The 72,089-nt window shown below is 41.6% G+C and overlaps 1 pseudogene; it reads left to right on the forward strand.

Annotated features, from left to right (window-relative positions):
• Window positions 1-3,013: 3,013 nt before the first annotated feature.
• LOC148027303 (uncharacterized) lies at window positions 3,014-34,380 on the forward strand (annotated as a pseudogene).
• The last annotated feature ends 37,709 nt before the right edge of the window (window positions 34,381-72,089 follow it).

Below are 72,089 nucleotides of genomic sequence, written 5' to 3' on the forward strand. Positions count from 1 at the left end.
GCAAGCTTCAATCCTTCTCACCTTTCAGTCCTTACAAAAGAACTTTCCTCTTGGAATCCCTAATGGTTTTGATATTTACTACTATGATTGACTATGAATTCCACACTTTAGGAATCTATTGCTACTCAACCATAGGCTTGATGGGTGCATTTTGAGCTTTTGGTCTCTACATCTTGTAGTTAGAGTAATCACCATGGACATGTTCTTTCCCACATCTTTGGTATTCAACGGTATGGTTTCCTTCATAATATCCTTGCATGTGATCTTTACATGTGTAGTAATACCTTGAGCACTCATGTAAGGAGTAATCAACATGATGGACATGATCTATGCCATGATGTTTGGTATCCAATGGTATGGTTTTCCTTTTCCTTACATGTGTAGTAACATCACACCATAAACATGGAAAAACACCAGAGGTTGTCACAAGAAAGGCTAAGTGTGGGTATCATAAACATGATGGACATCTAGAGGCTCTAACAAGGACCTCACAAAGTGTATAGAGGGTGTAGTACAAGGTCACAGAAAAGGTTATCTTTCTTGCCTTTGTACTTGTTGCCAACATATAATGCTTGTTCATCTTTAGAGGTGCTAGGTTCTTCCTTAGTTTTTAGCTTCTTTTCCTCCTCTAATAGTGATGCATGGATATCAACAAGCTTAGGGTTTGGCATATTGATTAGAGTTGTTGATACATTATTATATTCAGGAGGAAAAATTTTAAGTAGAACACCAATGCAAACATCTTCTTCCATTTTAATGTTGATTCCTGCAAGTTGGGTTAGAAGTCCTTCCATGTAATTTAGATGTGTGGCAAGTGATATGTTGGACTTCATTTCAAGCCTAAAAAATTCAATCAAGAGACCATACTTTGATGACTTAGACTGTGCACCAAATAAGGTGTCAAGTCTCTTCCATGTATCCTAAGAAGTATCACAATTATCCACATGGTGGATATAGCTATCGTCTAGCTCCAGTTTGATAATGGCATGAGCCTTATCATCATTCTTTTGCCAAGTGACTACAAGGTTTGCATCACGAGGCTTCTTTTCTTTTCTAGTGGTAATAGCCCAAAGGCCCTTCTTCATCAAGATGAGTTTGATGCGGGTTTGCCAGGTGTGAAACGTGATTCCTTTGAAGCGAGCAGTTGGAGATCTTTGCCCATGTTAGATGGCTGGAGCAGTAGTAAATCAGCTCCAAAATTCTAAGATTTTGAGTAGCACAAGAGATAATCTTGAGTGTGCTAACAAGCACAAGTGCCAAAAAGCACTAAGTGATTAGTATCAAGAGAAACGAGCCAAATGCTTGGTAAATGCTCAGTAGGTCTTCTATTCCCCTCCTTGATTTGCTTTGCTGAACTGCTAATTGTAAACTCAAAGTGGTAGAACCTTGAGTAGGGTAGAAGAATGAGAAGGATAAGATGTAAGAGGTTTGATTTCTTTAAGACTTCAAAGGATCTTCAAGCACTTCCCCTCCTCAATGATTTGATGGCCCAAAGTTTGCTAAGACCTCTGTTTGAAGAAAATCTGAGTGAAAGATGTTAGTTTTTCCCAATGGGAGTGAAAGAAGAAGTGGAAAATGAGCTTATGATAGAGTGGCTATGGTAGACTGCTTCTAGGGTTTTAGACCCATCTGCATATTTGTTTGCAACGAGTTGCAAGAGAAGGAATTTGCCACAAAAATTAGTGGCCAAGGAGCTCAAGCCATGGGCTAAAATTTCCCTATTCTCAGCTGCAAGATTGCGCCCTGTAGCTCCGTCGCTAGCTGTATGACCAGACCGGGTGCAGATCTGTGTTGCAATGGAGAATGTTCCCAATGCCATACCAAAACAACACCAATGTTGAGATGTGGCATAACAGAATGCCATGCCCTGATCAAAAGAACACATTGAGAGAAGAAAGCATGATGTATTACAACCTCTAGAGTGAGAACAAGAGGCTCCAAGCAAGGTAGGTTCTGTAGGCTATGGCTACCATGGAAGGTCAAGTAGAGATAGGGATGGAGATGAAGTTAGATACTCACCCTGATCTTGGACTGAGCTAGAGAGGGGCTGAGAGAATAGAGAAGGAGCTATGCCAAGCCCACTGATACCATGTGAAAACATGGATCTAGGACATGGCTATAATAGAAGCTATGGAGGTTGAAAGAGGAAGAATGAACTCATGTAGACATTGAAATTGACAAGACAAATTGTCACACAAGTGAATTAGGTTCTGAGATTGAGACTTGGATTGATAAACATAATCTTGTGTGTGGACAATGACACAGACACTTTACTTGAAAGAAAAGAGTACCATCATTACATTAGAAAAGAGAGCAAGTACAATGCTTTATAGGAAACTGGATGGTAGCATTTCTCCTACTGTGCATATGGGATTCTAGTCATGAGCCCTCACTGCTCCTTACAAAGAGACTGAAGTAGGTGTGATTGCAAACATCTCAACCACCCCCACTGATACCATGTGAAAACATGGATCTATGACATGGCTATGATAGAATCTATGGAGGTTGAAAGAGGAAGAATGAACTCATGAAGACGTTGACATTGACAAGAAAAATTGTCACACAAGTGAATTAGGTTCCGAGATTGAGACTTGAACTGATAAACACAATCTTGTGTGTGGGCAATGACACAAACACTTTACTGGAAAGAAAAGAGTACTATCATTGCATTAGAAAATAGAGCAAGTACAATGCGTTATAGGAAACTGGATGGTAGCATTTCTCCTACTGTGCATATGGGATTCTAGTCTTGAGCCCTCACTGCTCCTTACAAAGAGACTGAAGTAGGTGTAATTGCAAACATCTCAACATAAGCTCATGAAGTCCATGGTACAATGTATAATTACATTGAATATATACTATCATTGCATGACTCTCTCTCTCTCTCTCTCTCTCTCTCTGTGTGGATGTGCAGTTTCAGGAGGAGGTGAAAAGTGGGAAACTTTCTTCATTGAAGGTGGTCTCTTTGACATTCAACAGGTCTATCGAGGGGGCTTTTTCCCCATGAGGCGACATGCCGCTCGAGCTCCATAACGTGGAGCTTCTAATTAGCCAAGCTATCAAGGAGGCGAAGAAAGATTTCAAGAAGGATGCAGATAATGCCTTGAACCAAGAAACCCGCCGGCTCCATGAGAGGATTCGACGACTGGAGGAGATGGTGAAGACACTCATGGAAGAGAAGAGGGATCTCAAAACCGACTTGGACAAGCTACAAACGGAAGTGTCACATCTACGGGAGGCAAGAGAGGATGCGGATTTCAAAGCGGACCTCCGAGAGGCTATCACGAAGGAATGCCGAGAGGACCTCCAGGTATGCATTAAAACCGAAGTTGAGGCTTCGAGAGAGGGATGGGAGGAAAAAATCAAAGCAAACATGAAGGAAGAATTAGAAGGGAATAAGGAGGGGTGGATTGAGGTAGTGAAGAAGAACATTAAAAAGGAGGTCCAGGAAGAAAATAAAAAGGAAGAGGTAGTCCAGGTTCAGGAGACCTTAGAGGAGGAGAGGCTCAGGAATGCGCGTAGACTGAACGTGCGTATTACCGGGCTCCCCGAAGGGGCCTCTTCGGAGGAGGACGCACGCGGGCTATGCACCCGACTAGGGTACACGAGCATGCCCTTTACTCAAGCATGGCGTGCAGGACGAGATACTACCAGGGTCAGAGCTCTGATATTACATATGAGCACACCGGAGGACAGAGCCGCTTTCTTTCGGACTGGGGATGACTGCGGATTTCGCTCCGAGGGATGACTAGGGCTCCCATCTTCATGGATGAGGACCTGACTTAGATGCAGATTGCACACAGACGAGCATGCATGCCACAGATACTCCAAGCACGTAGAGAAGGCCGTAAGGCCTTCTATCGAGATGGCCGGATTTTTATAGATGGACGCCCCACCAAATAGGGGGGCGTGGCCTATGAGACGGGGCAGAGGACTGTACAGGAGACCCCGATACGTGTGGCAGTTTGGAACTGCAACGGCTCTCTATGGTCATGACCGGACAGACTTGAGGAGATTTTACCTGACCATGATGTTATATGCCTCACAGAGATACATGAGAGCCCAGAGAGAGGGCTCCCACGCATTACAGGATTTGAGTGGGTATCTGCATACCGAGCTACTACTAGGCAGAGCACATCTAGGGGCTCAGGAGGGGTGGCAGTTCTATTCCATCAGGGGATACAGAGACATATCCAGTTAGTGAGACGAGATGAGGAGGCCAGTTACATATGGATCAGAGTGCAGATATGAGATGAGAGATGGATCTATATGTCAGTATGCTACTTTTCACCACGAGGGTCCAGATATGCTACTACGCAGGGTGATATTCAGGCCAGAGATTCCCCCTCCCCTTATTCACAACTCTCAGAGGACATTATTCTGTATTCTAGTTTGGGTGAGGTCTTCCTTATGGGGGACTTCAACGGGCGCACACAGAGCCGACAGTGTGAGAGTTTTGATATGGAGCAGCTAGAGATCATGAGAGCATTAGACCCTGAGGAGTTGGGGATCAGTAGGGAGTCAGCAGATATTGGGCCAGACGCCACAGGGTATGGAGGGCATTTACTTGAGCTTGGTAGTAGACATCATCTTGCTATTTATAACGGGATGGCACGATGCCCATATTCAAGAGATCTTACATGCTTCCCACATGGGGGGGCAAGAGTACTGTAGATTATCTGCTCGGACCGATCGATGGGATGCATACTATCGAGTCCTTTGGCCTTGGGAGACTTCCACTCGGTGCCGATCACACCTTTCTCAGTTTCTCACTCCTCACCTCATTACCATCACCACCTGCAGATATCATACCCCACATGCATACTACCATACACTTCACTCATGAGCTCTCACATGTTTACTCACAGCATCTGGAGGAGCACATCACGTCACTTGATCCATATGCACCCCTTGATACACTGACCACTGATATCACACGCATTCTGCATGATTCTGCTACACTCTGTTTTCCAAATCACACATACACGCATCCCCCTCGGACTGGTACCATGCCACAGAATAGGTGGTATGATGATGAGTGCAGAGATCTACGTCGACAGCTACGCGATTTGGAGGCCAGCGGAGAGATCACACACAGATAGGCGCAGAGACGCATGCACCGCTTGACCCGCCGTAAAAAGCAGGAATGGGAGGAGGAGAGATATTGGGATATATACCACCTTCTTATGAGCAAAGATTGTGCAGAGGCATGGAGGCAGATCAGAGAACCACGCTCACCCACAGCAATACATGACCATGCAGTATGGCATGGATACGCACAGAGTTTATATCATGTACCCGCACAGTCGCCGCTGATACCCACACCATGTACACCGAGACCAAGTATTTCATCATTTTTCACCACTAGTATGGTGAAACATGCGATCTCACGGTTACAGCATGGCTGCGCTCGAGACCAGTTTGATCTTCAGGCAGAGCATATTATATATGGCAGAGACACATTGGCTCCACTCATTGCTCACCTCTTCAACCGTGCATTGTCTGAGGGGTTCCCTGACTCGTGGACAGAGCATACCATTGTACCTATCCACAAGTCAGGGGATCCTATGGATCCTAACACATATAGGACCATCATGATTGGGCCAGTTTTGTCCAAACTTTATGGCATGGTGATGGAGGAGGAGCTCAGCACGCTGGCAGAGAGAGAGTGCATGCGCACACCCGGACAGGCAGGGTTCAGACGGGCATTTTCTACCATAGACCACATCTTCACTCTCCGTTGTCTGATCGACCAGACACGAGTGAAGAAACAGAGATTGTAATGTTGCTTTGTGGATTTCCACAAAGCCTTTGACACGGTTCCGAGAGAGAGTCTTTTCAGACGCCTACTTGATCTGGGGGTGGATGATGACATGATGTGGGGTATTTATGCACTATATGAGCGGGTTACTGGCAGAGTCAGATGTCCGGGAGGTATATCAGATCCCCTTGTGAGCACCATTGGTGTGAAGCAAGGATGCCCACTCTCACCGACTCTATTTGGGCTATACATTGATGAGATAGCAGAGTTTATTCAACAGCGAGCCGATGGAGGTATAGATCTCAGTGGAGCCACAGTTCATATCTTACTATATGCAGATGACATTGTGCTGGTCTCAGACTCAGCTCAGGGATTACAGCAGCATTTATTAGCATTGGATGATTTTTGCATACAGAGAGGCATGACAGTGAACCTTGGTAAAACCAAGGTTCTAATATTCCATACATCAGCCTAGATACGCAGACAGAGTATTTTCATGGTAGCAGGAGGGAGTATTGAGGTCACTGGATCATATGTATATTTGGGAGTCACCTTTACAGCAGCTTCAGGGACTTTCTCGATGACACAGGCAGCTCGTGACCGCCTCACTAGAGGATACTCAACATTGGCTCTTATGGAGCGACAATGTCATCAGGCACATTTCCAAGAGCCCCGCACCAAGGGGTGGCTCTATCTTTGATACTCTAGTCACTCCAGCACTGATGTATGGAGCAGGTATATGGGGGCCAGGCCTTGCCGATTATGTATGGACATTGATGAAGAGACCTCAGGTGATCATGATATCTAGATTGATTCGCAGCAAGGCCTCAATCCCACATGACATTGTGCGAGCAGAGCTTGCCACATCGCCCATGCTAGTCGAGGCATTATTTCAGACAATTTGCTTCCTACACAGATTTCAGGATATGGACAGAGATCGCATTGCATATAGAGCATATATGGCATCTCAGGAGATGGCTCGAGCGGGGGATACCACATCATGGTATGCACAGACTAGAGCTTGGTTTGACAGACATGGGCTGGACATTGATAGACTCCCACCTCTTCTATACGATACTCAAGCTCCCACTTACACCCTCTCTCTCTCTTTGAGGAATAGAGTCATCAGACAGGAGATATGGCATTTTATATACAGAGGACATGGGTCAGCCCTGCACAGCCACTGCCATCAAAGATGGCACATTATTATACACAGTTCTTGAGGACATCAGAGCAGGAATTCATAGAGATTCTGAGATATATGCAGATCTATATGCCACATCGATTGAGAGTTCTTATTGGACAGCTCAAGGTATCATCACATCAGCTTATGATTGAGAGTGGCAGAGCCAGTGGCATCCCGTGGGAGGAGAGGATATGCCCCCTTTGCAGATCAGAGGTGGAGAGTGGAAGCATTTTGTTCTCAGATGCCCGGCATACTCAGAGTTGAGATCTAGATACACATTGAGTAGCTCACTTCAGGGATGTATAAATGATATGGATCAGAGATCATTTGGCCGTTTTCTGGGAGAGGCATGTCAAGAATCACGTGGTGGAGGGGATTGCTCAAGATGCTGCGCCGAACACACACAGAATGCACAAGGAGAAGCTCACTCAAGAGACAAGAAGAGAGATGGAGGCCAAAACGTTTTCTTGCTGATTTCTTCTTCTTCTTCCACACCCTTCACAATGTACACAAAGTATAGATAAGATACAAGATAAAAAGGAAAGTGGCCTACTAAGTCAAGCAATGCATAACCGACTACACTAGTCGGCTGGCGCTATAACTATGCCAGCTATAAATAGGTGTAACAACCTAAATATAATAAGTAGTGAGTCAGTGGCCATGTGAGAGTCATAATGACCACCGACGTGCTAAGTGTAGACGTGTGGACCCATCTAACCAGGCGGTCCATCATCAATGTCCACATGTGTTGAGCTTGTCATCTCAACACTCCCCCTCAAACTCAACTGCATCTCTGCAACTCCAAGTAAGCTTCGAAACTTTTGAAGCTTCTCTGTACCCAATGCCTTCATGAAGATGTCAGCTATCTGATCTTGTGTGCTGACATACACCAAGTCAATCTCACCTGCTAGTACCTTCTCTCTCACAAAGTGGTAGTGTACCTCAATATGTTTTGTCCTGGCATGGAACACAGGGTTCCTAGCCAACTGTATACTGCTCATGTTGTCACAATAAATGACAACTGGACCTTCCACCTGCACATCCAAATCAACCAATAACTTTTGCAGCCATACTACCTCACATGCTGCAACAACAGCACCTCTATACTCAGCCTCTGTACTTAACAAAGCAACTGTAGATTGCTTTTTGCTGCTCCAAGCAACTGCTGCACTACCAAGAGAGAACATGTATCCGCTGGTAGATCTTCTATCCGACATACTACCAGCCCAATCTGCATCTATGTATCCAAACACATGTACGTCTGTACCTGCCTCATAGAAAAGTCCATAATGTAATGTGGACTTGACATATCTCAATATGCGTCTCACTACATCCAAGTGTGGTTTTCTAGGTACTTGCATAAATTGACTCACAAGACCAACAGCGTAGCTCAAGTCTGGCCTTGTAATAGTCATGTAAATCAAACTCCCCACTATCCTCCTGAACATAGTAGGGTCTTCTATCTCATCCCCAACATCAGCACTCAGCTTTACATTCTGCTCCAACGGGACTGAAAGTGGTTTGCATGCTGTCATACCATACTTGGACAACATATCCAAGCCATAGTGTCTTTGGGACAGCCATATACCATCATCACATCTGACCACCTCAATGCCAAGGAAGTACCTTAGCTCACCTAGATCCTTCATCTCAAACTTCATCTTCAAACAACCCTTGACTTCAGCAATCCCACTATCACTATCACCTGTAATAATCAAGTCATCAACATAGATGACTATGATGACCAAACCTGTATCTCCTTTTCTCACATAAAGTGAGTGATCAGCATCAGAAACATAAAAACCAATATTGACAAGATACTCTCTAATCTTGTCAGACCATGCTCTAGGTGCTTGCTTGAGCCCATAGAGTGCCTTCTTCAATTTGCACACATATGTGTGATGCTCTAAATCTTCATAACCTGCTGGCTGATCCATATACACTTCTTCCTGCAAATCACCATGCAAGAAGGCATTCTTTGCATCCATTTGCTGCAACCTCCAACCTTTGGCTGCTGCCAAAGCAATCACACATCTGACAGTTGCCATTCTAGCAACTGGACTGAAGGTTTCATCATAATCTATGCCATATGTCTGGGCATAGCCTTTTGCAACCAGCCTAGCTTTGTACCTGCTAATAGAACCATCTGCATTGTGCTTAATCTTATAAACCCACTTACATCCAATAGCTTTCTTTCCCTTCGGCAATGATACTAGATCCCAAGTCTTATTAGCCTCTAATGCAGCCATCTCCTCATCCATTGCTGCATCCTAATGAGCATGACCAACAGCCTTCTCAAAACATGTAGGCTCAACATCCTCAACTAGTTTCACCATATAAGCATAATGGTGAGCTGCATAACCTTCAAAACCAAATCTTTTAATAGGCTGCTAGACCTGCGTACCACTGGATCACTCAATGGAGTCTTTGCATCAGCCCGTGCTCTCTGCACACCTGGAGTTCTCACTAAAGGAATGCCAAGCTCATCATCTAAGCTCTCTGAGCCACTGGAGTCTCCATCAAGAACTGCATCAATGCCTTCTGACACTTTATTCTTTCCTTTGTCTTTACCTGTAGTGCTACTAGATGCACTTGAAGATGTAGAGGTACTCCTTAGTCTCCCAGACCAAGGACTACTAGATGATGTCTCTGGTCCACTAAGAGTCCGTGATTCTTGCTTTTCAGCCTGCACATGAGTGTCATGATCATCATCAACATCTAATGCATCACCACTAGATGCATACCAGCTGCTCATTTCATCAAAGATGACATCCCTGCTCACTCTGAACTCACATGTGACAGGGTTGTAACAGCGATACCCTTTCTGCTCTAAAGAGTATCCAATAAAGACACACTTTTCAACCTTTGGATCCAGTTTTTTCCGCAACTCATCTGGCACATGAACATACGCAATGCAGCCAAATACTTTCAAGTGTGAAATATCAGACTTCTTACCTGTAAAACATTCTTCGGGGGTCATACCATGAACTGCAGCTGTGGGAGTTCTGTTCATAATATAAACAGTAGTATGAACAGCCTCAGACCAAAAATGCTTAGGCATATTCTTTTCAGCCATCAAGGCGCATGCAACTTCTGCAATATGCCTGTTTTTCCTTTCTGCAACCCCGTTTTATAGTGGGGTATACCTGCCTGCATGTGAACTGTCTCTTTATCCCATGAGACTTCAGAAAATCACTGAACTCATTTGAGAGGTACTCTCCCCCTCCATGTGACCTCAGGCACTTTACTTTCAAGCCTGTTTCTCTTTCAACTGCAGCCTTGAAAGTTCTAAAGTGCTCAAATGCTTCACTCTTTTCCTTCATAAAATATACCCACAGCTTTCTAGAACAATCATCAATGAATGTGACAAAGTATGAACTGCCTCCAAGAGATACATTTTGTGTAGGCCCCCAAATGTCTATATGTACAACATTAAGAATATTTCTGCTTACATCTCTATCATGTGAAAAAGGTTGCCTTGCCTGCTTACCAAACTGACATGCTTCACATACCTTTTGAAATTCTGCAACTCTAAATGTAGGCAAACCTGTAACCAACCCTTTGGACTGCATTAGTTTCAGCCTTTGTACATTTGCATGTCCAATGCGTTTGTGCCAAATTTCAATGTCTGCAACAACACCTTTTCCTTTGGCATACATAGAAGCATTCATAGTAGGAATTCCGGCATCTAGAGTGAACATACGTCCAACTCTACTTCCCTTTGCTACCAACCTGCACTTGTCATTGAAGTCTTCTACAAAGCAGCCCTTTGCATTAAATCTGACTTGCAGCCCTTGCTCTACCATTTGACCGACTGACACCAAATTCTTTGTAATAGATGGCACATGTAATACATCTGAAAGACTCTTTGTCTTACCATCATGCAAGGACAAGGGAACTTTTCCAATGTGTGAAATTGGGTGGCATGAGTCATCACCCATCTGCACATAACCTGCATTTTGCAACTCCTGCATCTCTCCAAACCATTCTGCATGGCTGGTCATATGATTGGATGCACCTGAATCGACATACCAAACATCTTCATGTGTTCCCTTTCCTGCAACAGCATTCAGCATATGCTGCATAACAAACAAACGTTCATTTTTGTCTTCATTCTGTCGTGAAGACGATGCATAGTTTCCTTGCTGCAACTTACCACTCCGAATATCATCTTTCTTGGCATAACATTGGGCTTCAATATGACCTGTTTTGCCACAGTAGTGGCACACAATACCAGAGTTGTTAGAACCTCTGTTCTGCCATCCACCTCTTCCTCTAAAGCTCCCCCTGCCTCTAAAGTTACCACGACCTCCTGAAACTTGCATATCGCCAAATTGCTGATTCAATCTATTTTGTTGGTTATCACTACCACGTCCTGTACCACGGCCTCTTGAAGAGAACCTACCACGTCCCCTTCCTGAACTGGAGTAGAAAGCCTGGACTTGTTCACCACTTCTTTCAGATGTCTCACTCTGCATGTTGATTTCTTCAATGATCATTAGAGAGACCAACTCATCAAAATCTGGAAATGGCTTTCTGACATATACGGAAGTTACAAAAGACTTCCAAGCCTTTTCATTGTTAAGTCCACCCAAGGTAGATGACACCAAATCATCATCATCGGGCATTGCATCAATCGCTGCCAATGCATCTGCAATGCTCCTTACCTTCAATGCATACTCATTGATAGACATCTTCCCTTTCTTCAATGTATTCAACTCTTGCTTGAGTTGAATCTTTCGTGCCTTTGTATTTACAGAAAACATACTTTCAAGTATGGTCCAAGCTGCATATGCATTCTCTGCATTTCTAATGTGTCCCAACATATTATTGTCAATTACTGCAGACAACCAATACATGACCTTCTTGTCTTTTGCATTCCATTCCTTTCGTGCCTTTATCTCTTCTGCAGTTGGAGGATCACTCACCTCCGGCTCCTTTTCTTCACCTGAAACGAACTCGTAGAGGCCTTTTCCAATAAGAAAGTTCGTGACACGGAACTTCCATGAAGGGTATTTGTTCTTGTCAAGCTTCTCAATGATGGGGCTTCCACTGTTCTCTACCATTATCACAAGAATAATACCAAACAACAAGCAAATCTTCTGCAATCCTCGACCTGTAGTGCACAGCAATACACTAGACAGCCTTTTTCACTGTCTGCTCAACAAAACATGCAATCTGCAACCTGTTTGCAGATAAACCTCGTGTTTACTCACTGGTAAACACCTTTAATCTTACAGATCTGAAATCTGTAACCTGCGCACTCACTGTCGGTCGACACAGCTGAAGTCACACCGTACCCTGAAACTGCTGTCCGCAACTTGCGGCTCTAAAACGGGCCCTAAAACAGCCTCAAATGCCCAAAATAACTGCGGGAAAGCCGTAAATGGCTTATCTACAGAATATACAGTGCTCTTTGCGCACACCAAATCTCACTGCAATCTGAGATTTTTGCTCTGCCCTGCTTCCGGTGCCTCCACAGGCACTATCCAAGAGAAAGAGTGGAAGGATGGGAGAGCTTCTTACCCGTGGCTTGCTTGCTCGAACCTTGCTTCTTCCCCTTTGCTTCAACCTTCGAAATCAGCCTCTCTCAGTGGTGCGGCTCTGATACCATGTCAAGAATCGCGTGGTGGAAGGGATTGCTCAAGATGCTGCGCCAAACACACACAGAATGCACAAGGAGAAGCTCACTCAAGAGACAAGAAGAGAGATGGAGGCCAAAACGTTTTCTTGCTGATTTCTTCTTCTTCTTCCACACCCTTCACAATGTACACAAAGTATAGATAAGATACAAGATAAAAAGGAAAGTGGCCTACTAAGTCAAACAATGCATAACCGACTACACTAGTCGACTGGTGCTATAACTATGCCAGCTATAAATAGGTGTAACAACCTGAATATAATACGTAGTGAGTCAGTGGCCATGTGAGAGTCATAATGACCACCGACGTGCTAAGTGTAGACGTGTGGACCCATCTAACCAGGCGGTCCATCATCAATGTCCACATGTGTTGAGCTTGTCATCTCAACAAGGCATGGCACATCAGAGAGCAGAGCACACAGTGGGTCCTAGTCAGAGAGGGGCCCACCCAGACGACTATTACACAGTTCTTTCAGACAGACAGAGTGAGAGCTACTGTACCAGCCTCCAGTCAAACCTCCGAGCTCACACTAGAGCAGGCTGAGGACCAGCGTACCTGACGTTGCACGAGGATCCGTGGGTTTCGGACCCCACAGCCACACCGACAGGAGATCCGAAGGATTCTTAATCTACATCGATAGCAGACTGAGATCCAATGACACTCGACACATTGGATCTCAGATCTCTAATTTGCTCTTTCTCCACCGCCGATGTACCACATCCTGTATCCAAGAGGGATCACCTGCTATTAGCGACTTCGACGACTGCTACTACATCCCAGGATAATATATCTCCCTGCATCTGTTACATATACACATCACACCACTTTATCACAGCTGACAGTTGTTCCCCTATCACAGCCGACATTTGTTCCCCTTTTTTAGCCATTATTTGGAGTACCAGAGCTACATACGCACATACACATACACGACACTTATCACACTCACAACACCGTATTTTCAGTTTCCAATTTTTAGCTTTTCATTCATCACTTTTATTTTGGATAGCTGGACCTCATCAGTTGTATCACAGTTTGTCTCATAGGCCAGTTTTGGTCTTTAGAAGACGTTAATATAACTTTCTTTCTTTCTTTCTTCTCTCTCTCTCTCTCTCTCTCTCTCTCTCTCTCTCTCTCTCTCTCTCTCTCTCTCTCGCTCTGTGGAGCCCCAAGAGGAACACCAAGGAAAAGGGAATTCTCTTGCAAGAAAATCTATCTTGTAACATCACAAGCTTTTATTTCATTCTTTTGATCATCAAAACAAAGAAAACAGCAACTCTTCACACAGCATCATAGTAGATATCTCCCACGGATTTGATAGAATCAAACCATAATCTTCAACATCTTCATAGAATTCTTCAATATAACAAAGAACATAAAGGGATACACCACCTTTGAATGGAGATCAATCACATAGTATTCATCTTCAATATATTCATATGTTAACCCTCAAACGAATGAAGGTGGAAAATCGGGAAAAGCTAAAGCAGAAGACAAAGACAAAGGCCAAGGCAAAGAGAAATGGAAGACAAAGACACGCAAAGAGAAGAGTCCTAAATAAGGGAGAAAGGCGCACAAGGAAAAGTGCAAGTCAAAACTTTTGTAAAAGAGTGCAAGCGCATCATGGTTTAATTCAAGGAGTGCCGGGCTCTCACGTGCAATTTGTAAATGACGAGCGGTGGAAAGGAAGCTAGGAAGATAGAAGGACAAGGGGAAAAAGGGCCTAGGCTATGGCCGGCCATGTAAAAAAGGGGAAAAGGGAATGACCGCCCAAAAGGGATTTAGGGTTTTGTATATAAAGTTGAAAAGTGAATGAGAAGCTCATTCTTGTGTGTGGCCAAAAGTAGCTCTCTTATTCTTCTTCTTCTTCTTCTTCTTCTTGCTTGCTTGAGCTTGTGCTTGAGAGAGGGAGTGTGAGAGTGTGAGGGAGTGAGTGTGTGAGAGTAAGGGATCGAGGAGGAGAAGCTCTCCATCTTCTCCTCTCTTCTTCTCTTCTCTTCTCTTCTCTTGTCTTGCTCGCAGCAATGGAGCTTGAGGATGGAGCTTGCTTGAAGCTTGCACTTGGATCGTGGAGCTACCGGAGTGCGTGGAAGAGGAGGTAACTCGAACAGCACGGAGGTAAGCTCACTACACCCATAAGGTAGGCATTGCGCGTCGGTTATGTGAGAGGTAGCCATTAGTGCTCGGCTTGGAACACTTGAAACAATAAGCGGTCCGTGGGTCTTGGAGGTTGAGTGAAAGCTCCCTTTATTTTGGTTCTGTTGCCGGGACCAACGGATTCAAGCCTTGAGTGCTTGCGCGCTTCAAATCGAGCATTGGAGTAGGGTTTTCCCCGAACCGGTGCTTGAAGTAGATATGTAGGAAGCGAGGGAGTTTGAAGAGGTATTCGATCTCCTTAGCAAGTAGGTTTTTGGTTTTTTGGATTTGGAAAAGCATGTTGGATTAGTGTAGATGACTGCTTGTGATTTGTATACATTTAGGGTAGGAAAAAACAAAGAAAAAAGAAGCAAACAATAGGATTTTCTATTGCTGTATAACAGGCTGAAATAGGAAAATAGGGGCACAGATCCTTGGAGTGCAGCTCGATTCGAGCACCATAGTGATTCCAGGCATGTCTGGCACTTCTTGGTAGTATTTTGTATCTATTTGGAAGGTGCTGGATGATTTGGTGGAGTAGACGTTGACCTAGAGACATCGCGCACAACTCACGGGCCGCCGTTCACGCCATCAAACCAGGTCATCCGAGTCCCAGAATCAGGCCACCCAGGATCGGACCAGTCCATAATCAGACCACTCAGAATCGGACCAGGCTGTCCGAGTCCCAAAATCAGACCAGGTCATCCGAGTCTCAAAATCGAACCAGTCACAGAATCAGACCAGAATTGGACCAGGCCATCCGAGTCCCAGAATCAGACCAGTTCAGAATCAGACCAGTCCGGTCCGACTACTAGAATCGGACCACCCTGTCCGATCCGATTCGTAGGATCGTAGCACTTTTTCGATCCGACTCCCAGAATTAGACGTGACCAAAATCTGACCACTGAGCCAATCGGACCAACCCAAAATCGGATGTCCGATTTTGATAATCGGACTCTTGAAAATGAGACAGGTATCTAGAACACAAATTTTGAGACATCTAAACCCCAAGATTAACCCCAAAGGCTACGTAGAGCTGAAGGCACATCACAGATCCATCACTGGGCTAAAATTTAGAGCACGTAGTTCAAAATTTGGCTATAAACAGTCCTCCAAAGTGTGCATGGCTTTTATAAACAGTCCTCCAAAGTGTGCATGTCCCCTCCGCACCTTCCCCAAGTAGGCTGGAGAGAAAACGCGTGCCATGACGGGTCCTCCAAATTGGACCCTAGAGTAACCAACTTCCTCGACAACTCCAGCACTTTCAAAGTGCCTAAAGCCTAGGCTAATGGAGTTAAACTCAAGGGAGTTGGCTGAAGAGCTAGACTCTTCGAAAAGGGAGGTAGTTGTGCTCTCTCAACCTAGTGAGGCTATTCAGCAGGCCAAGGCCATGTCCCTTAAAGACACACTAAAGAAAGATAATGTTGAGGCCCAACCAAGCACATCAACAGTTGACCTAGTCCAGGGTCCTGAGTCATTGAGAGATGCACCTTCACTGACCAAGAAAAAGAGGAGAAAACATCGAAAACAACAGCAGCTACAGGTGGTTGTGGACCCCAAGAGCATTGAGACGAAGAGCGTCGGAGAGCCGATGAATAAAGCATCGAGTCCATCCACCAACGAACCTATTAATGCCTCTCCTAATAGCGATGAACCCTCAGACACATCCGTGTGCTCTAAAAAACCAAAGCAACCGTTGCCATCAACAGTTGCTTGCAACACTCTATCCACTTACAATAGAACTTACATTGATCAATTAAGAGTGGATACAACGCTGTCACACCAGGGTGACAAGGTCATACCAGTCACATCTGAGAATAACCATGACAAAATAGCAGCAAAACCTCAAGAGAAACGTGAGAACCCCAAGAGCATAAGAAATCCTAGCGTTGACCAATCTTGCTCATCTAGGCCTGAGCCCCCAGCTATGCTAAAGCCCAAGCAAACTCCTAGAACCTTGCATGAGATGGCAACCGAGCAAGCCCTCGCTGAACATAGAAGTGTCGCAGAATGCTTAAGTGAGTTGGATGCTAAGCTCAAAGTGTTCGCACATATCTACGTCCTTGCAGACATGGGCCATGCCCTAAGGAGCAGCTTGAAGAATACTTGCCATTCCCCTTATCTTGGAAGGAGCAAGAACATCTTGACGAGCACTATAACAAGCTCTTACATGAACGCATGCAACTCATCTCTGACGAGGAGGCTAACAAACTGCACTTAACTGTCACGTTCAATGAAGTGCTTTGCCGACCGAATCTCGTAGACATAGAGCAACTAAAGTGATTCTCAAAGGGCCGAAGTCAATTTGAGCAGCGTTGGTGTGAAAACCCCGTTGCAATGGATGAACTAGGAGCTCAAATCATGATAGTCTCAGAGGAGCGATTGGCCAAATGGCGGTCTCAAAGAGACCCAACCAACCTATGTGGCACCAACATCCCTTCGAGTGGTGCTGAATGACATTCGGGGTGCGGACTTAGCTGGAACTAGCCTAGAGAGCCCTCTACTTGATAAGGTTCTCACTGAGGAGGAGTTACATGTTGCCAGTAGACTCCGACAAGGGTCCATGCTGCTCGATGTGGCAAAATATCTATTGGTGCTGAGTAAGCTACCACGAGTGCTAGATGCGTGTGCCACGCTCCAGTACAATCCCGAGTTCTACAATTGGTTCTTATCCTCGTGAAGTGACATGGATTCATAAATATGTATATAAATAAACACTGATTCTTGTGTCACCTTGTATAAACAATAGCAACACACACAAGCAATGATGGACAAGCGCAGGGACAAGAGTTGGGTCTGACAGGCTAAGTTCCTTAAGTCCTCCTCTGATCACACATTTAAAAGTCGTGTGACCATCCCCACCTCCAAGTGAAGGGCATGCAACCCACATTACCACCATAGGAAGCCTTGACCAACAACATTGATGATGTAGACAGGGTGCAGTCCCTTTCTATACACCTTCTTCCCTTTTTGGTCTATCCTTCCAAGGATGTGCCCTATCCCACTCCATGACAACCAGTCCACACAACTTAGCATAAGCCAATATCTGCTAATGGCTAGAGGCAAAACGAACATTGTCATGGGGGCCATCCCTCTGCATCAAACACTGCATGCCTTACCCCTCCCCTTCTTATCATATGCGCTTGATAAACCACACTAAAATCCCTTCCATGCGAACAATTGTATCCTGTATCAAGGTCTAACCCTTGGATTGCATCTTGCAGGCTTCCAGACAGAACACATGGAGAACCATGGACATCTGACATGCAAAGACGCTCTTCACAGACGATGGGAGCATGTGGCACGTGCCCCTCCACCGGAGCGCTATGTGCCCACCCTCAAGAGGTATGCCAAGAAGCGAGGCCCTAAGCCACACCATCCCGGACGAAGGCCAAAGAATCCTCGAGTAAAGAAAGTCGAGACTCAAAGAAACGTGCAACACCTGGCAACGTCAATGGGGGTTTGTGCGACCTTAACAAGTAATGGGATAGGTATCATGGCATTTTGAAAAAATTATTTAACATGATTGCATGGGTTCAGTGTACTTAACGCAAGCAAGAATATACTCTCACGAAGTGACAAGTGGATGTAGAATGACACAAGTCAAGGTCTAGAGGCGTTTAATATCCAAGTCACCACAAGACCACCAACCCCACAAAGAACCATTATGGAGGAAGTGACAGGAATACCAGGAAACCAAAGCCATGACGGAAACACCATTGGATGAGAACCCAAGGACACCTCTGCAAAAAAAATACATATTACAACTGAGCATTGCCAAAGCATAATCGTTGATTACCCCCTCCTTCTTGGCCAAAATCTATGTTTGGGCAGGAACCACGCTCTCAACAAGGGCAAACGTCTCTTCATTATCCATGATTCAATTCGCAAGATGCTCTATCCTTGTCCATGCATAGCTCAACCCAAGTGCTATCTCAATTGTTCGATGTCTCACATGTTACAAAGAGGTTTGCAAAATCTCAAGTGTATCTCTTCATCTCAACAATAGTTCCTCTAGCATCAAGGCTGGTGACACAATCATCTTTGTAATATCCATTCTTCATTGCCTTTGGATCCCAACATTTCTCAAATCCAAATGAAAGGCTAACAGCCTCAAAGTATGGCATTGATTGTATTCATTTTTTCCACCACAAAAAAAAAAACAAAACAAAAAGAAAAAATAAAAATAAAATAAAATAAAATAAAATAAAAAGAAAAACACACACACAATCACAGCACTGCACCTAGGGGTCCTCAAATTAGGTACGTCCAGTGACCTTGGTCTACTCGCTCCGTTCCTAATCCCCTAGCCCTTTGTACATCCCCCACAATTGTTCAGAGCACATCAAGGGCAGGATATACCTCGGGAGCTCGCCTCGCCTATGGTTAGACCTGTCACCCTGAACCACTTGCACAATTCTTTTGCACTTATCTCAATGCCATTACAATCAACAGTGGTAAGCAAGGCATGAAAGACAATGGAAAAGTACACCATACTTTTCAAGCACTACAAGTAGTCACTAGCTACCAAGAGCTAGACATCAAGGAGCTCAATTACGCTACATGGCCTTGACAAGACCATAATGATGTCTCAAGCAATCTTCAAGTGTACTCCCTGTCTTCATCGATAAAATCTTCCATCAACTTAGCCCCTTGCTTCACTGACCCATTGCTATACAATGCACCAGGCCGACTGTCTTCTAACTAAGTAATATCTAAGTATGCACAAGCACTCACATAATACCTGCACCGAAGTATATACACAGTTTGGGTCCTCAAGTGCAGGACAATACTCTCAGCTTGCTTAGAGGACCTGTCTCCCAAACTAATTGCATTATGTCTTGTGCACAATAGAGAAGAATAGCACTACCCTTAGGGAGAGACCACATGAGAGGTTTTCACTTGCAGGTGTTGAAGACTCCAATGAAAGTTTCGTTCACTCTCATCAACACCCAACTCTGAATTCTTATCCCTTACCATCCGACAAGCCCGCAAAGAATCGTCATGAGCAGAATCCCCAACAAACCAACACTTGTGGTGGCCATCAATGCAATCCCCAACACAGAATAGCCCTACCACCAACTCCAACAACCTTTCACCAGCCACCTTGGCCACCAACAGGTCCCTTAGGACCTTCTTCCACACCACCACCAACACTCCTCCACAAAAACCATAGACGTCCTTGTCACCCACGTCTTCAGTGCATGCTACAGCCTGCTACCTAAACGGTGAGTGCCATGGGACTGGCCCTCGTCTAGGAGGGGGTAATGTTAACCCTCAAACAAACGAAGGTGGAAAATCCGAAAAAGCTAAAGCAGAAGACAAAGACAAAGGCCAAGGCAAAGAGAAATGGAAGACAAAGACACACAAGGAGAAGAGTCCTAAATAAGGGAGAAAGGTGCACAAGGAACAATGCAAAGTCAAAACTTTTGTAAAGAGTGCAAGCGCATCATGGTTTAATTCAAGGAGCGCCGGGCTCTCACCCGTGCAATTTGTAAATGTAGACGGGCGGTGGAAAGGAAGCTAGGAAGATAGAAGGACAAGGGGAAAAACGGCCTAGGCTACGGCCGGCCATGTAAAAAAGGAAAAAAGGGGATGACCGCCCAAAAGGGATTTAGGGTTTTGTATATAAAGTTGAAAAGTGAATGAGAAGCTCATTCTTGTGTGTGGCCAAAAGTAGCTCTCTTCTTCTTCTTCTTCTTCTTCTTCTTCTTGCTTACTTGAGCTTGTGCTTGAGAGAGGGAGTGTGAGAGTGTGAGGGAGTGAGTGTGTGAGGGTGAGGGATCGAGGAGGAGAAGCTCTCCAGCTTCTCCTCTCTTCTTCTCTTCTCTTCTCTTCTCTTGTCTTGCTCGCAGCAATGGAGCTTGGAGCATGGAGCTTGAGGATGGAGCTTGCTTGAAGCTTGCACTTGGATCATGGAGCTACCGGAGTGCGCGGAAGAGGAGGTAACTCGAACGGTACGGAGGTAAGCTCACTACACCCGTAAGGTAGGCATTGTGCATCGGTTATGTGAGAGATAGCCATTAGTGCTCGGCTTGGAACGCTTGAAACAATAAGCGATCCGTGGGTCTTGGCGGTTGAGTGAAAGCCCCCTTCATCATAGTTCTCTCTCTCAATCTCTCATATACAGTTACACTATTTTGAAATAATTGACTATGTCTGACTCTCTCTCTCTCTCTCTCTCTCAATAGTACATCATCTCCTCACTAAAATACTCAATAATCACTCACAAAAATCCTTCTTAGGTCATGGATGCACCTCCCAAGAGGTATGTCTAATATGAAGAGTCACCAGAGCCACTAAAGTGTCTTTTCACAGCTCACTACTATCACTGTCACTTAGTCTTCTCTTCAATCTTCAGCAGCTACTTCTTCCACTTGTTTTAGCTCTTTTGAACTTAGATTCATTATTTCCAAAGGTTAGAAAACTTTCCCAAAGTCACACATACATTCTACAAAACACTTACAGAAGGTCTACAGAACAGTTATAGTACACCACTAGAGCAGCTACAATACAGTTATAGTACAGAGACAGAGTAGAGACAGAGGCTCTACAGAGGGTCTACAGAAGGTCATCAAAGCCTCATAAATCATACTCAAATCATTCCATACTATCAAAAACTATTTAATAATCTTTCAAAAGATCTCAATCTTCATCAATCATCAATCCATGCTTCATACAGAAGAAAATCAAAACAAAACAAAAGCTATACAGAAGGTATATATAACTAATCAAAAGCTCAACAGAACCTACCAGAACATCACAGAGCTTCATATCTTCACTGAGAATCATCATGAACTTCCAAAACATAATCAATATCATGCAAAAAACTCTCAAATACTTCCATTAACAACCATACATCACTCTAAATCCATCAGAAATCAATCATTCAGACCTCAAAAACAACAAAAATCAGTCAAAAATTCAGTCTTTTTCCACTCTCAACATATCACCACGCTTAGAAAGAAAGCATCCTCATGACCTAAGGAAAAGAAGAATATAAGTTCATTAAAGAGCTCGATTTTATCTTCTATCAGATCTTCAATAATCTTGCTTACCCACAACCCCAACTTATCACCTGTATCTGATAGAAAATACTACTAAAGAAAAACTTTCATAATTCATTAACTCTTCTGATTAATCATTTAAAAAATTATAACAAATTTGTAAAGGTTATGAGAGGTTCTCTTTAGCTTTCCACCATAGGCTTTTCATCCACCATCAATAGCTTGAAAAGAGCTCTCAAACAAATTATTCTCAATCAGCACGAACTCATCACATATAATTATTACAACACACACACAAACACTAACACAACCATCTGAATGATACTTCCAAAAAGAGATATATATCATTAAGAATCATCCAAGATACATTGCAAAGGCATCAATGAAGATGATCCCTTTTGAAGGCTTGGTGGTTTCGAAAACGATCCATGGAGAAGGATTCATCTACAAATGTCTTTGGAGGATTTTGAAAGAACTACAGGCAGCACATACTTTCTAGCAAAACAAGGTATTTGCTAGGGAGACATAGGGCATGAAAATACAGAATATCCAACTGGTGGGAGTCAATGTTTACATTGACATTCATATAAAGTTTTGGAATGGCCTTTTGATCATTATGGGAATGCCTATGCATGTATGCTAGATACCAAGAAAAATGAGCTGTCAATCTCACCAAAGGATCTAGAGATTGTGAATATTGATGAGCAAAATGAAGGTAGTTTTGGTATGCTTGATTGGCAGTTGTCCAATCTCTGGGAATTATTGGCTAGTTTATCTAGGGTCTCATAAGAGAATCAGTCCAGCTCCATCCTCTTCTTCTGGGAATCTGTTGATCAAACCCTTCATATTCACTAACCAACTGAGGGGGTTGAGAGATAGAACTGGCAAGAGATGGAAGTGAAATAAGTAAAAGAGGATGAACAGATGGGTAGGCAAAATCATAAAAGGAGGAATAAGTTAAAGAATGAGTGGCTGAAAATTTTAGGGAATCAGTTAGGAAATGTGTTAATTAATAAATAGAAAAGGTAGAAGGTACATGGATAGATGGAGAAGGGCATGGTGGAGAAGGGAAAAAAACTCTATCTTCGATAAAAGAAAAATATGTAAATATTGGAATTTGAGGAAAAGATTGAGGTTGGAAAAGAAGGGGTAATATTGCTATTGAAGTGGTTTGATAGAGAGAAAGATAGATATCATAACAGTGAGCCATTTGTTGATAATACAACAGGCTAGGAATAGATGGACCTAAGATAGATCTTCTCTGATAGGCATAAAAAAAGGTTGAATCAAGTGGATGGTTTTTGGAAAGGTGAGCTAAGAGATCCACCCTCAGTTGGTTAGTGCTATGTACATAGGTAGAAGCTGTGTTCTGACGTTGATTCAAGACCACAGAATCAATCATTGAGTGCCAAGAATTATCAGGGCAAGTAGCCACTTTTGAGGAGTAACTCTGGAACATGTCATCTATTCGCAACTCCAAATAGTTGACATATAAAATAGCTTGTAAAACCACGTCTCCCACATACCAGGCCATATCTACTTTATTTGGAATCAACAGATCTCCCCGTAGATACATATATGACAGCAACATGGTATTCGTCGTCATAGAATCTTCAAACACCAGACGGACCACTTCTGTCAACAACTCAAGCGACTTGCCCCACTCCAACCATCCTCTAGAAGAGGAAGATCCATCGTTGAAAGCTTCATGTAAAAGGCCAACTTCTGCAATTGATAGTGGATAAAGAAAGAATGGTCCGAAGGAACATACTCCTGGAAATGCTCAAATGTAGACCATAGCAGATCCATCCTGGACTGCAATTGTTCCACTTTATCTTGGAATAAAGGACACAAGGTAGCCTGTCTCTAGACAACTGCTAAAGTCCTGCTTTGAGAGAAAAGGGATCATAGGAACATTGGGGCTTGGAGGAACAGACCGTGACTACGTCAGTTGGTCTTGCAACTACTTGATTTGGAAAGCTTGTGATTCCACTGTGTCAGTAACAGCCTGTAAGGTTGAAAGTTTTACATCTAAGAGAGTGTGAAACTCTTGCGCTTCTTTGGACATCCTCTCTTTCTCCTCTGAGATTTTAGTGACCTCGGATTGAGCTTCTGTTAACTCAATCTTCAAAGAAGATATCTCTTCTCTTTAGGTCTCAATCATTTGGGTTTGTTGCTCCATCTGCTTAAACAGATCTGCCAGTGTGTCTTTAGCAGAGGCTAATTATGATGTTGCCTTATACAACTGGTCTTTGGACTGCATCAGTTCTTCATTAAAAAAAAGCATACAGCTGTTGAACACAGGCTGTCACTGAAAGTTCAATTGAACTCTCGATGTCTTTATAGAGGAATGGAATGGCATCTCCCAACACTAAACTATTCAGTGAAGGGACTGATATGTCTAAGGAACCCTCTCTATGTTCATTGAACAGGTTCTTACATGTGAGATAAGCAGGAAGGTCACTGCCAGATGTAACAGGAATTGTAACTGAAGGAAGAACTGAAGGAGCTTTATCTGCCACCCGCTTCAAGCGCTTTTGCTGAATGACCAGGGGAGGAGGAGAATTCAGATCCTCTATATCAATAGGTTCTAACTCTTCTGAAGGTGGAGGGGGAGGTACTGGATCAGATGGAGGAGGTGGTAGCACACCCTTCTTTAAAACTGAGTATTTTAAGAAAGCATACAGGTAGGATCCATAGGTAACATTTGTGACATTGCCCCTGGTTACTTTGACGAAATGTTGATCCATCTTTGTGAGTAGGTAAGTGCTCCAATCAATAGCTACTCCTTTTAACACCATCCTCGAAGCTGTAAAGAGCTCTTTGGACAAGTAATGGGATGGTGTTTTTGCAGGCATAAACCTATCTTGGAGAAACTAGCAGACCAACTTCCACACAGGATTAGTGATCATGGAAAAAGAGACTCCTGAAGTGTTGATCACTTTCTTGACATCCATAATTTTCTTGGTCTGCTTTTGTAACAGCTTGAAAATCTCATCGTTAGAGAATAGCTATCTAGCTGTAACAAAGGGCTCTCCTTTGTAGGGAAGAGACAGAGCCTCCCTAACCCTCGGGGTGTTAGTGGCATGGAAGTACCATGGACCAGTCCCGACTTCTTGCTGTATGAGGCAAGGAACTCATCACACATGGATGGATCTTTTGGAATCAAGGGGAAGGAAGCATCCACGAAAGTCGCAAGGCCTGCTTTCGCTATAGGCTCAGAAGTGAGTAGGGAAGAGTAATCCCTACTAACCAGTAGGACATACTAGATAAGAGGAGGAGCGTGAGGCACCATTCAGATGGAAAACGCACACACCACAACGTAGACAGTCACAAACAATGCCTGCAAAACAACCAAAGGGCTATCAAAAAGAAATCAAGCCAAAAAGAAGGACACTCATATAGACATAGACATAACTAACCCATGTACCACCCTAGACAATACACATTTAAGAAAAAATTCGGCATGACCTCGACACATATGCGACCGAAAACTTTGTGCGATGCAACAATCAGGCACCCAAATCCCCGTATCAGAAAAGAAAAAAAGAACTTCACACCACATCCGTAATTGTAACACATAGACAAATCAGACTATCGGAAAAATGTACATCAAGACTTGACCATAACCTGGACCATCAGTGTCAACTAAAAGACTTTTACGCGCCCATCCCACGAAGCGTGTTTATTAAAAAGGGGGAAAAAAGTGCAGTGAGGGGGAAGTATGTTGATGAAGGGTTTATTTTAAGAAATTATTAACAATGGGTGACATTTTATTAGGTTATAAACCTTAATAAGAAAACAGCGGTTCCTTCTTAAAATTTAAATTACAAATTATTATGGTGAAATGGTGCTTTAGCGCAACTTGGACTACGATTCCCAGACTGGGTCTCTAAATGCAAATTCCTTAATTAAAAATCAACAATGATGTGGAACACTTTTTTGCCAACACGTACTTCTTCGTGATGGCTAGTTCATTTTTATTAACAGTTAAGGTGCCTCTGAAGCACACGTAGCGCATGCAAAGTGAACGACTGGTTGATTTTTAAATTTATTAAATTGTGTGTTTAGCACGAATGCTCGTGAAAAATGTGGGTGAATAAAGTTTATTTGAAAAACTAATTATTGTTAAGGGGGTAATGAAAATAAATAAATCTCAAAAAATAAATGCTTGGTAGGAGTATATATACAATGGCCTGAAGGTGCACGGAGGAGTCCCCCAAGAGCAATGAATCCAATCAAACAAAATCAAAGACCACTGACTGAACAAAACAAATAAAACTCCTTAGTATATTTGTTGATTTTTATTTTATTTTTAATTTTTCTTTATTTTATATTGTTGGTTTATATTTATTGTTTGGTTTAGTTTACTTGTTTTTATTTTTTGTTGTTTTTTAATAATAATAATAATAATAATTAAATCAAGATATATAGTACATGGATATTTAATGAAGGAAAAAAATTAAATTTCAGCCATATAGAACATGCCCACAATTTGTGTTAATTCAACCAAGATTTTCAAATGGTTTGTAGGATTTAAAATGAATTTTTATGATGGTTTTAGTGCTTCAAAAAATATTTTTATCTTTTAAGAAAATATTTTTTTAAGTAAGAAATTAGTTTTAAAAAAGGGTAGAGGGATGTGTGGAATTTTTTGAGGGTTTTTTGAATTTATTTCTGTATTTTTACTAATTTTAAATGAATTTTATCCATTTTTCAAGGAATTTCGAATGAATTTTCAAATTGGTAATTTTGTATTTTTTTATTTTTTATTTAAATTTTCACCTTACAAATATTTCAAAAAATTACAAAAGTAGAGGAAAATTTTTAGAATTTTTTTTGTAATTTTTCTAAGTTTAAATAAATTTTTGAAATTAACTAAATCAATTAAATGATGTAAATCAGGTTAGTTGGGAAAGTAAGGTCAAGTTAAGTCAAGTTAGTTTAGGTAAGTTAATTAAGTCAGGATAAGTCAAGTCTGATCTAGGTAGGTTAGTCAAGGGTGATTAGGTTAGGCTGAGTTAGTATAGGCTAGTTAGGTCAATTAAGTGAGTCTAGGTTAGTTAGTCAAGTTAAGGTAGTTAGTCAAATCCTAACTAACCAAGGTTCAGTTAGTAAAGGTGTCCAGGCGGCGGCACGACGGAGGCCAAAGGTCGCGGTGGCGGGTGGGGCTAGAGGAGAGGTGGTCGATAGCAAGGACAGCGCAACAACGAGTGTCCGAGGGTAGGGGCGGCAATGGCAGCGGTGTCCAACAGGTGGTGTGGTCGTCAATGGGCGTCCGACAGTGCTAGAGGGCGACACAGGGGGTTGAGGCGACACACAACGCTGCAGGGGAGGACCGCGGCGACACACGACGTTGTAGAGGGGGAGAAGAGAAGGAGGAGGAGAAAGAGGAGAAAGAAAAAAAAGAAAGGGAAGGAGAAGAAAGGAAGGAGGAAGGGAAGGAGGACAGAGGAAGGGGAGCTGGTGGCTATGGAGGAAGAAGGAGTAGGGAGGGAGGGGCGCAAAACGCAACGGACAGGTAGGGAATTTTTTTTTTAAAAGAAAAAATAAAAATAATGCATTTTCTTGATTTAGTGCTTCTTTCTTTTCTTCTTCTTTTTTGTTTCCCTTTTGTTTTTCTCTTTTTTTTTCTCTCTTTTTTTTTTCTTAGTTTTTTCTTTATGCTTGGTTTTCTTTCTGTTCTTTTGGTTTTTTTTAAATTATGTGTGTTTTAATTATTTTGGTTTTGTTTTGTTTTTAGTTTTTATTTTATTTTTTTAAATTTTTAATTTGAGATATTGTTATTTTTATTCTCTCTTTTTTAAAAAAAAATATTTTTTCATTTTTATTTATTTAATTTTTCTTCTATTGTTGTGTTTGTGTTTTTTTTAATAATGAAAAAAGAAAAATAAAAGAAATAATAAAATGGAAGAACACATCCCCGACCCGTGCGCATGCGCGGGTAGGGGTAAAAAATTTTTGCAATGACGGGGTCAAATGGGCAGGGATGGGAACGCGTTAGCCACGGACGCTGCGGGGCATCCCAAGGCGTGTAAAACCAAGAACAGGCGCGTTCACGCATGAGGTGAGAAACATGGTTAACGGGAAAAATGAAGAAAAATTAATAAAATCCAAACCGTTTGTCGGATCAAAAATCCATAAAAATGAAAAATGGGCCGAGAGACGAGGAGAAAATGTTGAAAATCAGGGTGTTCACATGGGAAAAACGTAAAAAAAAACCCGAAAACACATGCGGGCATTCATATCGAAAAATCCGCGCATCGGAACGAAGTGCAAAAAGAAGGAAAATAGTGAAGAATGTGTCCGACAACCCTATCATGAGAAAACACTGTTCCGATCAAGATAGGACGCGTTCACATGGCAAAAATCCCAAAAATGGGCCTAAAAATAGACTCGAAAATTAATATGAAAAAAATCGTGCGTCGAAATAGCAGGCAGTAAAAAGAAACAATGTCAAAAAAAAAAGAATTCACAGTACTAGTGCATCAAAACATAGTTTAGGAGAAATTAGGAAGGGTTTACGTGGAAAAACACAAAAAATGCATCTAAAAACACTCGAAAAAATTAATAACTTAAAATCTGACATTCAAAAAAGAGGGGGGAAAAAAAAAGTGGAGGAAAGGCTGGAAGGACACGGCTGTCAAATTATATTGGAATTATGGTGAAAATAGGGCAGGTTCACATGGAAAAATGTGAAAAATAGGCACAAAAAATGCCCCAAAGCCCGCAAAAATTAATACCGTATGAACCATGCATCGGAATGACATGGAATAAAAATGAAAAATGTCAGGGACAATGGGTAGGACAAGGCTGGTGCATCAGATCAGGGTTCCGAAGCAATAATGACGCGTTCACATGAAAAACTGTCCAATTTATGAAAATTACTTCAAAAATTAATAACTTGAGAATTGTCTATCGGAATAGGGGTTGGCAAAAAGGAAAAATAGGCAATTCAAAGGGACGAACAGGGCTATAAGGTTATATTGATTTTCGATGAACGTAGGGTACATTCTCATGAAAGAAGTGCAAAACCAAGAATAAGGATAAATGATCAAGAAACAACCCCAAGGACAGGGTGAAATAGAACGGAAGGGTGGGGAAGGGACCCCATTAGGGTAAAATGAAATCACAACATAGATGCATGATTAGAACAGGGCGTATGCATGGGGGTATGCAACATAGACGCGCAGGGACACGTCCCCACACTTAAGACATTAACAGGAAGGGTAAACCAAACTTCAAGGACTTAGTACCCCACATCTAACAGGAAGGGTAAACCAAACTTCAAGGACTTAGTACCCGACGTCAGACCAACCACAGACGTCCCCACACTTAAAACATGACCAGTACTAAGAAACAGAAGGTGTAGGGTTAGAAAAACTTGGCCCATATTGCCGAGAAGGAATGTCGACTATCAAGGTTGCGTCTGGAGGCGTTGTTGGCTGCAGGAGGTAACAAGGTATCTTCACAGTACTCATCCCACGTCCTTTGTGTGGCAGGGACCACGCGGCAACACCCAGGGAGGTAGCTGGTTGAAGGAATCACAAGAAATTCATCGATGGCGAGGGATATTGCACTCAACTCACGATCACTCAAATGGATTGAAAGAGCAGGCACTCGCTCCATAACTAATGTCACTCGAGGAAATCAAGATGAAACCCATAGCTCACACCCGGTTTAGGAATCGACAAAGAAATGATACAGAGGGAGTATGCCAGGGTGCACAATTGATGGTGCATTAGTGCGTCCAACCCGGTTGGCATAGGTGCAAGGAGAAAGGCCAGGGAGCCTTGCAGTGCAGTGTATAGAATAGAGTGACATGTCCTGTGCTGATGGCAGAAACCCAACCCGTGGATGCATAGGGAAACGGGAACGTACCTGACTCCAAAGGTCGTAATGTTCCTCAATCCTCACCTCTCGATAATTGATTGAAAAAACACCAGTCACACTCAGCCCACCCTCTGTCTCACGCTTTGTTGAAAGATAGAGAGGGCATCCCTTTCCTGAAACCCATTGATGTAATCCTCACTGTCACTTGTGCAGAGGTTGTATGCCTTGTGTGCTTTTGATGGTGCAACAGTGCATCCCGCCATGTGCCGGCATACAGTGTAAGAAGGAAGGCCAGGAAGCCTTATGGTGCAGTGCACAGGAACAGATCGTGCTTTGTGCATTGAGAGGCCCATTCCGTGCGTACAACACTCCGTTCACACATCTTCACCTCTCATTTGATTTAAAGGGAAAGACTAGTCACTCCCCCCCACCCTCTGTTTCACGCTCACTGATATATACAAAGGGCAACCCATATTCACATCCCCATCCTGTTAGGATGAAAGCTCACATTACTCAAAGGGTTGGTGATGAAGATCATGTCGGTTGTTGTTATCATGAGGATCTTGAGGACGGGGCATACACAGGGAGGCAGCCTACAAATCTCATACTTCAATGATTTGTAAGAAGAGTCGTTTGTTAAGATGGGCAGACGGATTGATATTGCAAAGATAGGGCACCAAGGGAGGTGGCTTCAAATTACTTGCTGAAGAGGTTCTGCTGGTGAGTCAACTATCCTGAACTGCGGGGTGTTACCACTTTTTCCACAGTCAGCTTCTCGTCCAAGGGTATTTCCACTTTTTCTTGGAACGAGGCTTGTTATGACAAGGAATTTCTTCCTTTTCTCCCATAAGAGTTTCATTTTCTTTTCTTTTTTTCTTTTGCTTTTTCTTTTCTCTCTCTTTTTTTTCTTTTGTTTTCTTTTTCCTTTTTTTTCTTTTCTTTTTCTTTCTTGTATTTTTTTTCTTAAGAAAGAGAATGGTAGAAATACCATATATCAGGACCAACCTCGCCACTGTTGTTGGATCAGACGAGACGAGAACAATGTCGGGTTGAGATGGTTCTGCAAGGGGGTATCAGAACGAGACTGCCTCATGAGGAGAATCATAAGGGCTATCAGAAGTATGGCAAGAAGGATAGTGCGATGCCCAAAAGGAAAGGGGTAGATCGACTATGATTGTCAAGATTCCCAGGGAGGGAAGTACTTCTTCAGGTAATAGCCATTGATCAGGAAAGGATCATCAGAGGCATCAACAGTCTGCACCTAAACAGAGCCATTAAGATTGACGGCCAGTACCTTGTACGGGCCCATCTACCGTTATTGAAGCTTGCCATGAAACTTGCCAAATCTTGAATCATAGGCTAGAATAAGATCACCTTTTTTGAACTCCTTGTGCTTGATGAAGCTATCATGATAGGCCTTGTATCCCACTTGAGTGGTTTCCATGCACTGTAAGTCCATCCACTGTATCTCATCCAAGCATTCCAAGTGCAGGAGACGGCGTTGTAGTGACTCATTATCTCCCAAGCGTTCTTTAATTGCCACTCGCAAAGAGGGCAATTCTAGCTCAACAAGGAAGACAGCTCTATACCATACACTAGCTGGAAAGGGGTCTGTCCTGTAGCTGCCTTATGGGAGGTTTTGTACTCCCAGAGGGCCTCTCTAATTCGATCATTCTAGTCGCGACGATGTGCACCAATCGTTCTTGTCAGAATCGAGCAAAGGATGCGATTGGTGACTTCAACTTGGCCATTGGCTCTAGGGTAATAAGGAGTGGACTTGCAATGGCGGATCTTATACAGTTCCGTCAGCTCCTCCATAATTTTGTTAAGGAAATGAGTACCTCTGTCACTCACCAGTTCGAGGGGACTGCCAAAATGGGTGATAATATTCTCATACAAGAATAGGGCTACACTATTACCATCATCATGCTTCAAGGCTTTAGCTTCACACCACTTTGTGACATAATCCGTACATACTAAGATGTATCTGTTCTGCTTCCATCTGGTGGGTGGATCAATGGGATCCACAAAATCAATCCCCCACTTCTCGAACAGCTTTAGGGAAAGAATGGGTTGCAGTGGCATGGCACTTGTTTTGGTGGGTTTCCCCATTCTTTGACAAGCATCACATCTCTTACAGTAATCATATGCATCCTTGTGGAGGGTCGGCCACTAGTATCCTGCTAACAGAGCCTTCCTGGCTGTCGCTTCTCTTGCAAAGTGTCCACCACAAGGTTCGTCATGGCACGCTTTCAATACTATGCCGATTTCATCTCCTGCAACACATCTTCGCAGCACTTCATCTTTGCCTTTCTTGTACAATGCACCGCCTAGCAAGGTGTAGGGGGCTGACTCTAACAGAAGCTTCTTTTTCTCATGGCTTGAGATGCCAGGAGGATAGTGTTGAGTTGCTAGGAGGTTGGCTATGTATGCATACCAAGGAGTAACTATTTCAACTAGAAACAAGGAAGCGTCAGGAAGGTCTAGATCATCTTGTTCCTCTTCTTCTGTTTGAGGGATTTGTGATAGATTATCAGCTATAGGACATGGGAACAGCCAGACTTAGTGACTACTTCGAAGTCGAACTCCTGAAATAAGAGCAACCATCTCATCAGTCGTCTTTTAACATCTGCTTTGTTTATCAGGAAGGATAGGGCTTCATGATCCATATAGAACTTGAAATGTGTTGACAATAGATAATGTCGAAACTCTCTAGTGCAAACACCATTGCCAAGCACTCAAGCTCTGTCACACTGTATAGTTTTGTTCCCTATCAGTGATCTTTCAGCTTGCATAGTATATTGGTTGATCTAATTTAGAGGGGCCCTTTTGACATAAGACAGCATCTAGCCCTTCAACTAATGCATCTGTGTGCACATGGAACTCCTTCGTCCAATCAGGAGGCTGCAAAATAGGTGCTTGGATCAAGCATTGTTTTAGGGTATTAAAGGCCTCTTCACATTCATCAGTCCAATGGAAATCAGCTTCTTTCCTTAGGAGCTTGTGCAGAGGGGCTGCCTTAGTTTCAAAATGTGCAATAAATCTTCTGTAATAGCCCACATGGCCAAGAAATCCTCTCAATTGCTTGAGGTTTGTTGGTGCTGTTAAGGCGGAAATCTTTTCAATCTTTGCCAGGTCTGTTGCAATTCCTTGCACAGAGACAATATGGCCTAGAAGAACTCACGAGGAGACGCCAAAGACACATTTGTTGGGGTTGAGAGAAATCCCATACTCTCGGAATCTGTCAAAACATTGCTCTAGGTGTCCCCAGTGCTATCAGATCAAACTATAGACACAAAAGTCATCAAGATACACCTCAATGAAATTATGCAAATGATTCTGGAAGGCAGCCATCATTACTCATTGGAAGGTGGTAGGAGCATTACAGAGCCCAAATAGCATCACTTTGTAGGCATAGGTCCCCCATTCTGTGGTGAAGGTTATTTTGGATTGGTCCTCTTCTGCGATTTGGACTTGGTTATATCCACTGAATCCATCCAAGAGGGAATAAAGCTCATGGCCTGCCACTGTGTCCAACAGTTGGTCTGTAAAGGGGATAGGAAAATGATCCTTCTTCGTCTTCAAATTGAGCTTTCAAAAGTCGACACATATTCGGAGTTTCATGTTCTTCTTGGGTACTACCACAATGGGCAAAACCCATTCACTGTTAGCCACGGGACAAATGAACTCTGCTTCAAGAAATTTCAATAATTCGGCCTCACCAGAGCGGAGTAATTAGGATTCATCCGTCTTTGTCTTTGCCTTACAGGTTTGGCATCGGGCTCTAGGTCAATGTGATGTTGGCATGCTGTGGGATCAATCCCCTTTAGGTCTTTATATGACCAAGCAAAAACATCTAAGTTCTCCTTTAGTAGTTCTCGCAGGACCACTAGTTTTTCTTCTGGAAGATTGAGACCCACTTTCAGGTGACGTTCAATACCGTCAGCATCCAAGAATGTTACTTGTCTTTCACCTTCCACTTTGTGGATAAATGTCCCATGGATTGCTTTTGGATAGAGGTCTAACTCTTTCAAGAGAGTAGCATCCTCATCTAATGTTCCACTAGAACCAGTGTCCTCCTTCTGAACAAATGACTCATTTGTCTGTTTAAGTTGTTGGAAGGGGATCAAAGCTTTGTTTGCTTCGGTGTGAGTAGTGATTTCTTCTGGACTTAGGGATTCATCTTCAGAAGATGCATCCAAGAATGTCACATAGCACGGACCTTCTAGAGGCCGTGGCTCTGGGGGCTTTGGCTTCTCTTGACAAGGGGCATCATCATCATCTTTTCTCTGGACTGAATGATCAGGGTGGCAGGAGCCACTGGTGTACTTAATTTTTATGCTTTTAATCCATTGCTTATACAGATTCTGCATAGTTTGTGGTCCATTGATCAACCTAAATAGAACCATCGTCATTCCATCCAGTACCCTGAGATATTTGGCCTCTAAGGTCTCTGTAGGGACATCAACAAGATCATCCTCTGTTAGAGGGAATTCTTCATCTGCACTTTCATAACCTGCTTCGTTTTCTTCCTCATCATTTTCCACCTCTTCCTCTGGAGGCTCTATCTGTGCTTCTGTAGAGGCTCTGTAGGAGAAGAACAGATTTTCTGCCTTTGCATCTGCTTCTACTTCTATTACAGCTTGTGACTCTGCTTCTGGCTCTGGCTCTGTATCTGCTCTGCCTCTATATTGTCTCTACTTTGTAACTGTATTATCTCTGCTCTGTCTTTGCAACTGTCATATGTAACAGGAAGAACAGTACATCCATGCTTCTATTTCACTGTCAGAGGTGATTTCCGAAGTTAAGTCTAGTTGAGGCAGGAGGTATTCACCCATGGACAAGGATTTTACATCCCGTGGCAGTTGGCTTACAATGCCCACTATTAGGGACTATGCCTCTATTTTTGTAGGAAAGATCTGCTTAACAACTTCTTCATCTCTTGATGTACCATCTGTTACCTCATTGGAGGAGTTAGTTATGACTTCAATGGATGTGGATCCATTGTCTTTTTGTGATCCATACAGCTTTAACACCACTTTGTTGGGTCCTCTGTCTAGGATTAGGGTTCCTTTGAACCAATCCGTCCTGGCTCTTGCTTCAAAAAGCCAAGGTCTTCCCAATAGCAGAGGGTACAAGGTCCCATAAGAATTTGGTTTGACCACTAGATATGTGAGTCAATAGTCTCTTCCTGCAAGGGTTGTTTTTACATATGATGGAAGGATGTCTAACGGTTTGACTCTGCTTTGGTCTGCCAATCTGATAAGCCACTATGTAGGTTGAATTCCTTGCAACCCTAAGTCCTTCATTATGACATCTGTCATTATGTTTACTAATGAGCCTCCATCAATCAATGCATCTAAAATAAAGCATCCTTCTATCCATACACTAATCTCTGGGGTTCTAGGATCTAGGAAGGGATTAGCCACATCTACTTCCTTTACAGGCTCCGGGGCCTTATTGGTCTTGGTTGCTGTTGAAGGAGAAATCCTTAGTCTACGTCTTCTTGTCAAGATGCTTTTAAATTTCTTTCGGCAGCTAGAAGACAACATCAACAAATGTCAGAATGTTAAGTTTGGTTTAAAAGTGTCTAGGTCTTTGACCAAGTCATAATCTTTGATGGGATCCACAGGCTTCTCCAACCGGCTGGGGAATGGGGCTACATCCATTTTCATCTTTCCTTTTTCTTCTAGTAATTGTAGCATTGGCACTTCTTCTGTTTCTGGAAGTGCTTCTATATCTTCTATCTCCTGGGCCTCCGCTCCTATCTCTCGAACTATCTTTGTAGCTCTCTGTGGCGCTACAGTGCTCTATACTATACTATTCTGTTCTATACTACTCTGTCCCTCTATTGGTAGGTTGAACTTCACAGTCTTGGCAGGAGAGTTATTTTCATCCTGAACCACTGGTTCCTTCTTCTTTGTGCGCATAATAGTAGCAACTTCCAACTCTACCAAATTGGAGGCAAGCTCTTGTACCTTCTGTTGGCTATCAGTGGCATTGACCTTTACAGGGCTGGACTGGGACAGTCCTTTGCAGTGTGGCCTTCTTTGCATCGGCTGCATAAGGGCTTGTAATCCACAGATCGTCTAGGGTTTGGACAATTCGGGGAGATATGTCACTTTTCTCCATACCTATAACATTCCACCTCTTATCTCGACCACTATCGTCCTCTGTAACTTTGAGAGGGAAACCTCCTTGGACCAAAATTAGGACCAAATTTCCTAGACTTTGGTCCAATATCCTATCTTGTCATTTTAGATTCTAGCAAGTTGAATCTTGCATTTTCATCCTTTTGTCTTCATTCATGCATCTCTTTCAGAGAGCAAATATCCTCTGTATGGTTCTTCTGCAAAAACAGTAGGAACACAAGGCTCCAAGAATGGTTGGTTTTTGGATACATTCAGTGGCTAAATGTCCCACTTGATGGCACTTTTCACACCATGTATTAGAGCGCATCACATCTCTTCCAACTCCTGCAGGAGTGAATATATTGGCGGTATTCACCTTGAGCGTCTGTAGCTGCTCTGTAATCACATCCAGAAGCTCTTTCTTAATACTTGCAACTGAGTTGGATAAGTAGTCCTTCAGATTTTAACCTCTTGAAGTGCTTGTAGTAGGGTTTTGGGAAGCGTCTGTAATTACTGTATAAACTGGTTGGGTAGATCCAGAAGGTACTCTGTTCTGACTCTGATTCCGAGCTCCTATTGAGACTTGGGGTTATTAATTCTAGTTGGTAGGATTCCATTGTTGTTGAGTCACCATGAAGGAATTGTTTGAGGCCACTGTTGTTGTGGTTGTTTGAGGCACTGTTGTCTGCGATGACCACACTGGATTAGGTGCATTATACTGTGACACTGCTTGCATCTAGGGATAGGGGTAGGGAAATGTCCCTGGGACTACATTTGGTGGATATACCATTCTAGGCATGGGAGGAGGTAAGAATCCTCTTCCTGGAGTCATTGACAACCTTACTTCAACTTCATCATACAATCTTGCACCTTCCAATCCAGCTTGCAGATTGACTGGTCTTCTCAATTCCACGAACTTGCGAACTTCTGGTTGTAGGCTCCTAAGAAACACTCCTTTTTGGAATCCTTCGTCCAAATGATGGTTAGTCCATCTCTGCAGGATGGATTCCATTCGTGAGACATAAGCTTCTACTCTTTCTCCAGAGGACTAACTTAGGTTCATGAACTCCTGTCGCATTCGCTCTTCAAAACCTTCACGCCTGAATTGAGTGCAGAAGGCCAACTTCAAGTCATCCCATGTGCCAAAAGTTCCTACTGCTTGTCTCTCATACCGCTGAAACGTCGCGCCCTTGAAAGTGGCGGGGAATATTGCTAACCAATGCTCAGGGGTTCTAACATTGTTAGCCACACATGCTACCATAAATTCTGCTACATGAAGATCAAGGTCTTCATTGTACTCTCCCTTAAAAACTGGCAATGGGACTACATTTGCTAGCCTGTCATCAATATTTCCAAGACGGATCTGACTAGGAAGGGGACCTTGAGTCACCATGGGGACTTCTGTAAAGAGTGCTTTTAGGGTGTCAAAGGAGGCTTCTGTTCTACGAGCTCGTTCTCAGCTTTGATTTTTGTCTTCTCTCTTCTCACGTACCTTTGGACTCGTTCTAACTCTTGCCTCTTTATTGCATCATTCATCAGGGGGTTGGCTTCAACCAGTTGGTCTGGACTCAACAGGATAGTATCAGAGGAGACTTCAGTCTTTGAGGGATTCTCTGGCCAACATCACTTCTACTTCCTTCTTTTCAACATCTCTCAATTCAGCTTTCAAACCACTACAGAGGGGAAGATATTCTGTTCTGAAAATATCAAAACTCATTCTTTTTAGGATTGTTGTTGCGTCATTATAATAATGCCAGATTCTAAGGGTTTCAATAGTATATGTTGTGAAAAACACTCTGTCCACCAACTTCCAGTGGGTTGCTAATTGGACAAATAGAAGATTATCAGTGCACCAAACATCCCAAGTATCTTGCTGTTGAGCATCCATGAACAGATTCCAACTTTTTTCCTTCTTGTCTTCGTGAACCTCCATAGACCAAGACTCCTAAAGCTTCTTCACAATCTCCCACTTGATGATGTCTCGAAACTTCTCAATGAATGCCAAATCTTCCATAAATTTTCATTCTCTCTATTTCTGCTCTTCAGTTTGTTCCCAAACAGTTTGCCACCAAGATGCAAGTTTTTGTTGCTTCAACAGGAAGAGGAAACAGTTCACCACATAGAGCATGCATCATGATGGTGACATGTTTCCGCCATTGTGGGATAAAATTCTTGTGAAAAGTGGCTTTGATAATGAGAATTTTCAACTCTTCAGTGGAAGAATGAACTTTGCAAACTTCCATTGAATTCTCCTCTTCTTAGCAATGACATTTCCTTCATTTTCAGCCTCTTCTAGTGCTTGTTGATGGCAAGATTCCCTGGCTGTGCACCAAAAACATGGAGCCCCAAGAGGAACACCAAGGAAAAGGGAATTCTCTTGCAAGAAAATCTATCTTGTAACATCAACAAGATTTTATTTCATTCTTTTGATCATCAAAACAAAGAAAACAGCAATTCTTCACGTAGCATCATAGTAGATTTCTCCCACAGATTTGATAGAATCAACCATAATCTTCAACATCTTTATAGAATTCTTCAATATAACAAAGAAAATAAAGGGATACACCACCTTTGAATGGAAATCAATCACATAGTATTCATCTTCAATGTATTCATAGTTCTCTCTCTCAATCTCTCATATACAATTACACTATTTTGATAGAATTGACTATATCTGACTCTCTCTCCCTCTCTCTCTCAATAGTACATCATCTCCTCACTACAATACTCAATAATCACTCACAAAAATCCTTCTTAGGTTATGGATGCACCTCCCAAGAGGTATGTCTGATATGAAGAGTCACCAGAGCCACTACAGTATCTTTTCACAGCTCACTACTGTCATTGTCACTTAGTCTTCTCTTCAGTCTTCGGCAGCTACTTCTTCCACTTGTTTTAGCTCTTTTGAACCTAGATTCATCCTTTCCAAAGGTTAGAAAACTTTCCCAAAGTCACACATACATTCAACAAAACACTTATAGAAGGTCTACAGAACAGTTACAGTACAGCACCATAGTAGCTACAATACAGTTACAGTACAAAGACAGAGCAGAGACAGAGGCTCTACAGAGGGTCTACAGAAGGTCATCAGAACCTCATAAATCATACTCAAATCATTCCATACTATCAAAAAATATTTAATAAGCTTTCAAAAGATCTCAATCTTCATCAATCATCAATCCATGCTTCATACAAAAGAAAATCAGAACAAAACAAAAGGTATACAGAACCAATCAGAAGCTCAACGGAACCTACCAAAACATCACAGAGCTTCATATCTCCACTGAGAATCATCATGAACTTCCAAAACATAATCAATATCATCTAAAACACTCTCAAATACTTCCATTAACAACCATACATCACTCTAAATCCATCAAAAATCAATCATTCAAACCTCAAAAATAACAAAATTAGACAAAAATTCAGTCTTTTTCCACTCTCAACACACACGCACACATACTCTGTGTGTGTGTGTGTGTGTGTGTTTCTCTCTTTCTTTATGTATGTCTCTCTTTCACTCTCTCTATATACATGTGTATATGTAAGTACAACGTGCTCTCTCAATCTATCTATTTGTGTGTGTGTACGTGTGCGTGCATGTGCGTGTGCGCACATGTGTGTGTGTGTGTGTGTGTGTGTGTGTGTGTGTGTGTGTGTGTGTGTGTGTGTGTGTGTGTGTGCATGTGCGTGCATGCACGCATGTGTGTGTGTGTGTGCATGCTCTCTTTGTTTCTCTCTCCCTCACACACACACACTCCCTCTCTCTTTATAGGGGGTAAAGTGTAATGGTATATGTGATGGCTCCAAATATATCCCAAGCCCAATGCCTACCTGGGGATGGAACCCTCAACCCACAAGTTTTTAACTGGACTACATCCTCATAAAAAATTGGAGTGTGCATGAATTGTGATGCCATCATCAAATTGATAGGGCTTTTTGAAGCTTTAGGGACATACGGGAGTGGTAAAGGTATGATTTTTGAAGGTGTGGTCTAAAGCTATGAGGGTGTAAGGTGCGGTGTAAGGGTAATGTTATTAGCAAATCCTATACAGTGTAAAGTGTAATAGTATATGTTGAGAGTGGAAAAAGACTGAATTTTTGACTGTTTTTGTTGTTTTTGAGGTCTGAATGATTGATTTTTGATGGATTTAGAGTGATGTATGGTTGTTAAAGGAAGTATTTGAGATTTTTTTGGATGATATTGATTATGTTTTGTAAATTTATGATTATTCTTAGTGGAGATATGAGGTTTTGTGATGTTCTAATAGGTTCTGATTGGTTCTTTATACCTTCCGTATCGCTTCTGTTTTGTTCTGATTGTCTTCTATATGAAGCATGGATTGATGATTAATAAAGATTGAGATCTTTTGAAAACTTATTGAATAGTTTTTTATAGTTTAGAATGGTTTGAGTATGAGTTATGAGGTTCTAATGACCTTCTATTGAGTCTCTATCTCTGGTCTGTCTCTGTACTGTAGCTGTACTATAGCTATTCTGGTAATATACTGTAACTGTTCTGTAGACCTTCTGTAAGTGTTCTGTAGAATATATGTGTGAATTTGGGAAAGTTTTCTAACCTTTGGAAAGGATGAATCTAAGCTCAAAAGAGCTAAAACAAGTGGAAGAAGCAACTGCTGAAGACTAAAGAGAAGACTAAGTGACACTGACAATAGTGAGCTGTGAAAAGACACTGTAGTGGCTCTGGTGACTCTTCATATTAGACATACCTCTTGGGAGGTGCATCCACGACCTAAGAAGGATTATTGAGGGAGAGAGAGAGAGAGAGCAAGAGATAGTCAATTTTATCAAAACAGTGTAATTGTATATGAGAGATTGAGAGAGAGAACTATGAAGACATTGAAGATGAATAATATGTGATTAATTTCCATTCAAAGATGGTGCATTATTTTTTGTTCTTTGTTCTATTGATAGATTCTATGAAGATGTTGAAGATTATGGTTGATTCTATCAAATCTGTGGGAGAAATCTACTATGATGCTGCGTGAAGAATTGTTGTTTTCTTTGTTTTGATGATCAAAAGAATGAAATAAAAGCTTCTTGATGTTACAAGATAGATTTTCATGCAAGAGAATTCCCTTTTCCTTGGTGTTCCTCTTGGGGCTCCATGTTTTTGGTGCGCAGCCGGGGAATCTTGCCATCAACAAGCACTAGAAGAGGCTGAAAATGAAGAAAATGTCATTGCCAAGAAGAGGAGAATTCAATGGAAGTTTGCAAAGTTCCTTCTTCCACTGAAGAGTTGGAAATTCTCATTATCAAAGCCACTTTCCACAAGAAGTTCATCCCACAATGGCAGAAACATATCACCATCATGATGCATGCTCTATGTGGTGGACTGTTTCCTCTTCTTGTTGAAGTAGCAGAAACTTGCATCTTGGTGGCAAACTGTTTGGGAACAAATTGAAGAGCAGAAACAGAGAGAATGACAATTTATGGAAGATTTGGCATTCATTGAGAAGTTTCCAAACATCATCAAGTGGGAGATTGTGAAGAAGCTTCAAGAGTCTTGGTCTCTGGAGGTTCACGAAGACAAGAAGGAAAAAAGTTGGAATCTGTTTGTGGATGCTCAACAGCAAGATACATGGGATGCTTGGTGCACTGATAATCTTCTGTTTGTCCAATTAGCAACCCACTGGAAGTCGTAGACATAGTGTTTTTCACAACATACATTGTTGAAACCCTCAGAAGCTAGCATTATTATAATGACACAACAACAATCTTAAGAAGAATGAGTTTTGATACTTTCAGAACAGAATATCTTCCCCTCTGTAGTGGTTTGAAAGCTGAATTCAGAGATATTGAAAAGAAGGAAGTAGATGAGATGTTGGCCAGAGAATCCATAAGAGACCGAAGCCCTCTCTGATACTATCCTGTTGAGTCCGGACTAACTGGTTGAAGCCAACCCCCTAATGAATGATGCAATAAAGAGGCAAGCGTTAGAATGAGTCCAGAGGTACGTGAGAAGAGAGAAGACAAAAATCAAAGCTGAGAACGAGCTCGCAGCCAGCAGAAGCCTCCTTTGACACCCTAAAAGCACTCTTTAGAGAAGTCCCCATGGCGACTCAAGGTCCCCTTCCTAGTCAGATTCGTCCTGGAAATATTGATGATAGGCTAGCAAATGTAGTCTCATTGCCAGTTTTTAAGGGAGAGTACAATGAAAATCCTGATCTTCATGTAGCAGAATTTATGGTAGCATGTGTGGTTAACAATGCCAGAACCCTTGAGCATTGGTTAGCAATATTCCCCACCACTTTCAAGGGCGCGACGTTTTAGCAATATGAGAGACAAGCAGCAGGAACTTTTGGCACATGGAACGACCTGAAGTTGGCCTTCCTCACTAAATTCAAGTGTAAAGGTTTTGAAGAGCAGATGTGAGAGGAGTTCATGAACCTAAGTCAGTCCTCTGGAGAAAGAGTAGAAGCTTATGTCTCGCGAATGGAATCCATCCTAAAGAGATGGACTAACCATCATTTGGATGAAGGCATCCAGAAAGGAGTGTTTCTTAGGGGCCTACAACCAGAGGTTCGCAAGTTTGTAGAATTGAGAAGACCAGTCACTCTGCAAGCTGTAGTGGAAGGTGCAAGATTGTATGATAAAGTTGAAGCAAGGCTGACAATGACTCCAGGAAGAGGATTCTTACCTTCTCCCATGCCTGGAATTGTATACCCACCAAATGCAGTCTCAAGGACAATTCCCTACCCCTATCCCTAGATGCAAGCAGTGCCTAGTATAATGCACCTAATCCAATGTGGTCACCGCAGACAACAGTGCCTCAAATGATGGTTCAACCACAACAACATTGGCCTCAAAAAATTCTTCCAATGGCGACTCAAAAATAATAAAATCCTACCAACTGGAATCAACAACCCCAAGTCTCAACAGGAGCTCTGAATCAAAGTCAGAACAGAGACCTTCTGGATCGACCCAACAGTTTATGCAATAATTACCGAAGCTTCCCCAAACTCTATTACAAGCACTTCAAGAGGTGAAAATCTAAAGGACTACTTATCCAACTCAGTTGCAAGTATCAAGAAAGAGCTTTTGAATGTGATTACAGAGCAGCTACAGATGCTGAAGGTGAATACCGCCAATATATCTACTCCTGCGGGAGCTGGAAGAGATGTGATGCGCTCTAATACATGGTGTGAAAAGTGTCATCAAGCGGGACATTTAGCCACTGAATGTACCTGAAAACCAACCATTCCTGGAGCCTTATGTTCCTACTATTTGCGGAAGAACCATACAGAGGATATTTGCTCTCTGAAAGAGATGCATGAACAAAGACAGGAAAATGCAAGATTCAACTTGTTGGAATCCAAAATGACAACACATGATATTGGACCAAAGCCTAGGGAATTTGGTCCTAATTTTGGTCCAAGGAGGTTTCCCTCTCAAAGTTATAGAGGACGACTCAGAGGTGGAATGTTATAGGTGTGGAGAAAAGGGACATATCTCCCCAAATTGTCCAAACCCTAGACGATCTGTGGATTACAAGCCCTTGTGCAATCGATGCAAAGGAGAAGGCCACACTGCAAAGGACTATCCCAGTCCAGCCCCTGTAAAGGCCAACGCCACTAATAGCCAACAGAAGGTACAAGAGCCTGCTTCCAATCTGGTCGAGTTGGAAGTTTCCACTGTGATGCATACAAAGAAGAAGGAACCAGTGGTTTAGAATGAAAATAATTCTCCTACCAAGTCTGTGAAGTTCAACCTACCTACAGAGGGACAAAGCAGTACAGAACATAACAGTGCAGTATAGAGCACTACAGTGCCACAGAGACAGTCCCAGAGACAGGACCAAAGGCCCAGGAGATAGAAGATACATAAGCACTTCCAGAAACAGAAGAAGTATTGATGCAGCAATTATTAGCAGAAAAAGAAAAAATGAAAATGGATGTAGCCCCATTTCCAAGCTGGCTGGAAAAACCTGTGGATCCTATCAAAGATTATGACTTGGTCAAAGACCTAGACACTTTTGAACCAAACCTAACATTCCAACAGTTGCTGATGCTGTCTCCCAGCTATCGAAAGAAATTCAAAAGCAACTTGACAAGAAGGCGTGGACTAAGGATCGCTCCTTCAACATCGACCAAGACCAATAAGGCCCCGAAGCCTGTAAAGGAAGTAGATGTGGCTAATGCCTTTCTAGATGCTAGAACCCCAGAGATTAGTGTATGGATAGAAGGATGCTTCATTTTAGATGCATTGATTGATGGAGGCTCATCAATAAACATAATGACGAATGTCACAATGAAGGATTTAGGGTTGCAAGGAATTCAACCTACACATTGGCTTATTAGATTGGCAGACCAAAGCAGAGTCAAACCGTTGGGCATCCTCCCATGCGTAAAAACAACCCTTGTAGGAAGAGACTATTGGATGACATATTTGGTGGTCAAAAACCAAATTCTTATTGGACCTCATACCCTCTACTGTTGGAAAGACCTTGGCTTTTCGAAGCAAGAGCCAGGATGGATTGATTCAAAGGAACCCTAATCCTAGGCAGAGGACCCAATAAAGCGGTATTGAAGCTGTATGGATCGCAAAAAGGCAATAGATCCACATCCATTGAAGTCATATCTGACTCCTCTAACAAGGTAACAGATGGTACATCAAGAGAGGAAGAGGCTGTTAAGAAAATCTTTCCTAAGAAAATAGAGGCACAGTCCCTAACAGTGGGCACTGTAAGCCAACTGCCACAAGATATAAAATCCTTGTCCATGGATGAATACCTCGTGCCTCAACTAGAATCAACTTTTGAAATCATCTCTGATAGTGAAATAGAAGCATGGATGTATTGTTCTCCTTGTTACATGACAGTTGCCTCGCAGAGACAAAGCAGAGATAGTACAGAGATAGTATAGTTACAGAGCAGAGACAGTATAGAGGCAGAGCAGATATAGAGTGGCTACAGAATAGAGACAGAGTGGATACAGAGATAGTTACAGAGACAGTATAACAGATACAATGCCAGAGCCAGAGCTAGAGGTAGAAGCAGATTCAGAACTAGTGATAGAAGCAGAAGCAGATGTAGAGGCAGAAGATCTGTTCTTCTCCTACAGAGCTACTACATAAGCGGAGACAGAGCCTCCAAAGGAAGAGGATGAAAATGATGAGGAAGAAAATGAAGTAGGTTATGAAAGTGCAAATGAATAATTCTCTCTAATAGAGGATGATCTTGTTGATATCCCTACAGAGACCTCAGAGACCAAATATCTCAGGGTACTGCATGAAATGACCATGGTGCCGTTTGGGTTGATCAATGGACCACAAAGTATGCAGAATCTATATAAGCAATGGATTAAAAGCATAAAAATTAAGTTCATCAGTGGCTCTTGTTGCCCTGACTGTTCAGTCCAGAGAAAAGATGATGATAATGCCCCCTACCAATAGAAGCTAGAGCCGCCAGAGTCCCAGCCTCTAGCAGGTCTGTGCTATGTGACATTCCTAGACGCATCCTCTGAAGATGAATCCCTCAGTCCAGAAGCAATCACTACTTACACAAAAGCAAATAAAGTTATGATACCCTTCCAACAACCTAAACAGATGAATGAGTCATGTGTTCAGAAGGAGGACACTGGTTCTAGTGGAACATCAGACGAGGATACTACTCTCTTAAAAGAGTAACCCCGAAGTAATCCGTGGGACATTTATTCGTAAAGTGGAAGGTGAAAGACAAGTAACATTCTTGGATGCTGACGCTACTAAACGTCACTTGAAAGTGGGTCTTAATCTTCCAAAAGAAGAATTAGTGATCTTGTGAGACCTACTCAGGGAGAACTTAGATGTGTTTGCTTGGTCATATAAAGACTTAAAGGGGATTGATCCCACAGTATGCCAACATCACATTGATCTAGAGCTTGATGCCAAACCTGTAAGGCAAAGACAAAGGCGTATGAATCCTAATTATTCTGCTCTAGTGAAGGCCGAATTATTGAAACTTCTCGAAGCAAAGTTCATCTATCCCATGGCTAACAGTGAATGGGTTTCGCCCATTATGGTAGTACCCAAGAAGAACGGGAAACTTTGAATATGTGTCGACTTTCAAAAGCTCAATTAGAAGATGAAGAAGGATCATTTCCCTATCCCTTTTACAGACCAACTGTTAGGTACAGTGGCAGGCCATGAGCTATATTCCCTCTTGGATGGATTTAGTGGATATAACCAAGTCCAAATCGCAGAAGAGGACTAATCCAAAACAACCTTCACCATAGAATGGGGGACCTATGCCTATAGAGTGATGCCAATTGGGCTTTGTAATGCTCTTGCCACCTTCCAACGAGTAACGATGGATGCCTTCTAGAATCATTTGCATGATTTCATTGAGATGTATCTTGATGATTTTTGTGTCTATAGTTTGATCCGAGAGCACTGGGACACCTAGAGCAATGTTTTAACAGATGCCGAGATTATGGGATTTCTCTCAACCCCGACAAATGTGTCTTTGGCATCTCCTCAGGAGTTCTTTTAGGCCATATTGTCTCTGTGTAAGGAATTACAACAAACCCAACAAACCCGGCAAAGATTGAAAAGATTGCCGCCTTAACATCACCAACAAACCTCAAGCAATTGAGAGGATTTCTTGGCCATGTGGGCTATTATAGAACATTTATTGCACATTTTGTAACCAAGGCAGCCCCTCTACACAAGCTCCTAAGGAAAGAAGCCAATTTCCTTTGGAGTGATGACTATGAAGAAGCCTTTAATACCCTAAAACAGTGCATGATCCAAGCACCTATTTTACAACCTCCCGATTGGACGAAGGAGTTGCATGTGCACACAAATGCATTAGTTGAAGGGCTAGGTGTTGTCCTATGTCAAAAGGGCCCCTCTAAATTAGATCAACCGATATATTATGCAAGCCCAAAGGTCAATGATAGGGAATGGAACTATACAGTGACAGAGCTTAAGTGCTTGGCAATGGTGTTTGCACTGGAGAAGTTTCGACACTATCTATTGTCAACGCATTTCAAGGTCTATGTGGATCATGAAGCCCTGTCCTTTCTGATAAAAAAAGCAGATGTTAAAGGACGACTGATGAGATGGTTTCTCTTATTCCAGGAGTTCGACTTTGAAGTAGTCACTAAGCCTCTGGTCGTTCCCATGTCCTAGTAGTCGATCATTTATCACGAACAGAAGAAGAGGAACGAGATGATCCAAACCTTCCTGATGCTTCTTTGTTTCTAGTTGAAACAGTTACTCCCTGGTATGCAGACATAGCCAATCTCCTGGCAACTCAACAATATCCTCCTGGCATCTCAAGTCGTGAGAAGAAGAAGCTTCTTTAAGATTCAACCCCCTACACTTTGTTAGGCGGTGCACTATATAAGAAAGACAAAGATGAAGTGTTGCGAAGATGTGTTGTAGGAGATGAAATCGGCATAGTATTGAAAGCATGCCATGACGAACCATGTGGTGGACACTTTGTAGGAGAAGCGACAGCCAGGAAGGCTATGTTAGCAGGATACTGGTGGGGCCGACCCTCCACAAGGATGCATATGATTACTATAAGAGATGTGATGCTTGTCAGCGAATGCGGAAACCCACCAAAACAAGTGCCATGCCAGTGCAACCTATTCTTCCCCTAAAGCCGTTCGAGAAGTGGGGGATTGATTTTGTGGGTCCCATTGATCCACCTACCAGACGGAAGCAGAACATATACATCTTAGTATGTACAGATTATGTCACAAAGTGGTGTGAAACTAAAGCCTTGAAGTGGGATGATGGTAATAGCGTCACCTTGTTCATGTATGAGAATATTATCACCCGTTTTGGCAGTCCCCTTGAGCTGGTGAGTGACAGAGGTATTCATTTCCTTAACAAAATTATGGAGGAGCTGACGGAACTCTATAAGATCCGCCATCGCAAGTCCACTCCCTATTACCCCAGAGCCAATGGCTAAGTTGAAGTCACCAATCGCACCCTCTGCTCAATTCTAACGAGAACGATTGTTGCACATCGTCGCGATTGGGACGATCGACTTACAGAGGCCCTCTAGGCGTATAGAACCTCTCATAAGGTAGCAACATGACAGACCCCTTTCCAGCTAGTGTATGGTACAGAAGTTGTCTTCCCTGTTGAGCTGGAATTGCCCTCTTTGTGAGTGGCAGTTAAAGAACGCTTGGGAAATAGTGAGTCACTTCAACGTCATCTCCTGCACTTGGAATGCTTGGATGAGATATGGCGGATGGCCCTATAGTGCATGGAAACCACTCAAGCTCGACGCAAGGCCTATCATGACAGTTTTATCAAGCACAAGGAGTTCAAAGAAGGTGACCTTGTTCTAGCCTATGATTCGAGATTTGGCAAGTTTCCTGGCAAGCTTCAACAACAGTGGATGGGCCCATACAAGGTACTTGCTGTCAATCCTAGCGGCTCTGTTCATGTGTAGACCATTGATGCCTTTGATGATCCTTTCCTCATCAATGGCTATCGCCTGAAGAAGTATTTTCCTATCTTGACAATCACAGTCGACCTACCCCTTTCCTTTTGGGCATTGCACTGTCCTTCTTGTTGTGCTTCTGATAGCCATTATGCTTCTCCTCATGAGGCGGTCTCATTCTTCTAACCCCTCGCAGAAACATCTTAACCCGACCTTGTTCTCTTCTCATCTGATCCAACAATGGTGGCAAGGTTGGTCCTGACATATGGTATTTCTACCATTCTCTTTCTTAAATTTTTTATTAAAAAAACAAACAAAAGAAAAAAAAAGAGAAAAGAAAAAGAAAAACAAAAGGAAAAGAAAAAAAAACAAACAAATTGTTATGGGAGAAAAGGAAGAAATTTCCTGTCATAACAGGCCTCGTTCCAAGAAAAGGTGGAAACACCCTTGGGCGAGAAGCTGATTGTGGAAAAGGTGGTAACACCCGCAGTTCAGAATAGCTGACTCACCAGTAGAACCTCGTTAGAAAATAATTTGAAGCCACCTCCCTTGGTGCGCTGTCTTTGCAATATCAGTCTGTTTGCCCTTCTTAACAGACAACTCTTCTTACAAGTCATTGAAGTATGAGATTTGTTGGATGCCTCCCTGGGTACGCCTCCTCCTCAAGATCCTGATGACACCAACAGCCGACATGATCTTCATCACCAACACCTAGAGTGATGTGAGCTTTCATCCTAACAGGATGGGGACGTGAGTATGGGCTACCCTCTGTATCTAACAAAGAGTGAGACAGAGGGTGGGGTGAGTGACCAGTATTTTCCTTCAAATCAAATGAGAGGTGAGATGTGTGACAGAGTGTTGCACGCACGAGATGGGTCTCTCAATGCACAAAGCATGATCTATTTCTGTGCACTGCACTATAAGGCTCCTTGGCCTTCCTTCTTGCATTGTATGCCGGCACAGGGCAGGATGCACAGTTGCACCATCAAATGCGCACCAGGCATACAACCTCTGCACAAGCGACCGTGAGGATTACATCGATGGGTTTTAGGAACGAGATGTCCTCTCTATCTTTCAACCGAGCGTGAGACAGAGGGTAGGTTGAGTGTGACTGGTGTTTCTTCAATCAATTACCGAGAGGTGAGGATTGAGGGACGTTACGACCTTTGGAGTCAAGTACGTTCCCATTTCCCTATGCACCTACGGGCTGGGTTTCTTCCATCAGCACATGACACATCACTCTGTTCTATACACTGCATTACAAGGCTCCCTGGCCTTTCTGCTTGCATCTATGCCAGACGGATTGGATACACTGATGCACCATCAATTGTGCACCCTGGCATACTCTTTATACACCATTCCTTTGTCGATTTCTAAACTGGGTGTGAGCTCTGGGATTTCATCCTTATTTCCTCAAGTGATGTTAGTAATGGGGTGAGTGACTGCTCTTTCAATCCATTTGAATGATCGTGAGTTGAGTGCAATATCCCTTGCTATCAATGAATTTCCTGTAATTCCTTCGACCAGCTACCTCCCTGGGTGCTATCGCATGGTCCCTGCCACGAAGGACGAAAGACGTGTGATGTGTTGATACTTTGTTATCTCTTGCACAATCGACACAACAACACCAGACGCAACCTCGACAGTCGACATTCCTTCTCGGTAATATGGGCCAAGTTTTTCTAACCATACAACTTCTGTTTCTCAGTACCGGTTATGTCTTAAGTGTGGGGACGTTTGTGGTGGGTCTGATGTGTGGTACTCAGTCCTTGATGTTTAGTTTAACCTTTCTACTGAGGTCTTAAGTGTGGGGACGTTTGTGGTTGGTCTGATGTGTGGTACTCAGTCCTTGATGTTTGGTTTAACCTTCCTGTTGAGGTCTTAAGTGTGGGGACGCGTCCATGCGCGTCCATGTTGCATACCCCTATGCGTATACACTGTTCTAATCATGCATCTATTCCCTGGCTTTATTTTATCCTGATGGGGTCCCTTCCCCACCCTTACGTTCTATTTCACCCTGTCCTAGGGATTGTTCCTTGACCGTTTGCCCTTATTCTTGGTTTGGTGCTTCTTTCATACGAACAAACCTTACGTTCACCGGAATCCCAATTCAATCTTACAGCCCTATTCATCCCTTTGAGCTGCTTATTTTTCCTTTTTACCAACCCCTGTTCCGACAGACGGTTTTCAAGTTATTAATTTTAAAAGTAATTTCCGTCAATTTGACAGTTTTCCATGTGAACGCGTCATTACTGCTTCAGAACCCTGATCTGATGAGTCAAGCCTATCGTACCCATTTCCCTTAACATTATTCCTTTTTACTCTGTGTCCTTTCGATATGCGGTTCATCCGTTATTAATTTTTACGGGTTTCGGTCTTTTTCGTACCTATTTTTCACAATTTTCCATGTGAACCTGTCTATTTTCACCAGAATTCCAGTTTGATTTAACAGCTGTGTCCTGCCAGCCTTCCCCCCGCTTTTTTCTTTTTCCTCCCCCTCTTCCGACCATTGGATTTCTAGTTATTAATTTTTCCGAGTGTTTTTTAATACATTTTTCGTGTTTTTTCCACGTGAACCCTTCCTCATTTCCCCCAAACTGAGTTTTGATGCCCCACCTGTGAATCCATTTTTTCCAAACATTTTTTCTTTTTACTGTCCTCTATTCGGACGCACGGTTCTTCCCGTATTAATTTTCGAGTCCATTTTCGGGCCCATTTTTGGGGTTTTTCCCATGTGAATGTGTCCTACCTCGCTCGAAACCATGTTTTCTCATAATAGGATTGTCGGACACATTGTTTTGCACACTTTTTCTTCTTTCTACACTTCGTTCTGATACGCGGATTTTTCGATATTAATGCCCGTATGTGTTTTCGGGTTGTTTTTTGTGTTTTTTCCATGTGAACACCCTGAATTTGTCCCGGAACCCGTGTCGCATGTTTCCAACATTTTCCCCTCGTCTCCGGGCCCATTTTTCCTTTTTACAAATTTTTGATCCGACAAACGGTTTGGATTTTATTAATTTTTATTCATTTTTCCTGTTAACCACGTTTCTCGCCTCGCGTGTGAATGCGCTTGTTTTTGGTTTTACACACCTCGGGATGCCCCGTGGCATCCGTGGCTCTCGCATCCCCATCCCCGTCTCCCCCGTTCTTTTATTTTATTATTTTATTTTTCTTTTTTTTTCATTATTTAAAATAAAAAACAAAAAAAATAAACTACACACACAATTTAAAAAAACAAATAAAATAAAACAAGGAAAAAAAACAAACACACTAAAATCACACATGAAACACAAAAGACAAGAAAAAGAAAAAAAATTAAGAAAATTAAAAAAATTAAAAAAACATACCTGCCCGTTGCGAATCGCTTTCTTCTCCCCCTTCTTCTTCTCCTTCCACTTCTTCTTTTCCCTCCTTCTTCTCCCCTTCCTCTCCTGCTCCTTCTTCTTTCTTCCTCCCCCTCCTTCTTTTCTTTCTTTTCCTTCTTCTTCCCTCCCCCACTCCTGTCAGTCGCCCGCTGTGCTGCTCCCTCCACCTCCTCTCCCTCCTTGGCGCTCCCTCCTCGTCCTCTCCCTCCTCCGTCTGGGCGCCACCCTCAACTGTAAGAAGATGAGAATAAGGAATTAGTGTAAATAATATTGATATTATGCCATGTCACACTGACATTTGTATAAAAGGAGAGTATATGTAAATTTACACATCTTTTTGACACATTAATACAATTACAGACTTTCTCCCCCTTCTTGCTCACAACTTCTATGGCTTCCCCATCTTTCCTGTCTTTCTCTCTCCTCGTCACTCTTCTTCTCTCTCTTCCTACAGTCTTTCTCTCTCTTCTGTAGTATTCTCTCTCATCTTTCTCTCTCCCTGGTTCTCTCTCTGACAGCAAGACCTGAATCAAATGCTTATGCTTATGGCCAGCATCTATATACTAATAGTACACTTGAATCAAATGCTTATGCTTATGGACAACATGTATATGCTGATGGTACACACTACGATCTACATGCATCTTATGAATATGAACAACAACAACATGCAAATGAATATGAGCAGTATGCAAGTACATCTGGACAACATGTTAATGCTTATAAATATGATGTACCATATCATAATGCAGAGTATCATTCCATTGAACCTTGGCAGCAGAATGGCTATTATGGTCAACATGCTTATGCTTATGAGCATCCACCTCTTCAAGAAAAAGATTTGGATAATGAACAACATGATCAACAAGAGGATGAGCAAGAAGACCAAGAAGATATACGAGCCCAAGAAGATGTACAAGAAGGGAACAATGAAGAGCAAGATGTACAAGCTGATGGTATCTTCGTTGATGAATCACATGAAACACTTCAGATGTAGATGGTCATGCTGAAGGTTTTAGACTCTTAGAGAAACCTCATGATGATATTTTTGGGCATCAGTTTACACTTAATCAAGGTCTACAACAGCCATTGAATGCATTTGATAATGAGTACCTTGATTATGGTTATGATGATTGGCACATGTCTGATGATGATATAATACACGATTTGGGCATACATGAATATGAAGATGGCATTGTGCTTCCCTATGATCCAAGGGATTATGGATGTGATCATGGATTTGATCTTATGAAAGTTGATCCAATGCATGGCAAACGATACAACTTTTCCTTTTGATCCGGGTGGCTACAGGCTGATTTTGACTACTATTGAATATTAGGTAATCTTTTCTTTTATCACTTGTAATGTTGTACAGAGTAGTACTCTACAGTTCCCTACTTGCCTATACCAATAAGTCCGATATTTGTTTTTGAGGACAAAAAGCTTCATCTTGAGTGGGGATGTATTGTAAGAAGATGAGAATAAGGAATTAGTGTAAATAATATTGATATTATGCCATGTCACATTGACATTGGTATAAAAGGAGAGGATATGTAATTTTGCACATCTTTTTGACACATTAATACAATTACAGACTTTCTCTCCCTTCTTGCTCACAGCTTCTATGGCTTCCCCATCTTTCCTATCTTTCTCTCTCTAAATCTAGTCTTTCTCTCTCCTCGTCACTCTTCTTCTCTCTTCTTGCAATCTTTCTCTCTCTTCTACAGTCTTCTCTCTCCTCTTTCTCTCTCCTTGGTTCTCTCTCTCTGACATCGACACCCTCTCCTCCTGTCGCAGTTCCCCCGCCACCCTCGACACCCTCTCCTTCTATCGCGCTGCCCCGCCTGTGGTTCCCCCGCCACCACCGACTCCACCCCCTCTTTTTCCTCCTCCCCCTCTTCTTCTCCTCCTCCTCCTCCTCCTCCTCCTCCTCCTCCTCCTCCTCCTCCTCCTCCTCCTCCCACCATCTAACTCAAGCCAGGTTAGCAACTAACCTACGTTTAGTTAAACTACCTTACATTTAGTTACACTAACCTATGTTTAGTTAAAACTCACCTAGCTTAAGTTCAACTAACCTCACTTTAGTTAGATTAACTCAAATTGGGTTAACTTAATCCTACTCCAATTAACCTACCTAATTGTAGTTAGTGACTAACCTAACTAGGGTTAGGTTCTCACTAGCCTAACTAGGGTTAGGTTCCAACTAACCTAACTAGGGTTAGGTTTTCACTAACCTAATTGTAGTTAGTCTGACTAACCTAACTCAAGTTAGTTCCACCCCCACTAACCTACCCTAGGTTAGTTAGTCTAACCCTGGTTAGTGAACTTGCCTAGACTAACTTAACTTGACTAACTTGCCTAACTTGGCTAACTGACTCTAGACTAACCTAATTGACCTAACTAACCTAATCAACCCTGACTAACCTAACTAGCTCAGACTTGACTTACCCTGACTTATCTAGACTAACTTGACTTAGTTGACTTGACTTGACTTTACTTACCCAACTAACCCGATTTACATCATTTAATTACTTTAGATAATTTAAAAAATTCATTTAAATTTAAAAAAACATTAAAAAAATGCTAAAAATTTCCCCATATTTTTACCATTTTTCAAAATATTTGTCAGGTGGAAATTCAAATCAACAAAATTACAAAAAATAAAACATTTGAAAATTCATTCAAAATTACCTAAAAATGAATAAAATTCATTTAAAATTAGTAAAATATGGAAATTAAAACAAAAAAAATCTAGAAATTTCCATCCATCCCCCTGACGTTTTTTACACTAATTTTTCACTTCAATATATTTTCATACCAAGTAAAAATATTCTTTGGAAAAAAAATAAAAACCCTAATTTTAATCACTTGTGGATATTTCCTAAATGATTGAAATTTTATTTTTTTCCTTCATCACATATCCATGTGCTATATATCTTGATTTAATTATTATTGTTTAAAAACAATAACAAAAAAAAAAACAAACACAAACAATAATTTATACAAAAAAAACAACAACAAACAAAACAAACCAAAAACAAATAATAAAACAGATAAACCAAACCACATAATCAATACAAAACAAACAAAATACAACATCAACATAAACAATTAAAAATAAATTAAAAGTAAACAAGCCCACTAAGGTGTTTTCTTTTTTGTTCAGTCAGTGGTCTTTGATTTTCTCTGACTGGATTCATTGCTTTTGGGGGAATCTTCTGTGCGCCTTCAGGCCATTGCATACACACCCCTACCAGGTATTTATTTTGTGAGCTTTATTTATTTTCATTCCCCCTTAATCACAATTAATTGCTACAATGAACTATCTATTCACCCACATTTTTCATGCGCATTCGCGCTATACACACAATTTAATAATTTAAAAATCAACCAGTCGTTCACTTTACACGTTCTACGTGCGCTTAAGAGGCATCTTAATTGTTAATAAAAATAAACTAGTCGTCACGAAAAAGCACGCGTTGGAAAAAAGTGCTCCACATCACTATTAATTTTTAATTAAGGAATTTGCATTTAGAAACCTAGTTTGGCAATCGTAGTTCGGGCTACGATAACGCATCGTTTCACCATAATAAATTGTAATTAAAATTTTAAGAAGAAACCGCCATTGTCTTATTAAGGTTTATAACCTAATAAAATATCACCCATTGTTAATAATTTCTTAAAATGAACCCTTCATTAAAATAATTCCCCCTCACTGCACTTTTTTTTCCCTTTTTAATAAACAGACTTCATGGGATGTGCGCGTAAAAGTCTTTTAGTTGACACTGATAGTCAAGGTTATGGTCAAGTCTTGATGTACATTTTTATGGTATTCTGATTTGTCTATGTGTGACGATTACGGGTGAGGTGTGTAGTTCTTTCTTTCTTGCCTGATACGGGGATTTTGGGTGCTTGTTTGTTGCATCGCATTAAGTTTTTGGTCGCATATGTATAAAGGTCATGTCGATTTTTTTGTAAAGGCTGTGTATTGTCTAGGGTAGTAAATGGGTTAGTTACATCTATGTTAGTATGAGTGTCATTCTTTTGGATTGATTCTTTTTTTATAGCCCTTTGGTTTTTTTGTAGGCATTCTTTGTGACTGTCTGTGTTGGTGTGTGTGTTTACCATCTGAATGGTGCCTCACGCTCCTCCTCATATCCAGTATGTTCCACTGGTTAGTAGAGATTACTATTCCCTACTCACTTTTGAGCCTATCGCGAAAGCAGGACTCGCGACTTTCATGGCTGCTTCCTTCCCCTTGATTCTAGAAGATCCATCCATGTGTGATGAGTTCCTTGCCTCATAAAGCAAGAAGTCGGGACTGATCCATGGTGCTTCCATGACATTGACACCTCGAGGGTTAGGGAAGGCTCTGTCTCTTCCCTACAAAGGAGAGCCCTTTGTTACAACTCGACAACTATTCTCTAATGATGAGATTTTGAAGCTGTTACAGAAATAGACCAAGAAAATTCTGGATGTTAAGAAACTGATCAACACTTCAGGAGTCTCATTTTCCATGATCACTGATCCTGTGTGGAAACTGGTCTTCCAGTTCCTCCAAGATAGGTTTATGCCTACCAAGACACCATCCCATTACTTGTCCAAAGAGCTCTTTATAGCTTCCACGATGGTATTAAAAGGAGTAGTTATTGATTGGAGCACTTACCTACTCACAAAGATGGATCAACATTTCCTTAAAGTAACTAGGGGCAATGTCACAAATATCACCTATGGATCCTACATGTCTGCTTTCTTGACATACTCAGGCCTAAAAAAGGGTGTGCCTCCACCTCCTCCATATGATCCAGTACCTCCTCCACCACCTTCAGACGAGTTAGAACCTATTGATATAGAGGATCTGGATTCTCCTCCTCCCCTGGTCATTCAGCAAAAACGCTTGAAATGGGTGGCAGATAAAGCTCCTTCAATTCTTCCTTCAGTTACAATTCCTGCTACATCTGGCAGTGAGCTTCCTGCTTATCTCACATGTAACAACCTATTCAGAGCACATAGAGAGGGTTCCTTGGACATATCAGTCCCTTCACTGAAAAGTTTAGTGTCGGGAGATGCCATTCCATTCCTCTATAAAGACATCCAGAGTTTAATTGAACTTTCCGTGATGACAGCCTGTGTTCAACAACTGTATGCTTCATTTTATGAAGAACTGATGCACTCCAAAGACCATTTGCATAAGGCAACATCAGAGTTAGCCTCTACCAAAGACACACTGGCTGATCTGTTTAAGTAGATGGAGCAACAAACCCAAATGATTGAGACCTAAAGAGAATAGATATCTTCTTTGAAGATTCAATTAACAGAAGCTCAATCAGAGGTCACTAGAATCTCAAAGGAGAAGGAGAACCTGTCCAAAGAAGTCCAAGAGTTTCAAACTCTTTTAGATGCAAAACTTTCAGCCTTACAGACTGCTAATGACACAGTGGAATCACAAGCTTCCCAAATCAAGCAGTTGCAAGACCAACTGGCACAGTCACGGTCTATTTCTCCAAGCCCTATTGTTCCTATGATCCCTTCTCTCTCAAAGCATGACTTGGCAGTTCTCCAGAGATAGACTACCTTGTGTCCTTTATTCCAAGATAAAGTGGAACGATTGCAGTCCAGGATGGATCTGCTATGGTCTACATTTAAGCATTTCCAGGAATATGTTCTTCCGGACCATTCTTTCTTTGTCCACTATCAATTGCAAAAGTTGGCCTTTTACATGAAGCTTTCAACGATGGATCTTCCTATTCTAGAGGATGGTTGGAGTGGAGCTTGGTCTCCTGAGTTACTCACAGAAGTGGTCCATATGGTGTTTGAAGATTCTTTGACGACGGATACCATGTTGCTATCATATATGTATCTACATGGAGATCAGTTGATTCCAGATGAAGTAGATATGGCCTGGTATGTGGGAGATGTGGTTTTACAAGCTGTTTTATATGTCAACTATTTGGAGCTGCAAATAGATGACATGTTCGAGAGTTACTCCTCAAAAGTGGCTACTTGCCCTGATAATTCCTGGCACTCAATGATTGATTCCATGGTCTTGAATCAACGGTAGAACATAGCTTCTCACCTTTCCAAAAACAATCCATTTGATTCAACCTTTTTTTATGCCTATTAGAGAAGATCTATCTTAGGTCCCTCTGTTCCTAGCCTACTGTACTACCAACAAATGGCTCACCGTTATGATACCTATTTTTCCCTTTATCAAACCAATTCAATAGCAATCTTACCCCTTCTTTTCCAACCTCAATATTTTCCTCAAATTCCAATATTTACATATTGTTCTTTTATCGAAGATAGAGTTTTTTCCCCTTCTCCACCATACCCTTCTCCATCCATCCATGTACCTTCTACCTTTCCTATTTATCAATTAACACCTTTCCTAACTGATTCCCTAAAATTTTCAGCAACTCCTTCTTTAACTTATTTCTCCTTTTATGATTTTTCCTACCCCTCTCTTCATCCACTTTTACTTATTCCACTTCCATCTCCTACCACTTCTATTTCTCAACCCCCTCAGTTGGTTAGTGAATATGAAGGGTTTGATCAGCAGATTACAAGAAGAAGAGGATGGAGCTTGGCTGATTCTCTTACAGGACCTCGGATAAACTGGCCAATAATTCCAGGGGATTGGACAACTGCCAGTTAAGCATACCAGAACTATCTTCATTTTGCTCACCAATATTCACAATCTCTAGATCCTTCTATGAGATTGACATCTCATTTTTCTTGGTATCTAGCATACATGCATAGGCATTCCCATAATGATCAAAAGGCCATTCCAAAACTTTGTATGAATGTCAATGTGAATATTGACTCCCACCAGTTGGATGTCCTGTACTATCATGCCCTATCTCTCCACACAGTCATTCAGTGCTCCTTCACTACGCTTTCTCTTGTGAGAGGATGTAGGTTATCGCATTGTTCACGATGCATTGTTTGTGAGACCTCATAAGTTGATTTTACACTACAAGTTGAAATTTTTGCTCATTTTATTTTCTTAAACTCAATGTGCTTGAATTCTATGGAACATGAACATTGCATAATCCATTCATGTACAACTTTTAATAAAGTTCTTATTTTCCAAGCAATAGCACCCATTTGACATTTTACATGTCAAATCTAGCTATCTAGCATCTTTCTACAATTCGTCGTAGGTCTAACATATGTATTCTTGAAGTTAAAACCTAGTTCATTTGGACATTTTTGTTTGTCCTTTGCATCATATTAGCTTAATATAGAAATATCCTACATATATGCTTTGTTCCCCACACTCTATTGTAAGTGAGATACTTTTCATTCCACACCTAACTGGGATGCTTCTTCCTTCCAGGTTACATTCATTGAAGGGTGTCCAAGTCTCAAGTGGATTGAAGAATCAATATCTCAACCATATGACAAAAAATTTTCCTGTAGTCCCAAAACTCTATATGATATTTTTATTAACTAATTTACGTATACTTGGGCCTTTATGTACTCTATTGGTTAAACATCAACTTTATATCCGCAATGTCAAAGTCAAGTGTGAGTGATTCAAGCCAAATAGAATTTCTTTTATTTATCCAGCATAATCAAGATGTCAAAATCAAGTTTGTGCACTTTAGAATTGCTTCTCTTTGGTCTAGCATGACAACATACCAAACTTAGCAGTAGCTTTTAGATTGGATCTAAACCCTTTATGCTAGACACTTTTGAATTTGTGAGATCTACTATTGTAGTTGTTTTCTTTAATAGCATTCCCAAGTGCCTGAAACTAAGACACATGCTAGATTGAATGTAATAGAAATTTGACTTTTTTTCAGATTCTTTAGTGATAAAGTGCTTTAAGGTAATTTGAACTTGTTAAATGAACATTCATTTGAGGAGAACACATAAATGAAAGTAAGTCTTTAAATTAGATATTTTAGACAGTTCACTATAGCTCAGAGTACTAGATTGAAGAGTCTAAGAGATCTAATTTGTAGCAATTAAATCTCTTAAGTGACCAAGGTCAAGCCCAGTCTTCACTATAGACTTTGAAGCCAACTTGTGTCAAAAAATAATAATAATTTGCATTTTGGGATTGGAGGAGTGATTACAAATAACAAAAATATTATATGGGTTTTAAAAAAGTAAAACAATTCACAACAAGCTTAAATAACAACTTATCTATTCTTAATGTAAGATTTGATTGAAGATTCTAACTGAAAGTTATTTATCACAATTACTAGGTGATTATAAAGTGGCGGTTGTGTGGGTTCAATTACCTTAATTAAATCTTTTTAAACACTTAAAAATGGCCACCACCTATACTAAACTGTCCTTGTGTCTATCCATCAACACCAACATCATCCTCAAGATCATCCTCATGTTTGCTATCATCATAAAAAAAGCTTGCCACATGTTGAAAGATGCAATCACATAGCCGAAATGCCATGACAATGATCCCTCAAAGTGCACTGAAACCAATGATGAAGAAAAGTAAAGCATACGCACATATGAGCAAAGTGGGCTGGATAATTGGGCAACTCAAAGGCTATAGAAAGCCTATTGCTTATAAGATTAGCACCATTGATCACTTCAAAGTTGCATTGTTGAAAAGAGAGAGTGTGGTCATAGAGAGAGAGAGAGAGAGAGAGAGAGAGAGAGAGAGAGAGAGAGTGTGTGTGTGTGTGAAATATAATAAGATAGAAAGAGGAGAGAGAAAGAAAGAAAGAAAGTTATATTAACGTCTTCTAAAGACCAAAACTGGCCTATGAGACAAACTGTGATACAACTGATGAGGTCCAGCTATCCAAAATAAAAGTGCTGAATGAAAAGCTAAAAACTGGAAACTGAAAATACGGTGCTGTGACTGTGATAAGTGTCGTGTATGTGTATGTGCGTATGTAGCTCTTGTACTCCAGATAATGGCTACAAAAGGGGAACAAATGTTGGCTGTGATAGGGGAACAACTGTCGGCTGTGATAAAGTGGTGCGATGTGTATATGTAACAGATGTAGGGAGATATACTATCCTGGGATGTAGTAGCAGTCGTCGAAGTCGCTAATAGCAGGTGATCCCTCCTGGATGCAGGATGTGGTACATCGGCCGTGGAGAAAGAGCAAACTGGAGATCTGAGATCCAATGTGTCGAGTGTCGTCAGATCTCAGCCTGCTGTCGATGTAGATCAAGAATCCTCCGGATCTCCTATCGGTGTGGCTGTGGGGTCCGAAACCCACGGATCCTCATGCGGCATCGGGTACGTTGGTCCTCAGCCTGCTGTAGTGTGAGCCCGGAGGTCTAGCTAGAGGCTGGTATAGTAGCTCTCACTCTGTCTGTCTCAAAGAACTGTGTAATAGTCGTCTGGGTGGGCCCCTCTCTGACTGGGACCCGTTGTGTGCTCTGCTCTCTGATGTGCCATGCCTCTCCCGGAAAATGGCCAAATGATCTCTGATCCATATCAGTCATACATCCCTAAAGTGAGCTGCTCAATGTGTATCTAGATCTCAACTCTGAGTATGCCGAGCATCTGAGAACAAAATGCTCCTCACTCTCCACCTCTGATCTACAAAGGGGGCATATCCTCTGCTCCTGTGGGATGCCATTGGCTCTGCCACTCTCAATCATAAGCTGATGTGATGATACCCTGAGCTGTCCAATAAGAACTCTCAATCGATGTGGCATATAGATCTGCATATATCTCGGAATCTCTATGAATCCCTGCTTTGATATGCTCAAGAACTGTGTATAATAATGTGCCATCTTCGATGGCAGTGGTTGTGCAGGGTTGACCCATGTCCTTTGTATATAAATATGCCATATCTCCTGTCTGATGACTCTTTTCCTCTCAAAGAGAGAGAGGGTGTAAGTGGGAGCCTGAGTATCATATAGAAGAGGTGGGAGTCTATCAATGTCCAGCCCATGTTTGTCAAACCAAGCTCTAGTTTGTGCATACCATGATGTGGTATCCCCCGCTCGAGCCATCTCTTGAGATGCCATATATGCTCTGTATGCAATGCGATCTTTGTCCATATCCTGAAATCTGTATAGGAAGTAGTCTGTTTGAAATAATGCCTCGACTAGCATGGGCGGTGTGGCAAGCTCTACTCGCACAATGTCATGTGGGACTGAGGCCTTGCTGCGAATCAATCTAGATATCATGATCACCTGAGGTCTCTCCATCAATGTCCATACATAATCGGCAAGGCCTGGCCCCCATATAGCTGCTCCATATATCAGTGCTGGAGTGACTAGAGTATCAAAGAGCCACCCCTTGGTGCGGGGCTCCTGGAAATGTGCCTGATGACACTGTCGCTCCATAAGAGCCAATGCTGAGTATCCTCTAGTGAGGCGGTCATGGGCTGCCTGTGTCATCGAGAAAGTCCCTGAAGTTGTTGTAAAGGTGACTCCCAAATATACATATGATCCAGTGACCTCAATACTCTCTCCTGCTGCCATGAAAATACTCTGTCTGCGTATTTGAGCTGATGTATGGAATATAAGAACCTTGGTTTTACCAAGGTTCACTGTCATGCCTCTCTATATGCAAAAATCATCCAATGCTAATAAATGCTGCTGTAATCCCTGAGCTGAGTCTGAGACCAACACAATGTCATCTGCATATAGTAAGATATGAACTGTGGCTCCACTGAGATCTATACCTCCACCGGCTCGCTGTTGAATAAACTCTGCTATCTCATCAATGTATTGCCCAAATAGAGTCGGTGAGAGTGGGCATCCTTGTTTCACACCAATGGTGCTCACAAGGGGATTTGATATACCTCCCGGACATCTGACTTTGCCAGTAACCCGCTCATATAGTGCATAAATACCCCACATCATGTCATCATCCACCCCCAGATCAAGTAGGCGTCTGAAAAGCCTCTCTCTCAGAACCATGTCAAAAGCTTTGCGGAAATCCACAAAGCAACAGTACAATCTCTGTTTCTTCACTCATGTCTAGTTGATCAGACAATAGAGAGTGAAGATGTGGTCTATGGTAGAAAATGCCCGTCTGAACCCTGCCTGTCCGGGTGTGCGCATGCACTCTCTCTCTGCCAGCGTGCTGAGCTCCTCCTCCATCATCGTGCCATAAAGTTTGTCCAAAATTGGCCCAGTCATGATGGTCCTATATGTGTTAGGATCCATAGGATCCCCTGACTTGTGGATAGGTACAATGGTGTGCTCTGTCCACGAGTAAGGGAACCCCTCAGACAATGCACGGTTGAAGAGGTGAGCAATGAGTGGAGCCAATGTGTCTCTGCCATATATAATATGCTCTGCCTGAAGATCAAACTGGTCTCGAGCGTGGCCATGCTGTAACCGTGAGATAGCATGTTTCACCATACTAGTGGTGAAAAATGATGAAATACCCGGTCTCGGTGTACATGGTGTGGGTATCAGCGGTTGTGCGGGTACATGATATAAACTCTGTGCGTATCCATGCCATACTACAGGGTCATGTATCGTTGTGGGTGAGCGTGGTTCTCTGATCTCCCTCCATGTCTCTGCACAATCTCTGCTCATAAGAAGGTGGTATATATCCCAATATCTCTCCTCCTCCCATTCCCGCTTTTTACGGCGGGTCAAGCGGTGCATGCGTCTCTGCGCTTGTCTGTGTGTGATCTCTCCTCTGGCCTCCAAATCGCGTAGCTGTCGACGTAGAACTCTGCACTCATCATACCACCTGTTGTGTGGCATGGTACCGGTCCGAGGGGGGTGTGTGTATGTGTGATGTGGAAAATTGAGTGTAGCAAAATCATGCAAAATGTGTGTGATATCAGTGGTCAGTGTATCAAGGGGTGCGTATGGATCAAGTGACGTGATGTGCTCCTCCAGAAGCTGTGACTAAACATGTGAGAGCTCATGAGTGAAGTGTATGGTAGTATGCATGTGGGATATGATATCTGTAGGTGGTGATGGTAATGAGGTGAGGAGTGAGAAACTGAGAAAGGTGTGATCGGCACGGAGTGGAAGTCTCCCAAGGCCGAGAGAGAGAGAGAGAGAGAGAGAGAGAGAGAGAGAGAGAGAGAGAGAGAGAGAGAGAGAGAGAAACCTAGTGAGAGAGGGAAAGAGGGAGAGATGGAGATAGTAGAATGAGAGGGAAATAGAGAGAAAGGTAGTGAGAGGGAAGGAGATAGAGAGGTAGAGAGTTAGGGGGGAGGGAAAGAAGGATCGAAAGAAGAGAAGACCTCATAAGACCACCAAATTCTAAGAATTGACTTACTAGCAACAACCCTTCCTTGAAAGTGACATCTATTTTTCCCTCTTTGATCTTCACCATCATTACATTCTTAATTATCCCCTTCTCATAGCCAAGATACTCCCTTACTTTACCAGACTCTAAGTACTACATTGTATATTACCAAGTGTTACATATGGGTTTGGAGGTGTTACAAGGGTCCAAGAAGGGATAGAGCAAAGAGTGTGGTAGAAAAAGTTCACTTGCTACAATGGCCCCAAAGCTATGGAGAGTTGGTGGAGCAAGACAAGAGGTTGCATATTTGAACAAATTCCCATTTACACCAACTTCTATTCAAGTGTCATTGGATACATTTAAAGTATTTTTGATTAAGTCAAATGAATGATTGATTAATTGATTAAGCTTATGTTTAGTTGGCTCTTGCTTAGACTAGCCCTAGATGTGAGAGATCTCTGCGTAGGAAGGACATTAGGCTACGAGGTGACAAGGGTGCCAAGGGGGCTCTGGCTATGAAGGCTAATATGCGTAGTTAATATGAAGGCTAATAGACGGTTATCAAAATTATGTGGGGTTGGCAAAAATCTCATAGGACGATCACTATGAAGAGATCAACAATTGATAAGTGCTAGTTATATTGACGAGTATGTGGATTAGGGAAGAAAAGGGGGGATGAAAGAGGTGAAGGAGACACACACACACACACACACTCACACACACATATACACACACACGGTCTTCCATTGTTATTGCATTGCGCACACACACATGCACGTGTGTATGTGTGTGTGTGTGCGTGTGTGCGTGTGTGCGTGCATGCGTGCGTGCAATGCAATAACAATGGAAGAGAACAAAGTATGGCAAGTATAAGAGGAAGAATAGGAAAGAATCAAATGTGAGTAGCCTTGTGCAAAAGTTTGGGCCTTGTCTAAAGACCCATATACTATTCACTTGGTGTTCCAAATTCAACTTGTACTAATCACTTTTTTGAGTTTTAGTTGTGATCAATTGTTTAAGGTTTAATTTTCTATGATGCTATGATATTGTGCATGTACATAAGCTTTCCACCTGGATTGTTCATAGCTTCATCCAAACTTGCAAGCTCCTCTACTTGCATTATCTCAACCTAGAAGGGTATATTGATAATGTATTTAGAAGCCCCTTAGTTTCTCATCTATCCTCTTTGACCTTTGAAGTTTATCACTAGGTGGATCCTTCTTAATTGTTGGAGCTAGAATGTTCTCATGAAGAGTTGCTTTTCCCACTTTGGAAGTGGCCTTCCTTGTAGTAACCAAGATGAGACAAGTTCCTCTGCCTCCTTTACATGAGCATAAGGTAAGTTACTTTTTCGGCTAATGTTGTCGTAGAGGGCTCCTTTTCCTCAACTATAGGTCGATATTCCACAAACAATACAATCGTCAATAAATTTATTAGTCTCATAGGATATAATCAATGAGCTTTAGATTTATGGTTGTATCCAAGAAAAACGCTTCTTGCAATTGGTAGTTAAGGTTGCACACAGTCATATTGACTAGTCCATCCCTCAAAAAACAATGTCCTTTTCTCTTTAGGATGCATGGCCCTTTAAGTTGACACTTCATGACATTCTCCTTTAAGTAGTCAAGAAACTCATTGGAAGCAAACTCTCCTCCTTGATCACTGCAAAATGCGCCCAAATATTTCTACTATCCTCTTTGACAACTAGAAATATCCTTCCAAAGCTTGAGCAAGAAGAAAATGCATCCACATCTTGCTATTATACTCCTTATTTCATTATTAATATTTCACTTCATGAGATAGCCATCAAAGTGACCAACTTTCATGAGATCATTGTTATGGTCTTTCGCAAATGCAGCCCATGCAAATGTTGTTGAGCACCAAGTTGGCCCAAGAGATGTGAGCTCTCTCTTCCTCACAAAGCCATGTACCTTGCAAGCAAATGACATGTTGGAATGTATTATTAGTAAAGGAATCCCAAGGATCAAACTTATTACCTTTGATGTCATCTACTAGTTTCTCAATGGCTCCTTGGAATGTGTATTGAAACGCTACTTGCTTGAACTGCCTTGAATTAATGATGAGTTGCTTGTGCGTGCCTGAAAATTTGCTTGCTTCTACTGACTTAGCTGCAGGATCACTGGAAGGTGGTATGAAAGGATGCATTTTAAGTGAACTTCTAGAATTGACAGACTCCTGAGCCACTACAAATCCACTTGTCCAACATAGCCCAATATCCTTTGTGGCTTGAGCGAGTTATAAGTGAAGACCAGATTGTTGATCTGCAGGTAGTCAGTTATGTTGATGAGAGCGAGATGCTCCTCCGCTTGTTGCCAAGCTTCTAGCTCTTCACCGGGAATGATCGCAGATGATGTGGAGGCATCAAGTTGGGACTTCACCATGTTGAAATCGCCTCCTGATTCTACCATCAAGTGCCCAATAAACATCTGTGATGTTGATACACTGATCTTCCCAGTATATGGAGATAGTGATGCTGTCAACTCCATCCCGCGATCTGTGCACACAACTAGGGTTCCTGCTCAACTTGGCTATAGACATACGTCCTGACCGCCCTGCAAGCAAGCCCCTCAAAAACCAAATGTAATAATTTCTCACTCCACTTGTGTCGCTTATATTGTCAGACTGAAACCACATCTAGCTCATTGAAAGAGAGATTTTTCTTCAGCCAATATTGTTGCACCTCAGAGGAAAAGAGGTTGACATCAAAGAGACCTTGAAGCTGAGCTGAAGCATGTTACACACCACTACAAAATTAAACGTGAGCATTTAGTCTAACCACCCACCATCATTTTAACCACAATATCGCTGATAAGCATGGCCTTTGATGCCCACCATACATGCTTTTTAGGGTTGACCTAAGCCCCATTCGCACATCGAAGGCACACCTGTGCACTTTCTTGGCAATGCTTGGCTTTATGTTTTGACTAGGCGGGCAAGTCCCCCAAAACAATGTCTTTCATACTTCTACATGTGATGAATACTTTCATTTTGCCCATTTGTAAAATGTCATGACAACAAAAGATGAAACAAGACGATGCTCAAGCATACAGGCCACTTGATCGAGGTTCTTCCAAGCTTAGTAAGAAGTGTGAGCCTCTGCACAGGTCCAAATTGTCAATTCTTAGAAGAGGGAAAATCCCCCTAAGGATCATGTCGCACCAACTCAGATTAGACTTTGTAGGAGTCTTATAAGTGAAGTAAACATGATGTGACAACTTCATCTGCCTCCTTGCCTAAAATATGGCTACCTTTGCTTTGAAAGTCTAGTCAAGACTCTAAGCGCGACACTACTACCCTATGACTACCTTTACTTTCATCAAAGTCTAGTCAAGACTCTAGGCATGACACTATCCTGACCTTAGTTTCTCCGAACACCAAGTTGGTTGTAGGAATGCTAACTTAGTTGCAAGGCTTCCTCTACACAAGAAACGATTCAACAATATGTGTATCTAACTTTATCGAACAATTCCCAAATGCTACTTCACAATTAATGAGCATATAAAAATCATTAGTCAATGTATGCAAAGTAGAGATAATACCTCTATGACCTTGATATGGAGGACAATGAATCTCATTCAGAACAAAAGATCTAAATGGAATTGTAACACATAATCTCTTTTCATAAAACATGAATCCATCATTGTAAAATAGTGAATCAATAGAAATCCAGTTATTTACAACTAATTTATTCCAATCAAATTGAAAAGTAATATCCTAATGATGAGTATCTTTCATAGGGATAAGAGAATCAAATGATATCACAGAAATATTATGAATTGTTGGTCTTACACTTAAAGCATCGGCTACTACATTTTCTTTTCCTAGTTGATATTGGATAAGGGGATGAAAACTTTGAATGAAAGCTGTCCATTTAATATGCCGGTCAGATATTTGGGATTGACTAAGGAGATGTCTAATGCTTTGTTGGTCAGTCTTAATCATAAACTCAGAACCCATTAAATAATGTTTCCATTGACGTAAAGCTTGTATTATAGCTAGCAATTATTTATCATATCTAGAATATTTAAGTTCAGATGGTTTCAGTTTACAGCTAGACTAGGCTATGGGATGATTATCTTTCATAACTATAGCTCCTATTCCAGATCCACTAGCATCAGTAACTACTAAAAAGAATGGTCTATTGAAATCAGGTAGTTTTAATACAGGAGCATGGGTTAATGGATGTTTCAATAAATCAAAAGATTTTTGTTGATTATCAGTCCAGTTATAAACAATACCCTTCTTTAAAAGTTTAGTCAAAGGCAAGGTAAGTAATGAAAAATTTCGCACAAACTTTCTGTAAAAACTAGCAAGACCTAAAAAAGAACGTAACTCATGTACATTTTTGGGTATGGGCCAATTCAATATTGCTTCTATCTTTTTAAAGTCAATCTTAATACCTTCTGATGACACAATATGACCTAGATATTCAATTTCTGTTTGAAAGAATTCACTCTTTTCCAGATTAGCATACAATTGATTATCTTTCAACAACTCGAAAACTAAAGACAGATGTTTATAATGCTCTTTCTCATTTTTACTGAATACTAAGATATCATCAAAGAATATTATAACACAATGCTGATATTTCAAAAATATGCGATTCATTATTCGACTAAATGTAGCAGGTGCATTAGTCAATCCAAAATGCATCACTAGAAATTCATAATGTCCAAATTGTGTTCTAAATGCAGTTTTGAATATGTCAGATTTATCTAATCTCACTTGATGATAACTAGATTTAAGATCTATCTTACTAAATATGGCAGAACCTTGTAGTTTATCCATAAGATCATCTACCCTAGGAATTGGATATCTATTCTTAACAGTAATCTTATTCAGGGCACGATAATCAATGCACATGCGATAAGTATTATTATTCTTCTTTACCAATAAAACAGGTGCACCAAATGGAGAACTACTAGGTCTAATTAATCCTCTGTTTAGCAATTCCTCTATTTGATTTTGACTTTCTTTCTGTTCAATTTGGTTATGCCTATATGGTGCTTTACAGGGTGGTTGTGTACCAAGAATTAAATCTATTTTGTGATCTTCGGGACGTGAAGGTGGTAGTTCAGGTGGTAAATCATCAACAAAACAATCTCTAAATTAAGCAACGAATTGTTTATACCTAGGATGCATATATTTTTCTTTAGCTTGAAGTTCATTGACCCAAATTAAATAATATTTACTACTTTTATGTAATGCACGTTTAGCTTGAGTATGAGTAAGCAGTGGAAAATTATTGGAGGCATGCATACCATGCAATGTGATTTGTTTTCCTTGAAAATAAAATTTAATTAGAATAATCTATGTCAAGGTTATACTGATGACGCCAAGGCATACCTAGGATAATATCACTAGACTATAAAGGTACAACTAGGAAATTTCTACGTTCAGTGTATTCACCAATTTTAATTTCTAAGTCATGCACCTCTTGTGTTCCATTATATCTTATGCCTAAGAATGCTGCTTTAATGCGATAATATGTAGAAACAATTTGTAAATTCAAGTCTTTCACTAACTTTGCAGAAATAAAATCATGTGTACTACCATCATCATGCAAAATAATCTTTTCTTTGCCATGCACTAAACATTTTATTGTCAATAAAGAATGTGGAGTTGGCATACCTGGTAAAGTATCTGAAGGAATAGTAATGTCGTCATCATCTTCTGTAAAATTAGGCATTTCCTCACGCTCTTCATATTCTATTACTCCAAGATAATTGATATGGACAGGTGGTTTCTTCGATTGGCAATTGGCTGCTAGATGTCCAGGTTGATGGCATTTGTAACAAACTATAGATTTGGCTTTAGATACATTGTTAGCAATGGCAGGAAAACTAAGAATATTAGGATTTGGCTGTGAGGATGATTTAGGGTTTTGATTAGTATTTGATGGCAAAGTAGGTGGTCGTGTCCAAGACTTACGGAATGATGATGGAAGAAAACAACTTTGATTGAATCTTCTAAAATTTGAATTGAATTGCTTGAAACCATAGTTACTATTTGCTTGAAATTGTTGTGGACGCTTGTCTCTTCCTTGAATCTTGTCTTTAGTGTCATGAGCCAAAGAAATTGAATCTTTGAGGGTTGTAGGTTTGAACATATTGACTTCAGCATAGTAATGTCCAAGTAAGCCAGACATAAACTTGTGTTTGTGAGTCACTTCAGGTACATCTTCTAGCATGCATAGTTGCAGTAGGGCATTCCAAAAACGTTCAGTGTATTGGGAAATAGGTTCATGATCTCTTTGCTGTAGAAGATCCCATTGCTTTATGGCTTTTTGATGGAATTGAGAAGAAAGGAAATTCTGCAAAATTTTCTTTTTGAAACTCTCCCAGGTAGTGGGACAATCAATGCTCTTGCGAACCACAGTCCATCATAGAGATGCTCGATCGACTAAATGATTAGTGACACATTTAATTTTGTCTTTGTCAACATATGTCTCTTCATGAAAGTAGCCATCAAACTGATTGATAAATGCAAGGACAATCTTTCCATCTTGAGTTTCATTGAAAGTACGGAATTTGAAATTTCTTTTGCTTATCTTTGTATCTTTGCGGATGGATTGAGCTTCGAGCGTTGTCAAAGAATTTATTGTTCATAATATAAAACGCGGGATTCTTATAAACACAGAAGAACTTCACTAGGAGTTAAATGAGGAATTTGCATACAAAATTCAGACATTGTGACCCAATAACCAACTTAGTTACATAAGTTCTTTTGTATTTAGCATATAATTTTTAGTTATACCATGTAAATTGATGAAAAATAAGTCTATAAGAACCTACAACTTGGTCAACTAGAAGCAATTGACAATCTGCAGGATAAATCACATTGATTCAGGTGCAAAAATATGGTCAGAACTCAAGAAAATTGCTAAAAGTTGCCAAAAGTCCACTAGGTTCACAGTGGACCTGAAGTAATAGACTAAAGTGACCAACAAGTAACCTGAGTAGGTCAAAAACTGACCTGGGCCTGAGTAGGGAGCAGCCCGCATTTTTCGGTACAAAATGTGGGCTGCATAGCTTGAGCACAACTGGAGAAAGCTGAAGCTATGGTGCATGCTTTGGAGCATGCAAACTGAAGATCAATAGGACCAGAAGCTGAAGATGTAAACACGATGAGAGCTCCACTTCTTTGCCCATTTGCTTTGACGAAAATGCATGTTGTAACATTTTATAAAAGAGGGAAATCCGAGAGAAAAGTATTCAGCCTGCTCTTATGCACGACTTCTCTCATTTTGTCTACCTCATTCTTGGTCCAATGAAGCCCGACTTGTATCCAAGTACTTGAGTGACTTTGGGGCAAGCAAAGGGTGAGGGTTTTGAAGGTATATGGGCTGTTAAGGGCTAAAATAACCAGTTATAAACAGGGCAGCCCACTATTCTTGTCCATTTTTATGAGCAAACAAGAGATTTATGTGGTTGTAATAGAAGAAAATTACCTCTTTTCATTAGGACTTTGTTCATTAATGATTAGAGGAGCTTCTTCATGAGTTTATGCACTCATTTTGAGCTTGATTATGGGCTGGAATTTTCTGTTTTAAAACAAGGCTGAAGCTAAAAGAATGCTCCTTCAATGCATTTCATGTACCATTGACCCAAATCTTGAATGTATTTGAATTCTATCAACATACTACTTGTCCCAAACGGTTGAAATCCATCTATGTACTTGAAATAAAAGCCATTAGAACTTGCATTTGATATTCATAATGGAATTGAGAATCTGAAAATATCCTTTATGATATGGTGTATGTATCCAGAGGCATTTGATGTAATCAAGATAGAGTTATTTCTTCCATTCATGTATGCTAAATACATAGAGAAAAAGCTTGAATTCTTCTTCCGTATCTAAATCATTTTAAAATCCTGAATCTTATTAAACCCCAATCTATTTTCCCTTCCTGAACTTTGAATCCCATACTCCTCTTCTGCACAAAGCCTCGGTGGTAGACCTTCAGCCCTTAACACGACGATAGTGGTGAACCCGACGTAAAGGTCCACTGCGGAAGAAGAAGTCCAATGGGAGAATCATCAAGTTCGGGAGGAGAAGCCTTGCAATAGTTGGTTCGTCTAATGCAAGAAAGCCAACAAAAACAATTGCAATTTCAGCAGCAGTTACAATTGCAACAACAACGAAGACAAGAAGAAGAGCGGATTGATGCTGGTGCCATTAAAGTCTTAGAAGAAGTTGGACAAGAGCTCAAGCAATTTAATGGAAAAAATGTGTCCTCTTTTATCTGCCTCTATACTGACAAGATGGTCTTCTTTGGAGTCCCTCAACATGCCTGGAGCCGTTATTTTGCCCGTCTGGCTGTGCATGGTCTCCAGGACCGAATTCATGGTCTTTTCCAAAAAGATGCGGGATGGACCGTGTTCAAGAAGGCTCTTTGAGAAGAATTTTTTCTTGAAGATTCTGGCCTTATGACAAAGAAA

This window comes from Lygodium microphyllum, chromosome 13 (genome assembly GCF_053477565.2).
Source record: "Lygodium microphyllum isolate KBCC chromosome 13, Lygodium_microphyllum_v1.1.10, whole genome shotgun sequence".
NCBI classification, from domain to species: domain Eukaryota; kingdom Viridiplantae; phylum Streptophyta; class Polypodiopsida; order Schizaeales; family Lygodiaceae; genus Lygodium; species Lygodium microphyllum.